Source organism: Crocuta crocuta, unplaced genomic scaffold (assembly GCF_008692635.1).
Source record: "Crocuta crocuta isolate KB4526 unplaced genomic scaffold, BGI_CrCroc_1.0 scaffold275, whole genome shotgun sequence".
Taxonomy (NCBI): domain Eukaryota; kingdom Metazoa; phylum Chordata; class Mammalia; order Carnivora; family Hyaenidae; genus Crocuta; species Crocuta crocuta.
The window spans coordinates 1,651,252-1,721,044 of NW_027530497.1; the positions used below are offsets into that span (position 1 = coordinate 1,651,252).

The window sequence follows — 69,793 nt, forward strand, 5'->3', positions numbered from 1 at the left end:
TGAGTGCTAGCTATTGGTTAGCCTTGAGGCTGAAAAGTTGGCCCTCTGATCTCAAGGAGCTAGCAACGTTTTAATGAGACCAAATTAATACGTATGAAACAATTCAGGAACAGCTTGAGTCAGGACGTGACTGATCGCTGCCTGGGGACAGGGTACACCTCCCTAACAGAGCAGGCACATTTTCACAGTGATGGTCTCTGAGTCTCATTTTCAAGGAGAGTGGGGTGCCAGCACAGCCAGCCATCCTAGGAGAGAGTCAAGACCACAGGTTATGGGGTCCAATAATGAGAGGAAGGCCAAGTAAAATTGTGCACTATCAATAGGAGAGAATGATGTGTATCATTCAAAATGATCAATGCGACATGTAAATAGAAAAGAGAAGTGCTGTGAATAGTGAGTGAGAGAAGTTGAACACAAAATTGTCTTAACGGTGTGGATTACCCTGTAGCTTTGTATGAAGATGCATAGATAAATACTAGATGAGAATATAAGGTGAGAAATCAAAATAATAGATATGTTAGGGTTATGGATTTTGGATGAATTTCAAAAGCATTCCTTTTAGTAGACTTTCAGTTTTAACAATTGACACCAACTACTTTTAATAATTTCATAGTGAATAATGACTTACATTGAATATTATACCAGTCCCTGGTGGAAGATTCCATCCTTCTCTGGGGTAGGACTTCCTTTTGATATTCATTGTGATCTCTGTCTTGAATGGCTTGATTTTTTTTTTTTTTAGAAGAGCAAAAAGTACAACAAATCCAGTAGATTATGGAGTCCTCTTCAATTTATGTTTCTGTAGATCTTCCTAACCTGATACTGAATCCAAAGGAAGGGAGAGACCCTGGGAGCTCTGATTTTGAACTTCAGGGATTTGGCCTGCTGCTTCTCTAGAAAATGCCTGGTTCTCCCAGGCATCAATCAGCCTTAATAGAGACACATATCCCTTCAAGAAAAACCAATATACCAACAGTCCACTTGGCAAATGGATAATTCAGGTGATGATTTACATTTTATTTTGGTAGACGGACCCTTCATTTTCAAAAGAATTCTTCATGATCATCCGTCAAAAATGTATTGACTTTTCAGGAACACATTGATTTCACGTGGTCACTTACCCTGTAGGTAGTATGTATACTTAGGCTGGCTCTTTCATAACATGAGTAAGTGGGTTCTTGTCAAGGGGAAGAATCTGAGGAAATACAACATGGCTGTGACCTTCAGTGGTCTTGCAGCTTTGAATTTAATTTGGGTCTAATCAGTTCAACCCCGTGCAAGCCAGTCCAGTGCAAAAGAGTCCAATCTAACCAGTCCAAAAAACATGTTGGCGTTTTTGTGTCAGCAAACCTAAGGATCATCATCTCCCTTGAGTTAGAAGTTAACAAAACAGCATGGCTTGAGTTGTCCTTCTAATCTTTCTTAACACCACATGGAACCTGTGACCCTTTTTCACTCTCCTTGTGTGCCAACTTCTCAGGGCCTCCTTGCCTGTTTGCTTGAAAATGTAGATTGGAGGAAGGGGAACTGGACAGAGAGCCTCGATGCCTGGCTTCTAGTCTTATTTCAATTTCAGCTACTAATAGCATTGGGTAAGTAGGCCAACCTCCTGAGGACTTAATCTCCTAATTTATTAAAATAAAGACAGTAGTCTAACTTTTCTGGGCACTTCTCTCCAGTCCTGGTAGTCTATGAATTCACCGTCAGCTCTTTTATCCAAACTTTTTGATTAATTGAAACCAAATTTCAGCCACTCTGATACCTTTAGTTGGCTCTTCTCAGAACATCACTGTCCAATTTAGCACTAGTCTAATTATTTTCCTTATTTGTACCCATATTTTGGGGGACAAGGATTATGGGGATTTTTTCTGCAGACTTTTCTACAGACTTCTTGAGGACAAGGTTTGTGACACTCATATCCTTGTATCTCCTCATGGTGACTTGAACTCTTAGAACCATTGTCAAAACAACATCTTCTTGGTGTTTTAGGGTATTTCTCATGTCTTTATAACACATTCTTAACTCGATAATAAGAAGTTATCAACATTTTAAATACATTCTGAAAGTTTTATAGATCCAGTGTTTCTCTTCAGAGTTAATGTTGGAAATACTTTTCACACACACACATTTTAAAAGATATATTCTTTTAACTAAATAAGGTTATTTGATAAATTTATCTGGAGAGAAACACAAAATAATCCTTTGCAGTTGTGAAAGAGCAATAATTGTAAGTCATTCAGTCCAAATAAGCAGTTCTTTTCTGTCAGCTCCATGACTAATTGCCTCTGGTTGAGCCACTGTACCCGAAAGTGGACTGATCCTTTCCACTCCAAGTGGAAGTACCCATCATGAACAACCATCACAGAGGTGGTGAGAATGGCCGTGGTGCTGGATAGGCCATGGTGTTGGTGGAATTGGATTAGATTAGATTACTTGAGGTCCTAAGAAATGAAACTTGGCTTGTAGTTGGCTGGCTCTAGAAGGTGCAATCTCCTATACTTCCATGCAACATTCTTTGAGGCTGAAGGCAGCACAGACCAGGCATGCTGTACAGGGACAGAAAAGGAATAAACAGACCATCCTTAGAAGTCACAGATGGAAAGTGGATTACAAGGGCAGCATCACTTTTCAGGAAGACTTGTGTCATCAGATCCAGTGGAGTGGTTCCAGGCGGATGATTTTGTGATGCAAAGAGAGCAGTGGGCTTGAAATCAGGGGACAAATACCTAAGAGTGGGCCTTTCCACTTGGGCAAGTCTTTCAGTCTTTCTGGTCCTGTTTCTTCATCTGTAAACTAGAGTAGTAATGTTACACTCCATGAGTTAGCGTATCCAAATAACAAACAAACACAACCAGAGACACAGAAAAACAACCCATATAATAGTTCTACAAACATATGTCAGCATCAACAGGTCATTATTCATTTGCTTATTTATTTTTTTCAACAAATGCTTGAACAACCAAGGCACAGTGCTTCGTGCTAAACACTGCAACAAGTAAAAAATTATTGTATAAAGATCAAGGTGTAAACATTCTAGTTCAGGTCCTCAATAAATTGTAGATTAATCATAAACTGAAGCATGGAAATAAAGAGTGACTTTCTATAGGTCTTCCAGCTACTATTATGATCCTCAAATGTTATTTTGGTGCAGTTTCCAAATGCCACCTTGCTGGTTTCTTTATAATAGACAAATGGCCCTGCCTTTTAGGAGACCTAACTTTTGATGGAAAATAAAGACAGTGATACTTGGGGCTTACGCAAATCAAACATGTAAGTGATGGATGGGCCATAGTGAATGCAATAATGTGGGAAATCAACAGAGAGTGGACTCTGGGTGAAGTCAGCAGATTTTTTCCTTATTCACAGATGATCTTCTGAAAGAGGTGGAATTTCTTTAGGTCAGCTGGAAATAAAACCAGCTTCACTCATTTTCAGACATACCTGCAGAAAAGTAGCTAATAAGAGTTATCAGGTTAATAAAGTTGACAGTCTTCCATTTAACACGTGACTCGTTATTTTGGAGTATATAATGAATCTGTCAACATGAGTGAAAAAGTTATTTGCCACTGTCCTATCAGGTAGGCTTCATGAAAGCACAAGCTTTGGGAACGTATTAAATTTTACTTATAAATTCTTAATACAGAATAAGTAGTTGAGAAAAGCACTTTCCTCCTTACATGATAATGAGGAGTTACTGTATTTCTGAGCAGCGACACATATTAAAAATGAAGTAGGGGCTGAAGGTGGAAAGAGTGGCAAGGGTAAGAGACACTAAGACAGAAGCAGGTATCTGGGGGTAGGTGTGTATTGGGATGAGGGCAATGAGGGCCGGATTATGTCATTTTCCACAAATGTCTCTTTAGCTTCTCCTGTTTCAAGAACTTTGCCTTTTTTTTTTTTTTTTACAGTCAGTTTAGGAGACACTGTATCTTGAAGCATTTACAATCTTAGAAGAGCAGGGAGGGCATAGGAAGAAGGCAAGCTAACAGAAGGGCAGAAAGCCTGAGACCCTTCCAGTCCTGTGGCTGATGTGGCTTTCCTCACTAGTATTGCATTCTGAGGAAAGCATTCCACTTCTAGGTGGCTGCTGTGGTTAGTATAGCCAGTGGAGACTCATTAGAATGGTATCATCTAGCAATGGGAGAGTATACACTGAGTGCAGACTAGCCAGTCAATATCTCAATGCACAGCGGTTCTCAGGAGCCCAAGGTCCTGGCTCTCAGGGGAAAGACTCTGATTAGATCTCTACAGAGCCTACCCTGTTTCTCTATTTCTGTCTTTTCTCTCTTCCTTGTTATTTCCATCCCTCTTATGTTTTGTCTTTCCTTCAGCTCTCTTTGTTAGCCTTTTCCCTCTAATCCTCTGGTAAATGTACTTTAATTAAACACACTATGGACTTAAATGATAAACATTGGTTTGCTAAATAAAATGTACACACACACACATTATTTTCTATTTCTTGAAAAAAGGGAAGACACAGAGTTAAAAAATCTTTCCAAAATGTAGAAGTCTGGAGCAGATTGCAGTTGGCCTTTGAACAATATAGGTTCGTCCTGTGTGGGTCCACTTCATGTACATTTTTTTTTGACAAATACAGTACAGTGCTGTAAATGCATTTCCTCTTACTTATGCTTTTCTTAGTAACATTTTCTTTTCACTGGCTTTATTATAGGAATGTAGTATATAATATATTTAACATACAAAATATGTGTCAATCAACTGTTTATGTTATCAGTAAGGCTTTGGTTAATAGTAGGCTAACAGTAGATAAGTTTTCCAGGAGTTAAAAGTTGTATTTCTTTGAGTGGATTCTTGACTGGTGGGGGTTATCCCCCTAACCCCTGCATTGTTCAAGGTTCAACTGTATTTGTTTGGATCAGTGATCGTCAATCCAGAATTCCCTCATGTCTAGATTATTGTCTTTGGTGGACTACAGAAGAAAGTACATATTGGAAACCCATATGTGGAGTTTTGAGTCTGTGGAGGGTACAGTGAAAATTGAATGGGAGTAGGTAGGAGCTTCTTCTCATATTATCCAGGTTCAGGGAGCAGATCTGAGCATCTGTTTGGTGACTAAGGGCTCAAGGTGAGTGTTCATAGGTCATGCTGCTACCCTAGAGGACAGGGCTTCTGTGTCCTTCTCCAATCCCCAGCACACAGACCAGATAAATGTTCATAGAATGAAAGAATCCCGGGATACTTGTGGGATCAGAAGTTATAAGGGATTGAGTTGAAAATATTCTGATTCCTAGGTTATTTATCTGTGTATTTTTTTTTTTTAATGTTTATTTATTTTTGAAGGAGAGAGACAGAAATTGAGTGGGGAAGAGGCAGAGATAGAAGGAACACCGAATCTGAACTAGGCTCTAGGTTCTGAGCTGTCAGCACAGTGCCCAAGGCAGGGCTTGAATCCATGAACCCTGAGATCATGACCTGAGCCGAAGTCGGAGACTTAACCAACTGAGCCACTCAGGCGCCCCTATGTACTTTCTTATTCTTCTCTACCTGTGTTGTTAGTTTTTTCTTTGATATTTTTTGTCTCTTTGCACAGTGAAGGGCAACACACCAGTTCCAGAGAGTAGGGGGCTTCTGTAAATGAGCCATTGCCTGCTTGCTCATGAGCCAAGTGGATAGAAGATGGGTCTCAGTTGGCAAGTAGTCCAAGAAGAGTTTATGATGTCTCAGATTCCAGAGCCTTCTTTTCCACAAGGATATAAAAGACACAGTCAGTTCACTGTCCTTCTGGCTGGGAAGACTGCTGAATGATTGGACCCCTTGAAATCACATGCTGATGACTGGGAGCACATTTCCTTTCTTTCAGTATGAAACAGTGGTCTTTGGGAAATGCATTTTCCACCTTAATCCCTGCAATGCTTTTACATTCCACTGTGGTGTCAGGCAAGCTCGGGGGAAATACACTGAACTGAACTTGATCCTTAGGCCTGTGGGTGAGATAATTGTGTTAACAAATAGTTCCTTCACTTTGTACCTTAGTTTCTCCATTTTTCAGATTGAGAGACTTGTCTTGCCTTGACATGTCAAGTTAAAGAGGAACAGAAGGATTGTGATGTATTACTGCAGATTAGAAGAAATGAAGGTTTCAGGCCAAATTTAAAAAGGCTTCCTTGTGGAATGACTGCAAGGAAAATACCCACTGAGCTCAGCCATGGACTCCAAGAACCTATTAATAATTAAGAACAAGAAAAGATCATGGATTGAGCACATATTCTGTGCATGCCTTCTACTAAGTGGGTTATGGACAATATGTCATTTAAAATTAACAATGGTGCTGAGACAGAGGTTTCATTACTATTACTTTATTATAGACAGAGAACCGGAGATCAGGAGGGTGTTAATTCCAATTTAAGTTATAAGTGATGAATCCCCATGTAAGAGTTCATTGATGGAGGCTATGGCTTCCCAGTTGAAGGGCTGGAGCACTCCAGTGACTTCTGAGGACAGGCTTGGTGTCAGTAAGTACCAGGCTGGCTAATGTTTGGATAGGAAGGTGAAGGTATGTACCTTTCCTGACCTCCAGCATGTGTCATGTGTGGTTCCATAGGGCTCCCTAGACACCTCACCATCCATCTCATTGCTCTATGTTGCAATTTCTGTTAACTTGTTTCCACATTAGGCTGGGAGTTCCCTGAGGTTGAGAGCTCTCTCTTGTTCACTGTTTATCTGCAGAACATAGTACAGAGCCAGGTACGTGGAGATGCTAATCAATGTCTGTAGAATGAACGAAGGTGAACATCCATACAGCCAATCATATAAACAAGTTTTGTATGTAGTAGTTAGGGTTGCATACTGTAGAAGAGCAAGCAATTAACATGGTGACTTGGGTAAGGGCCAACAGATGAGTGAGTGGATGTGTGGATGGGTATATGCCTTGGTGGATGGAGAGTATAGTAGAAGAGAATCCATCTGTCATGGGTACTAGGAGGCTTACTGAAATGTTGCCATGACTCATCCCTATTTTTCCTGGCCTTCTACTCCTGAGATGCCCAAACTATTATTCAACATGAATCATTTCTTGCTGCCCTCAGATACTTCCAGGGCCTCTGTGGGCTTCATGAAGAATCTGTTTGCTCATAATGTCTTACATGCAGCCTGTATGGATCCTGTCACCATATCAGACCTCTGAAAAGATGCTGCCTATTCTGGGCTGAGGTTTTTAGGGAGAGAACCCTAGGACTGGAGATGGGGCAGTGGGATTAGGTAGAAATGTATCAAGCAAAGTTAGGGTCAGTGTTACTTCCAGCCGAGTGCTGGACACAGACGTGTCCAGGTGCAGTGAGAACCCAGGTGCAGGGGGCCATAGGAACTACTGGAAGGGTGTGGAGGGCACCAGCCAGCCTATTGGAGGAGGATGGGAGTGAAACCAACAGATGTGCTCAAGGTTCTATTTTCAGTTCCCCAAAAGGTCTTCTCCTTGACCAAAGCAGTATGACCGTTACCATGACAGTTGCTATCTTGGTCCCTGGGACTCTCCCTCAAAAAGCGGCATTACTTTTTTAATCTTCTTAGGCCAGTCACCATGAAACTCGATACTAACCCACCTGGGGTGGGGATGGGCAGGGCCTGTCTGAGGTCTGAGCACTGTGATAGTGGAAGATGTTTTGGTACTAAGAGGAAGCTTTGGTTAATGAGTTATTTTTCCAAATGAGACCATGTTGACCTAGTTGGCTTAGGCATGGCTGACTGTCCATTTTTGTCGAGCATCACGGATTTCTCTCCTGAAATGTCCATAATAAGCTCATTGTTGCATCTAGTAACAGATGGGAAGAACTCTAGCCTTGAATCTCAGTCTGTCTCCAGGTGATTAGGCCATGCCATCCAGCCTTTGCTCTTCAGTCTCCTGACCTGTCTTCCAAGTTCTTTCCTCAGTCAAAGACCCAGTGATTCTTTGCCCCAGAGAATGGCAGCTGCGAATAGAATTTAGGAAGGGACCATGCTGTTTTACACTTAGGGCTCTTGATCAGGCTGCCTGAACTTGAGGCCTGACTTTGGTATTTACTGATTGTGTGATGTTGGACATGGTATTTACATGAAGTCTTAGTTTCCTTATAATACAGACTACCTGTGGGGTTGTTGGAGGATTCAGTGACATGGTCATTGCTGTCAGCATTGAGACATTGTATGTATTACTATTATTATGTAGTAAAAACTTGTTACAAGCTGGCATGTGTTGAGCCAGAAGGAGTATTACAGAAGGCTTTCTCTGTGTACTTTTTGTTTCCTACGTTGACCATCAACATTTTACTATGGTGTTGTAGGTTGGAGGCTGTTCCTTATTTGTTCTTTGAGCCCATGGTGAAACAAAAACTTATATATTTTTTTGAGAAAGACTTTCACAGAGAGAGAAGACCTTCATTCACTCTGTAGTCCAATCTTTTTGTTAGTTTTAGAGCTGACTGAGGCCTAACTATTACTATGACAAACCAGTATTACTGAAAACCTACGCAGAACCTGCTGAGTGCAAACTATCAGAAAAGCGTGGTGGTTTGGGCTTGATAACCTTGCTTTAAGTTATGGTGTGAGCTCTGTAACTTCAAGCACACTACATAACCCTCCTTAGCTTCAGGATCCTCATCTATGAGGCCAGATTAATAAATACCTCAGTTTGTGGTATGAGAATCGAGGTATTTGTACTAGTGACAGTTCTAGCAAATGGCGGTACCTTTCCCTCTTCTGCCTTCCCCACCCCATCACCCCTGTCCTCACCATCATCCCCCCTTTTCTCCCTCTATGCAGAGAATCTTCAGGGATACAGAAGGTTCCAGAGTTAGGAGATAGGGCCTTCTCTTAAGAGATAAGTAACCACATGGTAGGGGTAGTAAGAGCTATTCAAATCCTGAGAAGAGATAGGTAGGAAAATGGAGGGGGAGAAAGGCTGAGAGGAGCTAAAGGGAGAGGCAAGAACTATCTATGGGGGTCTTTCCCATGCCAGTGGTCTCTAAGAATTCATGGGAGGAATTGGCATGTGGAACCTAGGGGACAGGAAGTGGCAGATGGTAAGGGAACTCCCTTGTGAATTTCACTCTGCTTCTCCATCTTCTGTTAGCTTCCCCCTGCCTTGGAGCCTTTACTTGTGTATTTCTGTCTACAAAGTCATCTTGAATTGCTAAACCTCCACAATCGAAATTCTACATATTTATCGGAGAAGTTATGAGCAATTCCCAGCATGTCTGTGGACTTCTCTGCATCAGTGCGCGTGGACACCCTCTTCCCTTCTGTCCGTGTTTGAACCCCATCTGTGTTCCTAGCGAGGGGCAGCACCTCCACTTGTGTTCCACCCACCCCATCTCACCTACTCAAGGACATTGCTGCAGCATGTTTCTCTTGTCTTTCCTGCGGCACCAGATTTTCTTCTTTACTGGATTATTCTCATTAGCATTCAAAAAGGCTGTCATTTCTCTTCTTCCACATACTGCCTTTTTCCAACTCTTTCCTCCAAAGACTAGGCCATGCAAACTGTCTCCAATTTCTTTCCTCTCATTTTCTTTTAAACTCATTCTGATCAGATTTTTGCCCTTGCTGTTCAATAGACACAGCTTTTATCTAGTTCACCAGTGACCCCCACATCTCTAGATCCAGTGGTCCATTTTCATTCCAGTTGATACAGCTGACAACTGATCAGTTTCTCCCCCTTGTAACATTTCTTCTTTTGGATTCCAGGGCAACACCATACTCCCGATTTTCCTCCTTCTCTGACCAATCCTTTTTGTCTTCTTTTCTGGCTCTTCCTCATCTCACCAACTTCTTAATGTTGAAGTGCTTCCCAGTTTAGTGCTTGGGTTTCTCTATCCCTGTGTGCTTGGTGGCTATTCTCTCACAGTCTGAGGGCTTTTAACACCACTTTATGGTGATGACCACATTCATGCCTCTAGTACTGACCTCTGTCTTCCACATGACAGGATCTTATGTCCAGTTGTCCACCTGTCATCTCTGCTTGGTTGTCTGATAGGCATCTCAAACTTAGCACATCCACAAAGAAGCTCCTAAAGCTGCTGTAATTAAGGTAGTGTCTAATGACAAATAGATCATGGAATGGAATAGAGATTTTAGAAATAGACCCAACTTTATGGTCAATTGACTTTCAACAAGGGTATCAAAGCACTCCATCTGGGGAAAGGGAAGTCTTTGGGGTTAAAAGAATTAATGCTGGAGAATAAGGTTAAAGAGCCCCTTGAAAGAAATCAAATAGTTGCCAAATTGAGCTACTATTATTATGATGATGACTAATACTTGCACCTTCCTGGGTACATGCTAGGCTGGATGTTCAGTGGTTCACATGAATTCTTTCATTCAATTCTCACAACTGTCTTACAAGTAAGACATTCCGATGAGAAAACTGAGGCACAAAAGTCAAGTAACTTTCTGTTATGACCTGTGAGCATATCTTCCCAGGCAATTATATATGAACAATGATGTGGGAAAAGAGCATTGAAATTTGTCCACTTCATCTAGCAAGGCTCATGGTAATGGATGACTTGAACCCTAGTGCTAACTCACCTGTGCTCACCCAGTAGGGAGAGAGCATAGAACCCCTGGTCTCTGTCTTTGAGATTCAGCCTTAGGTCTTCCACTGGCCACTCTGGCCACTAATACAGTTTAGTAAAAGGCCCCACCTTGTCCACATTTAATACAACCCTCCCTCTGCTGGGTACCCCAGCATAGGTACCCAGGCTGAATGGCACCTTCTAGAAAGATGAAAAGAGGAGAGACCTCAGGCAGATGGCATTTTTGACCCTTTGTTCTATGCAGTACCATAAGCACAGGAAGGCAGAACTGCATAGGTTTTCAGAGAGCAGAGTTAGGCAGGTGGGGATTTGATCCATTGACCATGGGGTCTTGACCTTAGCCTCTCTAATCTATAAACTGAGTGTAAGATATTTCTTTTTTTTAATGCTTATTTATGTTTGAGATAGAAAGACAGCATGAGTAGGGGAGAGGCAGAGAGAGGGAGAGAGAGAATCCCAAGCAGGCTCCACACTGTCAGTGCAGAGCCTGATGTGGGGCTCGAACCCACAAGTTGTGAGATCATGACCTGAGCGAAAACCAAGACCCAGACGCTTAAACCAATTGAGCCACCCAGGTGGCCCTGGTGTAAGATATTTCTTGATGTGAACTTATTTTGAAGTATAATATATATACAGAAAAGTGCACAGATTATAATACAGCTCAACAAATTTCCACAAAGTGACACGCATTACTTAACAAAACTCTAGAAACCCTTCTGTTAGGCACCACCTCACCCCATACTTAAAAGTAATCCCCATCTAAACTTCTAATTGTATTTTTAACTGGTTTGGACTTCATCTAAATGAAAATATATAGAATATATCTTTTGGGGGTGCCTGGGTGGCTCAGTCAGTTAAGCGTCCGACTTCAGCTCAGATCATAATCTCACAGCTTGTGGGTTCAAGCCCCGCATCGGGCTCTGTGATGACAACTCAGAGCCTGGAGGCTGCTTCTTATTCTGTGTCTCCCTCTCTCTCTGCCCTTCCCCCACCCACATTCTGTCTATGTCTGTCTCGCAAAAATAAACATTTACCAAAAAAATTTTTTTTTAATTTGGATCCTGTGTCTCCCTGTCTCTCTGCCCCTCTGCTGCTCATGCTCTGTCTCTCTCTCTCTCTCAAAAATAAGTAAACATTAAAAAATTTTAAAAAAGAATGTATCTTTTGTGTTTGGTTTCTTTTGCTTGTTGTCATGTTTATGAGATTCATCTATGCCACTGGGTATAATTATAGTTTTAAAATTCTCCTTATGTATTAGAATTTCAGTGTATAAACATAAAACAAATTAGTGACCCATTCTGTTGTTGGTGGGCATTTGGATTATTTCCAGTTTCAAGCTTTCATAAATGAAGCAGCTCTGAAAAATGTGTGCAAAAGCCTTTTGNTCTGGGAATGGGATTGCTAGGCTATACTATATGAATCTCTCAGCTTTCTAGAACTTGCCCAACATTTTAAATTTTTATTTATTTTTATTTTTTAATATATTTTTAAAACATTTATTTATTTATTTTTGAGCGAGACAGAGACAGCATTGGCGAGGGGGGCAGAAAGAGAGGGAGAGAGAGAGTCCCAAGCAGGCTCCCTGCTATCAGCACAGAGCACTATGCGTGGCTCAAACCCACCAAACCATGAGATCACGCCCTGAGCCAAAACCAAGAGTGCGATCACCAACTGGCTGAGCCACCCAGGTGCACCTTAGGACTTGCCCAGTGTTTTAATGAACATTTTTAACCTTGCAGTAAAGTAAGACTTTAATTAGGTTGTGGAAAGCACTCAGTATGGTTTTTGTCAGGTAGAGAGATCATATTCCATTAAGTTAAAGTGCCATAATGGACTTTAACATTTCCCCATTGCTTATTCATTTAGATCATTTTCATTGTCTTGTTATTTTATATAATGTTACGTGAGTGACTCTTTTTTTTTTTAAGTGTTTTTTATTTATTTCTAGGAGAGAGAGAGAGAGAGAGACAGCGTGAGCAGGGGAGGGTCAGAGAGAGAGGGAGTCACAGACTCTGAAACAGGCTCCAGGCTCTGAGCTGGCAGTCAGCACAGAGCCGGACGCGGGGCTCGAAACCACGAACCGCGAGATCATGACCTAAGCGAAAGTCGGACGCTTAACCGACTAAGCCACCCAGGCGCCCCGTGAGTGACTCTTTATAGATGTTTCTTTCTTTTGGAAAATTTGCTTTGAGTAAATTCTTACGGTAAGTTCACTGGATCAAAAGATCTGTGACTGTGAGAACTGTCACCCTTAAAAGGACTCTGAGGGCCTGCTGAGGAGGGGAAAGTGAGGAAGCAAGCCTGTTAAGCCATGGCCCAGGGGTGGGGGTGGGGGGCTGGATATGAAGACAGGTCGCCTATGGCTTTCATAGAGTGTCTCGTAGAGGACGGGAAGGAAGGTCAGGTAGAATGTGGGATGATGATTTTTATGCATAGTGGTGATTTTATAGCAACTCGGTGTTTAGTTCCTTAGAAAATAAGTAAGCTAGGTCATTGGAAAAAAAAATGTGTAACAACCATTAACAGAGGAAGAAGAGAGAAATCATCGGTGCAAAGATTCACTTTATTTATTCATTTTCCCCCAAATATTATTAGCATGATTAAAGCCAAAGAGGGGGAGGCAGTAAGGTGGGGAGAAGGGCCTGCAATAGATGCGGGTCTCCGATGAGAAAAGGTCCGGAGGCCTGAGGAGGGAGGCAGGGAGGCTGGGGCCGAGGCGCAGGCGATGAGGCCTGCGAGGCTACTCTTTCTGACACTCGCTCCTGTTGAAGCTCTTGACGAGGGCGGAGGACAGGCTCTTGTGCGTGACCTCGCAGGAGTACTTTTCATGACTCTGGTACTCTGTACTGGGTATCGTCAGGGTGCTGCTAAGGCTGTAGGTGTTGTCCTTGCTGTTCTGCTCTGTGACGCTCTGCTGGATGCCGCTGCTTTGGAGAACGCCATCCACTTTCCACTTGACACTGGCCTCTTTGGGGTAGAAGTCACTCAGCATGCACACGATAGAGGCAGTTCCTTTGTGCAACTGGTCCAGAGATGGTGGGAAGAGAAAGACGGATGGCTGAGCATCACTCCCTGAGGAAAGAAGCACAGAGAATGGTCTTTAAGGAACAGGGGAGTCCTCCATTTGGGCATATCATTTGTGGGCAATCCCAGAGCCCATAAGGGACAGACAGAGGTGTTTCTTCTGAGTAGCAATGAGGGAGACCAGGAAGTAGATTTAAAATCTCCATGATTTTGCGTTTTTCTCTGGTCCCCATCTCTTAAGAAAGTTTTACACTGTTTTGTCTGCAGCCATTTGAAGGACTTTGTTGCTTTTCTGACCTCACCTTTCTTTCCTTCACCTGTGTTCCCTGCCTCTTGCAATAAGCACAGTGTTTTAGGCAAAGACACGAGGGCCATTTTATCAGACTCCCTCACAGTTTAGAAGTGAAAACACATCTTAGACCCCCTTATAGAACTCATTCCCCTGTGTCTCTCCCAGAACTGTGTAGCTATATCAGGCTGCTTTTTCCTTCCTGGGTTTTCTTTGAGTGTGTTAGAGCCAGACTCCCCCCTCTAGAGTGACTTCAAACCCTGAGTCTGTACCTGGGCTGAGGCACAGCCCTGTCACCCTCTGTGATCAGTCCAGCAACTCCCCGATCTCCTTACAAAAGCCTTGAAGGAAGACCGAGCCCTGGAAGACCAAGCCCTGCTCTGACAGCTGCCATGACTTGGGGGCGATAATAGACCAGACAGTGGGGGTCCACTGTAATTTTGGCCACCTGCCTTTGAGGAACTAGCTAGCTTCAGTTCTGACCATGAGCAACTGCCAGATGGCGTCTGGGAAATCCCCGTCTGTGGGCATTCAAGCTGTCTGGTCAGAGAGCAAGGGCGAAAATAACAAATCAAGAATCCTTTCCTGTGAGAAGATTGCAGATAGTGATCAGGTTTTTATAAAGCTAACCTCCATTAATTAAGCATTTCGATGTAAGATACTGAACTTTTTATGTTTTGATATATATATTTTTTCTCTTTTGACCTGCATTACTAATTTTTTCTGAGAATTTTATAAAATATCTTTGGCAGCAAAATAATGTGAATTCTAGAAAAAAAGGAGGGGAAGTATTCCAGGAAGATACTTGTAGCTGGGTGAATCTTCGACACCTTTAAAATATCCATCCTGCACAAAATATTAAATAATCAGCACATTTGATATGGAAAGTCTTACAAGACATTTTAGTAGCTTTTAATGGAGTCTAAATGTATAAAAAATGTTTTTAAAAGACCCTAAAATAGTTTAAAATACCCATATAATTTAAATAGTCCTAAAATAATTTTCAAGTTTTAAAACAGCCCTAAAAGAGTCCTATAAAATTGTTGCAGACCAAAAATAACCTTTCTTAAGCATCACTTTTGAAACCAGCTGAAGTAAACGACAAAAAATTACTAAACTGTTTTACAGGGTATGGGATTAAAATACTCAGATTAAAAATTTTCTACCACAGAATGAAAGTATCGGAAAATATGTTTATATCAAGTTTTTATTAATGGTATTTGTCTGTGATTAGGTATTTCATACAACTGAAATATTGTTGTATGAAATACCTACAAGCCATTAATTTTTTGAAAATTAAAAGCATGTCACAAATTTATCTTATTTTTTTATCTAATGGTATTTAATGTGGACTCAGTAAAAGTTAATTGGTTAAAACTGGAGTGGCCAGATGGCCTTAAATTCAGTTTTTGCTGGTAAGGATTTTGCCCCGGAAGAGTTATATATACTTCTTTCTTTTGGATTGTGCTTTTACTATATGAATATATTTGATGAGATAATATTGAAATAATTACATGTCACTGAAAAAAAAAGTAGCTTTAAGTTTTTTATAGTCCTCTACTGGAAATTTCTATTAAGAGGCTATAACAATGACTTGAAATTTATTTCTGAAATTTCTACTAAATCAGACTTCTCCCTGTTTCTTCTATGTTAGCTCAGTGCCCACTACATTTCTATTCTTTTCTGTTAGTGCCATTATTCGTATCACTGTGTTGGGAAAGCCACCACAGGAGAGTTGAACAGGCGACTGTGGAGTGGCCGTGGCTGTGGCCTTTAGCGGCTAGGTGCCCTGCCACATGAGTGCCCTGGTCACAAAAGTCATTCAGTCATGACAAAAGACCGCCATGAAGTCTACAGACCACGCAAGCTTTGCCGTGGCTTCCTTGGCGGTATAAAAAAAATGGCCAAGTAATAACGGAGGGAAATAAAAAAACACGCTCACTAAAATATTTACGATTTTTCTACAAGTCCGTGGACATTTGAAACATGCAATTATTTTCTTTTACTTCATTTAAACGAATTTTTTCAAAACTGAGATTTTGGTGATAACCGTCTCTTCACCATTACAACAAGAAATCATTTCACGTTTAATCTAATATAGAAATTGGATTTTTACAAAGAAGATAGCTATCAGGATATAGAACTTCTGTAGAATTTCTGAATATTGACAATTTATCACTCCTTTTAGACTCTAAAGATGGCAGCGCACCTGATTCTCAATTAAGCTGTATGTTTTACTTGGCAAATAAATATGCTTTTTTAACTTACTGATTTTTTATGCATTCTATGGATTTTAATTGTTATCTTACAAAATAACTTATCAGGAGAGAAAACAGACTAAGAAATAAATTTCTCTTCTGTATCACACATAACGAGCAAAAATCAATTTAACATCTGGTAAAACTCAATGAAAATTAGTTCACTTTTCTCTTGAGCTCCAAAGATTCCTTTTTCATCTACACTATTTTTTTTCCCTTTTGAACAATGAAATTTAGATTAAATTAAACTTTTTGTCTACAAACCCAGTTTTGGAGCTGAGTTTAACTTTTGAAATTGATGACAAATCTGAAATGGTCTCATACACTCGTCTGCACAAAATTCATACTTTAGGTGAATACTTTAGGTGACCTCTAAAAGTCACCACTGGTATTTAGACCCAAATTTCAGCAGGCAATAGAGAAAAATTACTTACGTTTAATCTCCAGACGCGTCCCTTTGCCAAAGGTGATCCACTGTATTAACTTAATTACTTTCTCCTCAACAAAAACCTCTTTTTGCTGCTAAACTCATTAGATTGATGGATACAGACAAAATCTGGCAATTTAGATGCCACATCAACTAACTAGCTCTTTGCTCTTCTTTGAGATGAATTGGTTTTCAGTCCCTTACTCATCTGATTTTCAGAAGAATCCCATTCTCTTCAGAACTGACCTCAACTCACATCCCACACATGAAAACCCCCAAATTTCACAACTCTACAAGAAAAAGCACTAGAAAGGTGTACTTACGTTTGACCTCCAGCTTGGTTCCCGGGCCGAAGGTAAGCCACAGTGAGGGCTTTGACACTCAGCCCTCAACAAAAACCTCCTTCTGATGCCGATCATATACGAAAGGCCAATTCAGAGAAAAATCCAACCATTTCTTCCCCCTTCTCCCCCCAAAGCCTACTCTCCTCACAAACTCAACGATTTGTTTGCTTAGCTGAAAAGTTGGCTAATTTCTCATTTTCTGCTGTTTTCTTTTGGGGCACCGGAAAGGGCTCATTTTGGCAAAATGTCACGAACTTGAACATATAATGCAACAGGACAAAGACTTTACAAATAATTGAACAAAAAGGTACTTACGTGTCATCTCCAGTTTGGTCCCTTGGCCGAAAGTAAACCACAGTGATTTCCCTTAATCTCCCCCTCTACAAAAACTCACCCTGAAATGGTAGCAAGCCTCTCTCCCCAGTTACCCTATTTTGCTTTGGAAATCTTAAAAATTAACTGTCAGCTAGCCTCCAGTGGAGCTATTTTCTCTCCTCTGCACCTAATCTGGGAATGAAATTTGTTTTATCCCTGACATGTAACTAATTAGAACATGTGAAAAGGTTGGAGTGGGGGGAAGCAAACCAATTAAACAGAAACAGTGAAGAATTGGTTGAAAAAAAAGACTTACGTTTTATCTCCAGCTTCGTCCCCTGGCCGAAATTGTAAACACAGTAGTTCCTCCTAACCTCCTTCCCATACAAAAACTGAATTTCCTTTTCTGACAATCGAGCAAGGCTCTGTGTGGGACATATAATTATGCTCCCCAGTAGAGTCTGCAACTATCACTTAGACAGGTTATTCCCACCCAATGACTGAACCTTGTTCCTCACAGAAAATGTGCAACCCTTTTTTGAGTTTGTTTACAGACTTTATCTTTGCCTTAGAGGATGTCAGATCCTAGCCGCCAAGCATCAGCTTATAAAGATCACTTCACAAACACGAGGATCACAAGACACAAACAACTGAAGAAGGAAGGTTTGGATTTTACTCACGTTTGACTTCCAGCTTGGTTCCTTGGCCGAACGTCCAACACAGTGATAGCTCCCCATTGTGTCAGTGTACAAAAACCCTTCTCCTGGAAGTAGGCCCTGGGGCGGCTGCTGCAGCTTCACTCTGCTTTCCAGCAGGTGTGGACTCCCCCAGGGCCTCCCTGACAGAGAATGTTTTCTTAGGTAAGATCTGTAATCTTGGAAGAGGATATATTTAGGTCTGTGGCCTGATGATCCCTTTCTTTAGCAATCTACCCTATCTGGCTGCTTATTTTATTTATTTATTTGTTTGTTTATCTATTTATCTATCTGTCTATCTACTTATTTATTTGAAGGTAGGCTGAGTGAAAATGACAAAGAAAACAAACAAGTTTTAAAAACTGCACTCTTTTATACCTTCTCCCGGGCCAGGGGGCTTTTGCAAATGATAAACCTCATTCACTGTGATTATGGGATTCTAGTTTCTCTCAGTTAAGAATAATTAGAGAGGGTCTTCCTATTTGAACCTCTCTTTTGCCACGATGTTCCAAAAAAGATAGACTAAACGTATATCAGATCATATCAAGGCCCATGTTTTACTTTGAGACATATTCTGGCATCAAGCTATAGAGGACACATGAACACAAAACAAAGATCAATGGAGTAGAAAGTAGACTTTACAGGGGCGCCTGGGTGGCTTAGTCGGTTAAGCGTCTGACTTTCGCTTAGGTCATGATCTTGCGGTTCGTGGGTTCGAGCCCCGCGTCGGGCTCTGTGCTGACTGCCAGCTCAGAGCCTGGAGCCTGTTTCAGAGTCTGTGACTCTCTCTCTCTCTGACCCTCCCCTGCTCACGCTGTCTCTCTCTCTCTCCTAGAAATAAATAAAAAAACATTAAAAAAAATTTTGTAAATAAAAAAAAAGAAAGTAGACTTTACTTAGTTGATCATGTGTTGTCAGAGGGGTGCCCATCGTGCTCATTGAGCTGAACCATGTGCAGAGTTGTCTTTGGAGCTGCCAGGGACTCATGCCATGCCATGGTGTTTCCCTGGTAACCCCATCAAGGGCACTGAAGATTTCATGTATTTATATATATATATAATTTTATATATATATATTCATTTACTTATTTATTTATTTATATATATAATTTTGAGAGAGAGAGAGCATGAGGGAGGGGCAGGGAGAGAATTCCAAGAAGGTTCTGCACTGTTCTGCAGAGCCCAATGGATTCTTTCAAAACTCAGTTCAAGAGAGATCTTCTCTTGGATTTTCCTCTAGCCAAGTGACTCTACTTTGCAGAGCACAGAGACAGATCCAGAACGTCTAGTTGTTCTTATCTGCTGTCAGATTCTTTCTACCCTACTGGATCGTAAATTGTTTGATGTTTCATTGTCTTGTATTTGGAAGGCCCAGTCCAGTATCTTCACTTGGCAAATGTTCAACAAACATTTGCACAATGAATGAATGAAAAAACATATTCCACGATGAATAGTTGAAAATCAATAATGGACCAGAGCTAATAAATTATATAAACTAAGGACTAATACTAACCACTGAAATAGTATGTTTCAGGGGCGCCTGGGGGTGGCTCAATTGGTTAAGCATCTGACTTCAGCTCAGGTCATGATCTCAAGGTTCATGAATTCAAGCCCTACACTGGGCTCTGTGCTGACAGCTCAGAGCCTTGAGCCTGATTTGGATTCTGTGTCTCCTTCTCTCTCTCTCTGCCCCTCCCCTGCTTGAGCTCTCTCTCTCTTTCTCTCTCAAAAGTAACTAACTATTAAAAAAAAAAGAAAATGAAAATATTTGGAGCTCCTGGGTGGCTCAGTCGGTTAAGTGTCTGCCTTTGGCTCAGGTCATGATATGGTTCATGACTTCAAGCCCCACATCAGGCTCTGTGCTGACAGCTCAGAGTCCCTGGAGCCTGCTTCAGATTCTGCATTTCCTTCTCTCTCTACCCCTTCCTCTCTCAAGTGCTATCTCTATCTCTCAAAAATAAATAAATGTTAAAAAATATTAAAGAAATAGTAAGTTTCACAAGAGAAATTGTAACTGTAATTCAGAAAGGTAGGGTAGGATTCCTTGATTCTGTCAGCAAGAGCTTTGCTATTGTCTTTAATAGCAAAATCAGCAGTGAATCTCACCAGAAGATGAGGAAAGAGAGGACATGGAGGTAGACAGAAGAGAGAAACTTTCAAGTGGACATTTAGTGTGCAAAGTAGTTGACTGAGAACATAGTCAACATTGATCCTAAAGAGGATAGGGTGATTTTCTCTGCAGAGATACAAGCAAACTAGCCAGAATACTTGACATTTATCGAGCACTTATGAAGTGTCAGACATTGAACATGAATCACCCACATTTAATTATTCTCCAAAATCTAGGAACAAGAAACTGATATTATCGCAGTTCTATAGATGAGGAAAATTGAGTTCAGAGATGTGAAGTAACTTCACCCTAAGTGGCAGCACTGGGAGCTTAATTGGCCTGGGAGTGGAAACACCCAATGGAAGCAGCATGCAAGGCAGAAGACACTGGGGTGGAAGAAGGAAAAGGAATCTCCTTAGACTGTCCTAGGGCTGGCAATGAGTAGATAAGTGTGCTCAAATGTGTATACAAGGCTGATCACTGAAATGTTTAGAAGTTTAAGAAATGGAAAGCAACTGAAATCTTTATCAATAGGAATTTGGTTAAATTGATTATGATAGAACTTTGCAGCGGAACACTAAGCAATCAATAAGAGAATGAGGTCTGTTTCTATATAGTCATGTGGAAGGTGTTTGTGAAAATACAGGCCATGGACTGGTATGTTTTGTATAATATTGATTCCATTTTATTGGATATATGTGGATATAAATACAGGGTAATTCCTGAAAGAAATACAACAAGCTTTACTCAGTAGTTATCTCCTGGGTTTACAGGGGTGTGTTGCTTGGGAAGAGAGCACTTCCTTTTTCTCCCCTTCTGTATGTTGTAGATTATCTGATTTTAAAACTTAGGTGAATACATTCATTTTGTGGTTTTTAGAAACAGTAAGGCTGTATCAATTTTGATAAGTAGTAAACTCTGACATTGCCTGCTAGAATCCTCAATATTCTTGTACAATGTATAAATATAATTTTAAATGATACATACACATGCATGAGTTTTTTTGGCCTATTAATGTTTTTCTGTAATCTTTAAATCAAGAATTAATCTGCTTTTGTATAGGAGATACAAATGTAGGGTATGTGGGGTTGATGCAGGGGCTGGAAAATGGGAATGATAAAGATGATATGCCTCTATTAGGGATTATGTTCCTCAGGGAATAATGTGAAATGGAGAACTAATGTGAAGTTGGGATCTAATGTGAAGAGTACATCTAAATTATTGTACTAAGATAGTATTTGCTACAGTATTTGCTTATCATAAGAATTATGGTGACAGAAGCTATTGATAATACTGATTTACTGAGGAAAGATAGTGTCAATTGACTAGTCTGACAGGCTCTTGGATTTGTGTATAAAAGTGATGGAAATAAAAATTGGGGGAGAGCATTCCAACAAACTCATCACTGAAGCTGTTTCCCATTTGACCCCCAGCAAAGTTAGATTCTTAGAATAACTTCTAAACTGCTTGTGGAAGAGAAGGAGGGAGCAAGGGAGAGAGAGAAATGGGAGGGACACCAAATGCACACCTGTACGTCATCCTGAAAACTATTGCTAAAGTAAACAATCAATGTTTTTCACATCTACCATTTCAAGAAACACCATTTTTGCCCTTTATTTGGCATAATTAACCAGCTATTTGGAGAGGTCCACTTCACTCACACCAGTAACATACAGTAAATCAGCTAACTTGTCAGGGACATGATGGCATTATTTAGCTCTTTGCAAGGTTTGAAGGATGGTGGCTTTCTTACCTGGCTCTGGAATATTTGTGTCTGATAATCCATCTTGAAGTCTGTGGTTTAGTGTGTTTTCTAGCTCATCAATCACAGTGGAGTCCAATGTAGGTGATTCTTTTCACATCAGCTTCACTCCTCCTTACGATTGTAATGGCTACCATTTATACTTGATTTAAGGTGATATCCCATAAAGTAAGGATGAAATTCTTGAGTCCACATTCAGTGGTGTCTGGAACTTGATCAATTGGCGGGCTTCCACCTAAGGTGCCACAAATTGACACCTATTCCTGAATTCTCAAGGGACAAGAGTGGCCCCATAGCATGTAGAAGGGAGACAGAGGTTACTTGAGAAATTGCTGCTTCCTTACTCCTTTGGAGCTGTGTCTGTTTCCAGTCATCTCTGAAGAAAGAGGTGCTGAGAGAAGCAAAGTCCTTTGTCCTAACATGCGCACGTGTTTGTGCCATAAACATGACCCAAGATTTTGGACTTGCTCTGGAATATGTAGATGCTCATTGTTTCCAAGAAGACATTAAGGCTGTGGGTATTTTCTGACTTCTCAGAGTGAAAAAGAAAATAGCAGTATCAGTGCACGGTTAATTACCCTCAGAGAGGCTCACCACCCAGATTTACATTTCAAGTGTTGTGGTTTCTGGTTGGTTATACACAAGCGATGAGTCCCTCGAAGTCTGCTCTGGAGTTCCCTGCCCCCCTTTGTCCCCTTGGCACCTAGCCCTAGCCCTGTGTCCTCCCTTATCCTACTACTGAGAAAGCCATCACGGACAACTACTTTGATTGGGCCGCTCTGGATGCAGTTGTGAAATCAATGAATTCAGGCATGATTCTTCATACTTTTTTTCTTCCCCACTGTCAAATCTTCAGGTCCCTCNTTTCAAGTGTTGTGGTTTCTGGTTGGTTATACACAAGCGATGAGTCCCTCGAAGTCTGCTCTGGAGTTCCATGCCCCCCTTTGTCTGTCCCCTTGGCACCTAGCCCTAGCCCTGTGTCCTCCCTTATCCTACTACTGAGAAAGCCATCACGGACAACTACTTTGATTGGGCCGCTCTGGATGCAGTTGTGAAATCAATGAATTCAGGCATGATTCTTCATACTTTTTTTCTTCCCCACTGTCAAATCTTCAGGTCCCTCATGGGCACTCTACTTTGCTCCCTGCTGGCTCAGAACCCAGCCCTGAGTGCCCTCCACCTCCCACCCAGTCTTGCTCATCTTGAGTAAGGATCTGGGCTCTGGACCTTTCTTGCCCACAGTCCAAAACTGCCTTATGCCTTCAGCGTGTATAATCCTGATCCTGTGCAGAAGGATTCTGATCTCTCATTGCTTTCTGTTCCCATTAGCTTTTCTTTTCAACCGTGTGGGTCACTTGGTTACCACTTGACCTAATAGTGTGTTGTCGTTGCCTCTTGCCTTATTCTTCTTATTCTTGTGAGTTTACTTCTTTAAAATAATACTCTTAAAAAAAATTTTTTTTTGTATTTTAGGGTGTTTGTTTTTAATGAGCAGGTATTGTGATGGAATATATGTGTTTAATCCATCATCTTAACCTGAATCCTCTTTTAATTAACTCCTTTGAGTTCTCAATGGGGTTACTAGGTCAGGTTCTGGCTCTCTCTCCCACCCTAATCAGCATACACATTCAAGGGCTATTACTCTAGTGTTGGTGAAAGAGGAAGTACAGATCACTCCTTTCTCCATCCTCCCCCAGCCCCACCCTAAGTGTCCTGATTATACTGGCTGATACACAGAGTTCCAAACAAGGCAGAAGGATGGGAAGAGGGCAGGCCTACAGCAAAAGAAACACGCATGCACACAAAAGCAAAATGGAAACCTAACAGATTGAAACAAAGAATAATTTGGACTTTAAAAAAATGTTTATTTATTTTGAGAGAGCAGGGGAGGAGAGGCAGAGAAAGGGGGAGAGAGAATCCTAAGCAGGCTCTGCATTGTCAGAGGAGAGCCCAAAATGGTGGGGCTTGATCTCACAAAGCTTGATCATACCTGAGCCAAAATCAAGAGTCAGATGCTTAACTGACTGAGCCACACAGGTGCTCCTATTTTGGACTCTTAAGTTGAGTATAATGGACTTGTCCACCACTTGTTCTAAATCCCCTTTGCAATGACAGAAGAAACATAAAAATGAGAATATAGTTATTTTGTGGTTGGATCCTATTAGCAGAAAAAAACATTTGTGGAAAATCACAAAGATTTAACTTTTGTGATTCAATTGATGGAGAAACTGAAATCTAGAATCTTCCATTCCATTGCAAAAATAGGAGGGGTCTCTGAGCCCCAGAAAACCATGGAAAACACACACCTCAGCGTTATTAGGGACTACTGGGCCTGCGCGTGGGACGGGAATAACACCTGGGCTGCCTCCATTAAGCTTGCAGTCACCCTTCAGGCCATGGCGATAGTGATAGAAAGAAAAAGAGGCAAAGTTACAGGCATCCAAAGGCAATGGGATAAAAATCTTCCAGGCCACTAGGAGAAAAAAAAAATGGACAAAGAAAATTTAAACCAGTTTAGCAAAATTCAGGAAAAGGAAATTAAAAAATCAAGAGAAAAATATTGGATAAATAGAATTACAAAATAAGATGGAGAGATTAAGTCCAAATAGAACAGTCATAAACTGTACTAAATGCTGTTAAGTTATTCAAAACTTGAAAATGAGGCATAAAGATGACTGTCAATGAAGATTCTCTCCTTGACCAAACTGTACCCTGGCTCCTCTGAGCTCTCTTCTCAAGTGGACCCTGAATTTCGGACTTCCATGTTCATCTTTGCATTGTCTAATTTTAGCAAGAATCCTGTGAAGTCAGTTTAACCAGAATCCCCCTCCTTGATATCTGATCACTGATGAGGGAGCATAAGGCAAGCTGAGGACAAAGCACAAGCTGACAACACCACCACCCCTCTCCCCCACCCTCCTCCCCAGGTGGGATAAGTGTTATTCCTCAGGTGCCCCCTGGCTGCCCAAGAACAAAGGACAGAAAACAAATGGTTAAACTGAAAGAGTCTCCATCAGTTTACAAATATCTCATCAATGACCTAATCTCCAGGAACTCCCTTCTGGCTTAATGATAATGCTTTGCTAGGGGGAAAAACCACTTTAGCTTGACAACAGCCAGGCCTCCAGTAATTCTGAGTCTTCTTCAGCTATGGAAATCCCTTCCAGAAACTTCCTCTTGACTTTATCTCCCCCCAACTCCACTGTATATAAGCAGCCACTCTTCACAACCCCAGTGCAGCTTTTCCTGCCCATTGGTCCTGTCCCCATGCCTTAATGAAATCACCTTTTTGCACCAAAACATGTCTTCAAGAATTCTTAATTGGCCATAGGCTCTGAACCCCACCAACACCCCAAAACCCCACCAATCACCATCACCATCTGATGGGCTTTCTCACCTTCACTGCTCCAGGCAATGTCTGATCACCCTGACTGGCCTTCGGCAAGAATCCTGTTAGGTTGGTTTTACCAGATCCTCCTTTAAACTGGATATTTTCTCTTAGTCATTTTTCCATCCACTGACCCCTACTCTGCTCCTTGGCTATAAACTCCCGCTTTCCCTTATAGTTGGAGTGGGGCCCAGCCTCTCCTTCCTAGGGCAGAACCTCCATGGGGTGTTTCCAACACATTATTATCTTGATGATCCTAAGTCTGCCTTGCTTTTCTTCAACGAATGTCTTGAGTAATTATTTCTTTAACACTATGTGTCCTTTCAGGGTCATTTGACTTGCTAGAGAAATGAAGTTTTTATAAATTTCTAATTATACCTAATTAAAAACTAGATTTCAAAGGGTTGCATGTTAATTTAGAGAAAACTGGTATCATGAACATGATAAATTACTTTTGTCTGAGGAGACAAAGCTAATGCTTATAGTCATATTGCTATGTTGGATATTAACCAGTTTTGTATCTTCTTCAGTGATATTACTCTGGCATTGAAAGGGGTGTGTGTGTGTGTGTGTGTGTGTGTGTGTGTGTACCTACATCTTCATTTGAACCAGCTTTATCATCTGGTCTTTTCATTAAGAAGTTAAGTGAATCTTTGATACATGTTCATAATATATATGCATGATAACTTTATCTTAATTTTTTGAAAAATTTATACCTTGAAAATATAAATGAGGTGGGGTGCCTGGGTGGCTCAGTTGGTTAAGTGTCAGATTTCAGCTCAGGTCATCATTTCATGGCTCATGAATTCGAGCCCTGCGTTGGGCTCTGTGCTGACAGCTCAGAGCCTGAAGCCTGTTTTGGATTCTGTGTCTCCTTCTCTCTCTGCCCCTACCCCACTCATGCTCTCTCTCTTTCTCTCTCTCTCTCTCTCTGTCAAGAATAAATAAATATTTTTAAAGAATTAAAATCTTAAAAAAAAAATCCAACCATGTCCTGCTTACATGAGGTGTATCTAAAACAAAGGCATAAATGATTGGAACAACAAATGCAATGGATGAAGACATGTCAGGAAACTGCTGACCAAAGGAGGAATAATGGGTAATATCAGAAAATTTGAATTAGAGGAAAGAGCACTTTCAGGACAAAATCAAACATGATAAGTGATACATAACAACAATCAACTGTGGGACTGACAAGCCCAGACCATGAGAAGTATATTTGTATGAGATTGATTTGGCTTTGTGAATATCTTTTTGGAGTTATGGAATCAAGGCAGTGGGTATTGTGAGTGCCAGTTTACCTAAGAATAGGAAATAGGTGGTATGAGAAATAAGCCCACTGACCCAATCAAAGTGGGGACACAGAGACTCTGAGCACAGTGAAACAAGGCTTTAATCAATGTTCTTGCAAGAGCAGGTGTCTGACTGACGCACTTGGGGCAATTACAGCAAACAGTTTATCTCCTAGCATGCGAGTCACCCCCGATTCCTCACTGGCTGAGTACTACCAAAGGCACAACCTTACCTGGATGTCACCTATGCCCATATAAGGCAGGAAGTAGTCTGATTGGAACAAATGTACATTTCCTGATGTGACACAGAGACTTTCGGTCCCTCCTTTGTCCTCTGGCACGTGCTCATTGCAAAGCCTGCACAAATAAGCCCGCGAAACAGAGAGGAGACGAAGAACCAGGAAGTGAAGTGTCCAAGGGTCCAATAGGTTGTAAACCTACTGTTAACTAAACAGCACAGCTTTTATTTGGTATTTCTAAAAATGAATCATCTCCCTTACTTCTCACAAGTGGGTCTTGAGATGCAAGGAGGGGTGTGTTCCTTGGGACCCAGAGAGCAGTAGGGGCTGCTTTGAAGGTGGTGGTAGTTGGGAAGGTGAGCAGGGTCAAAATCTTACCTGACATCATGGATATCACTAGAAGGGGCTGTGCCTCCAAGCCTCTAATTTATGTTCACACTCACCTGCAAATATTCTTATAGCAGAAACAGTCTGGTCAGGTTGCCATTATTAAATGGAATAAAATGCTTTCAGTCTACTGTGTCTTTTTCCTCAAGATGAAGTAGTAGGGAGATTTATGTTTAGCCCTGCTCGGGTCAGTTGCTTAGCCCTCAGATAGGAAAGGACGGGGCACCATGACATTCTCATCCAACTGTGTCCAATCAGGGGTGCGCGGGTGGCTCAGTCACTTAAGCGTCTGACTCTTGGTTTCAGCTCAGGTCATGATCTCATGGTTCATGAGTTTGAGCCCCACATTGGGCTCTGTGCTGCCAGTGTCACCCAGCTTGGGATTCTCTGTCTCTTGTCTCTCTCACTCTCTGTCTCTCCCCCCCCACAGACACTCTCTCTCTCTCAAAAAAAAAAAAAAAAAAAAAAAGACTGTATCCAATCAGAAAGGGGAAGTTCCTTAAAAGGTGAGGTCATTGTGTTCTTAGAAAATGTAGGGATGCAGTTAGGAAACGGAACGTCCATAGTTCTCTGTTCCTTCTATGTACTTTGAACCCAAAGTTTGTGAATTATGATATTTTGATGATACCATTGTGCTTTCAGGACTAACAAATGTCTGGCATCCAGCTGGTGTCCAATACATACGTATTGAATAACTGAGTGAAACGAACAAGTATTGTTGAGGAGTCACAGGAAAGCCATATGGTTTTCGCTTTGTTTGCTATGGCGCCCTCTGGTGTTTGTCTTTGGTAGTTTCTGAAGCCCTGGAAACGTGACAGTGGTGCCTTCCTCCAGGATTGTCTTCATGACAGCCGACCCAGAAATTGAATAGAAAATAGACTGGGTGCTTCCTTGGAGGGGATTTGTAGGTTTGTGGACTGTTCTAACTGGAAGAGATAAACTATGTCTAGCCCCATTGGTAACAAACAGGAGGAAGCTAGGTGTCTAAGAGAGGAAGTGATTCACTCAAGGCTACACAGGTAGGGAAGGACTGGGATGGGGGAAGAACCAGATGTCTTGCCTTCCAGTTAAAGCACTTCCGTTACATTTCCTGAAGCACTTGGGAAAATATTTGCAGACCAGGAAAATTCTTTGCACAGTTGCCCTCTGGTCCAAGTTGGAGGGGACATTTTTAATGCATTTTCTGAAATCCAGTGAAAAAATGAAAAATGACCTTGAGCAACATTAACATACATGTCTTTCTTCAGCATGTCAGGATACCAAACATAATTTTTAAAGCTGGAAAGAGCTCTTAACTGTCTGGCTTTTTGTCTTTGAGAAACCATGGTGCCCTAATGATACTGAGGTTGTAGACACAAGGGAAGGGTCTAAACTTTTGCCTTCCAAGAACCACTCAGTGATTTTCACTAAACAGAGTTGATTCAGCCAGTCTGCAGAATGCTCCTAGTTGGTCCAAGGATAATCATTAGGCTGGTGAGTGTGTTAATGAAGGGCAATAATAGCTATTCTAATAGATACGATCCCAAGCTTGAAAATTTAATGTATTAGAAGTTATTTTTCACTTGCGTAAAGTTCTAATTGATAGCAGAGGGTGGGGTTCTCTTTCATGCTGTCTCTTAGAGACACAGGCTGATGAAGGCCACCTTCAGCATAAGACTTGCATTGTGAATTGCAAGACTACTGATTATGAAAGCAAACCCAATCTCAGAGTCACTGCCACTGCACTGGGCTGGGAACCAGATTAACGGGGATGAGGAGCTTTATACAAAATAAAGTTCTCCGTTGTGGCCAAAGAGTTGATGGCCATTTAAAGAGAGAGTGGAAATTGAGTGAACACAACAGCTCCAGTGGGTCATTCAATTACTCTGGTGATGTGGTATTTCACACGCTTCCAACATCCTGCCTTGCTTCATGGGATTTTTGTGATGAGATTCTCATCTTTCTGCTAGAGGCTGAGCAACTTCAGGCAAGTGACCTCATCCAGGTCACTCTGTATTCTCCATGGTGCCTTGATACTGAGTACTCAGTGATTGCTCTTTGAATTGAAATTGACTAATATGTGGATTTGAGAATATATCACATTGAAGCAACTTGGATATATAGTTTAATTAGGAAAAATTTAGAATTTTTATGGATTAATCAACAAGCGTCTCTCCTTCCTTTCTTCCTTCCTCCCTCCCTCCCTCTACTCCATCCTTGCTCCCTTCCCTTTTTCCTTCCTCTTGCTTCCTCCCTTCCTTCCTTTTAAACCCCAGAGTGGTATTTTGGGGCTTCAGTGCTGTGCAGAAGACTGTAACATGATGAGAAGGAGGTGCCTGACCACCTGCTGGGAAGGTGTCTGAGAGGTTTGAATAGGGAGCCAGCACTTTTGTTCTTCCTGGGTGGTAAGGTGGTGAGAACGCCCATCCCCCACTGCTCCCCCAGTACCACCAGAGCACACAGGGAGCCTGAGGCAGCAAGGACACTCCTTCCCCTTTGTCTTAGTTCATTGGGCTTCTATCACACAAGACCATAGACAGGGTGGGCAGTTTATGAACAACAGAAGTGTAATTCTCACAGTTCTGGAGGCCAGGAAGGCTAAGATTCAGTGTCTGATGAGGGTCTACTCCTTCGATGGCTCTCTTTTCACTGTATCCTCATGCGGTGGAAAGTGAGTGGGAGCTATCTGATTTTTTTTAAGTTTATTTATTGAGAGAGAGAGAGGAAAGACATTGAGCAGGGGAGGGGCAGAGAGAGAGAGAGAGAGAGAGAATCCCAAGCAGGCTTCACACTGTCTGTGTGGGGCTGGACTCGGGGCTCGAGCTCATGAACCGTGAGATCATGACCTGATCCAGATTTAAAGGTCGGATGCTTAACTGACTGAGCCACCCAGGTGTTCCTCTGACTCTTTTCTTGTAAGAGCACTAATCCTGTTCTTGAAGGCTCTGCCCTTCTGACCTAATCACACCCAAAGGCCTCACATCCAAATATCATCACCTTGGGTATTAGGTTTTCAACCTAAGAATTTGGGGGTGGAGATACCCGAAAAACAAACAACCCAGTGAAGAAATAGGCAGAAGATATGAACAGACACTTCTCCAAAGAGGACATCCAGATGGCCANGGTGGAGAAGAACCTGGGTCCTGGGGCAGCAGTTCCACCCCTGCCCAGGGTTCTGTGTGGGAAAAACATTCCCTCATGTCACCAGGCTTCTCTGGCTAGATACCAACCACAGGCAGTCAGATGAAGTTTCAATGGATACAACTTTCTAATATTTTTCTTGCATTGAGGATTATAAGTGAGTTCGGTCTCTCTACCTTTCTTTATGTTGAGTCTTTGATTTTGGTCTCAAGGCTATCCTAGTCCCATGCCATGATTTATATTTCTATGTAATGGTGGTTTGCACTCTTTTACTATTTCCTGGACAGGTTTTGTAAAATACAGACTTTTTTTTTTTTTTTTTAGGTTTTGGTGAAACTTGATTAATCATACATTTATCTGGACCTGGACCATGATTCAGGCAAACTTACTGTAACAACAGTGTGTAGAGATGATCAAGGTAGCTTGAATAAAAACTGGGAATTAGAGGGGCGCCTGGGTGGCTTAGTCGGTTAAGCGTCCGACTTTCGCTTAGGTCATGATCTCGCGGTTTGTGGGTTCGAGCCCCTCGTCGGGCTGTGTGCTGACTGCCAGCTCAGAGCCTGGAGCCTGTTTCAGAGTCTGTGTCTCCCTCTCTCTCTGACCCTCCTCTGCTCACGCTGTCTCTCTCTCTCTCCTAGAAATAAATAAAAAAATATTTTAAAAAACCTGGGAATTAGATAATATTAGAGAATCACTTTTAGTTCTTTACTATAGTAGCATAGTAGTTCTTTTTATAAGTCCTTATCAGTTAACAATGTACTAAAATTCTTAATGGATTGGCTTCAACCATGTGTTTTGGCCACACATGTGTGCCCATGTATGTGATCTTTGTTTATGATTGGCCATTGCTATAATATTAAAAATGAAAATAAAAAGAAACCATCACATTGCCTAGTGCGACTCACCGCAATAGTCAGGGCGCAGTTGTGAAGTTCTGCCAATAGATGGCAGTGTTGTATAAGCCAACAAACCTACATACGGCTAAGCAGATGATTGAGGTTTCTAGGTAACAAAACAATTATTACAAGCCAAGTCAGATTTTCTTGTTTTTAGATAAAAAGTCATCGAATATTAGAAGAGGGGAAAAAAAGGCAGGTATAGGACAATCAAATTATTTTTAAAATAAGTGGTTTATAAGTCTTACAGAGAATTTAGGTAGGACAGTAAAATAAAATCCCTGTAAACTTATTACCCCTGTATAAACATTTGGTTCACCCCCCCAACTCCCTTTCTGCCTCTCTACCTTCAGCCCTGTTTCTTAGTATATACTGATTTTCAGTTGTCAGCCTTGTTTACAGGAGAACCAAATTTACAGATAGGTGGTTGATGAGCAGCAGGTTTTTTGGATGATTGATTCTCTTTTGTAACCAGTGTGATCTTTAAAAACAAACAAAAGAAAGGAAACTAGATGTAATGATTTCCCTGTTTAAAGCTATTCAAAGATTTCGCATTGCAGTTAAAAACTCCTTGTCACATCCTTCTAGGCCTACACCCGTGGTTCTCATTTTTGGCCACTGTGATTGGAATCTCCTGGAGAACTTTAAAAACTACTGATGCCTGGGGGTGCCTGGGTGGCTCAGTCGGTTAAGTGTCCGACTTCAGCTTAGATTATGATCCCACAGTTCGTGGGTTCAAGCCCCACATCGGGCTCTGTGTTGATTGCTCAGAGCCTGGAGCCTGCTTTAGATTCTGGGTCTCCATCTCTCTCTGCCCCTCTGCCTCTCTGCCTTTCTGTCTCTCTCAAAAATAAATAAATATTTAAAAAAAATTTTTTTAAAAACCCAACTACTTTTGCCTGGCTTCCACCTTTGGAGGTTCTGATGAAACTGGTCTGGGTGGTCACTGGCCACTGGGATTTTCATGAAATCTCCAGGTCATTCCAGCATGGTGTGATCTGACCCTTGGCTACTGTATAACTGTGTTTCTTACCTCGCCCCCTCTCCTTTTGCTCCATTCCCTAGGCCTCCTTTCTGATCTTTGTGTTGAGTTTTTTCTCCCCTCAGGAGAACTCAGTGCCTCCTCACTACTGATGCCACCAACTCTTCAATGCCAACCCCAGGTTCCATCTCTGTTGCAATGCTGCCCCCTGGGGTCCTCTTTCCTATCAGGAATCTGAAACTTTGGAGGGCTGGGAGTTTAACAATTAGAATCTTTCGTTCCTGGTTGTCCTTGGAAATTTGTGTATCTTTAGATATCAATTACAATATTCATGGGGCTAATTTTGTCTTCACAGTGAAGATGGGTAAGTCTGAGGTATTAAAAGTCCTTTATGCGGAATCAGGACCAGAGTGAGGCCAGTGAGGTCCTTGCCCCAGGCACAAAACTTAAGAAGATCTATATCTATATCTATGTCTATATCTATATTTATGGGTACATATATGGAGATATATGTATGTGGATATATATGGAGATATATGTATATGGATATAATATACATATAATCCACCTCAATAATTCAGATGAAATAATATTTTAATGCAATATTTAAAAACCAAAATTTATGCAAAAAATCCATGATAAAACAATAGGAGAATTGGAATTAAAGACTGAAGCTATCTTGAGAATAAAGAAATATCAATGGGGACTGTTTATTTTGCAGCTGTAGTATACTTGAGAGAATTTGATGCTGTGCCATTTCTCGAGTGGTGCTTCTCAAGCTATGGTGGTAGGGATTTTCAGAAGTATAAAATTTGTGATGAGAATATTGTATAGTAAAATGAAAATGGACCAATCGTAGAGAAGAATGCAAAATTTCTCTGACAATTTAAAAGAAATTTTTAAAAAAAGAACTGAAGAATTGTTTTCTCAGAAAGCTTTAGGATAAGTCCTAAGAATCCTGAAGATACACGTTTGGTTTATTCTGCCACTAGGTGTGGCTAGTGATTGTGAGAAGCAGCCATAAGGTTTGTAATTCCAGAACAGCAGGGGCACCTGGGTAGCTCAGTAGGTTAAGCATCTGACTTAGGCTCAGGTCATGATCTCAGGGTTCCTGGGTTTGAGCCCCCCATTGGCTCTACACTGACAGTGTGGAGCCTGCTTGGTATTCTCTCTCTCTCTCTCTCTCTCTCTCTCTCTCTCTGCCCCTCCCTGGCTTGAGCTCTCTCTCAAAATAAAATAAATAAATAAATAAATACAATAGGACTTTTCCTTAAAATTTTCCCCTGAGGGGATAGAATTGGTGAGAACAGACACGTCCCACACTGTCTTGCTAGATGTCTCATATATGCAGCCCAGCAGTGGAGTGCTCTCCCATGATAGTTTTGAAAAGTAAGAGAAATGATTAGAATGGTCTGTGGAAAGGACAGTGGAGAGGCAGATCCAAGTGCTGTGCGGGGCATTCTTCCAGGCTGAAGAGGTGGAACCTGGGGGATGTGAAGAGTGTTATCAGTCAGGATCCTCCAGAGAAGCACAACCAACGAGATATCCGTGGAGACAGAGATTGTGAGAATTGAGAGTGTTGGGGGGTGGCGAGTCAGGAGTCTGTAGAGCAGGCTGGAAGGCTGGAAATTGAGGTTGGTGTTGCTACTGCAGCCTTGAGTGGGAAATCTGTAGGCCAGAAACTGAGGCCGAGTTTCTATTGTTGCATCTTAAGGAAGAATCCCTTCTCCTTTGGGAAACCTCAGTCTTGCTTCTTAAAGCCTTCAAATGATTGGACAAGGCCCCCTCCCTCATTTGGGAGAGAAGCCAGTGTTATGCAAGGTCTACTAATTTAAATGTGAATCACATCAAAAACTACCTTCAGGACAACATTTTAATTTTCATTTGACCACACCACTGGGCACCATAGCCTAGTTAATTAAGGTGACACAAAATTAACCATCCCTAGGGGCAAACTGGGGGCTGAGTGATTGGAGAATTGGCCCTAGGTGAGGATGAGATATGGATCCCCAGCTAGGGTCTACTCGATACAGAGTATAGCTGGGTCTTAGGAAATTTCTTAGGCCCAGAAGCTGTGCAGAAGCCACATGGACACCCGTAGAACAGCCAATGTGCCACCTGACCCAGTAAGCGCCTCTCATCCTCCGTACTCAGAAAAGGCTGGAAGAGTTCAGTAGCTGGACATGCAGTAGACCCATAGTCACAAAATCCTATGCCCTTCTTATGGTAATGCACGCTCAGTTTCTTAAGAGAATTGCACACCCCCACCCCCCACCCCTTCCCTCTGCTGGAGAATGAACAGCAAGACTAGGAACAGGCAACCCTGAGCTGACTTCTCAAACCATTGGATGGAACAAAATTTTCTTTTCTTTCTCTTTTTTTTAATGTGTATTTATTTTTGAGAGAGATAGGAACAGAGAATGTGAACCTGGTAGGGGCAGAGAGAGGAAGACAGAGGATCCAAAGCGGGTTCTGTGTTGACAGCAGTGAGCCCAGTGTGGGGCTGGAGACAGATCTGGGGCTTGAACTTATGAACTGAGGGATCATGATCTGAGCCAAAGTCAGAAACTCAAATGATTGAGCCACCCTGGCACCCTGGAGCTAAGTTTTCTTGGAAGAACCTAGAGTTAATTAACTGGCTAATTTCACACCAAATGGAAATATTGAACTGAAAAAATAGAATAACTACAAATCAGAATTCAGACTTTCCTTAGCTCATGGTAGAGTCCCACCTTTCTCCCGCAGTAAGTTCTGAACCTATCTCCCATCTCTCTGGCCCTTTGCAGAACCCCAAAACCGAGCTCAAGGGCTTGCAGCATCCTTACAGAGCTGCAGGAAAAAACATGATTTTGGCATTCCAATAATTTTGGTCAGAGATTTTGTAAAACATTGGGTCCAAAGTTGCCAATTTTCTTCTTGTGCCTTCCATTCCTATCACCCCTTCCTTCCTTCCTCCCTTCCTTGTCTGTTTACTGTTTCTGACTATATTTTATAATTTCACCATGATTATTGATATGAAGAGCCTTGATCATCATTTCTGGAAACTCAACCCATTTAACAACATTCTTGAATTTCAAATAGAAGCTCACCATTAGATCTTGTAGCAGTTTGTCATACTGAACTTCTAAGTTGTTCTAAGAGTTTCTAAGTTGAATCTGTGTTTCTAGTCCTACAGCTATATTTTTGGTGATATTTTATCTCTCTAAATTTACATTAAGTACTTTCATAACCCACTGCTCATGCAGTTTGTTTCTTTACTCATCAGGTGCTTTGCATAGAGTCCCCTCCCGCCCCTCCACCACCCTGTCCCCCAGGCCCAGAGCAGCCGCTCAGGTTTGATAAAAGGGGCCTTTGCCATGTAAGCTAAGCTGCATCAGGCAGGCAGGGACAGCAAGATGGTGTCACAGAGGCAGGTCCTCATATCCTTGATGCTGTGGGTCTCAGGTGAGAAATTTCAAGTTTCCACATGCCTTTTGGAGTAGTGTCAGTTTAGAGTTTAAAAATATATTTTAAAAGTAGATTGAGAAATAGTGGCTATTCCCAAAAAAGCCCCAATTATGCACTGACATGTACACGACTTCTCAAACGCCATATTTCAGTGTGTCTGCGCTAAAGTGCGTGTGTATCCTCATTACCTCCTCGTGATTGCAGGTGCCTGCGGGGCGATCACGATGACGCAGTCTCCAGCCTCCCTGGCTGGGTCTCTGGGCCAGCGGGTCACCATGAACTGCAGGGCCAGTCAGAGTGTTAGCAACGATGTAGCCTGGTACCAACAGAAACCAGGACAGCGACCTAAGCGGCTCATCTACGAAGCATCCAACCGGGCGTCTGGAGTCCCCGACCGATTCAGCGGCAGTGGGTCTGGGACAGATTTCACCCTCACCATCAGCAACCTCCAGGCTGAAGATGTGGCGACTTATTACTGTCAGCAGTATAATAGTTATACTTCCACAGTGCTTCAGCCTCGTACCCAAACCTCCTCCCCAGGGCCCTGGGTCAGGGAGGCTTCGCTGCACCTGCTGCTGCCTCCCTGCTCAGCTCTGAACGCGCACGTTCCTGGGTCTGCCTGAGAAGCCACTTCTCCCAACTTCTTCCTTAGAGGCTTAAGGCCCAGGGAAAAATAAGGGGAATGGCCTTTTCTGGATCCCTTTTAATGGAGATTAGTGAACAAAAATGCCATAAAGACGTCGTACAGTGGCTGTCATGAGATTTTGTGTCACAGGACCTGGTGTGTTTTGCACTGACAGTTAGCATAGTTGAGCCAGTAAGGTTCGTCTCTACCCTTTGTCGAAGGATCTGGTGAATTTCACACCCTGATGGAGTAATTCTCTCTTCCCTGTGCCTCCTTGACTCTGGAACATTTCTCTTGTATTTCCTTATTCTCTTGTCTCCTTTCTTCACCTGCAGTCACCTTCCAACTCTGGACCTTCCCAATATTAACCTTTGACCTCTCTGATTCAGAACCCCCTACGTAGAAGGTAGCATTCCTTTCTCACTTTATCTTTCGTGGACCCTATTTTCCAGCTTCTCTGGCCAATGTATCTGACATTCATTTCTGCTCTATCTCCTTTCATACCTCCTCTTCTGTCTCCTCTCCATTTCTTCCAGGTGTACTTTCTCACAATGTCACTTATCTAATTCGTTAATCACGTCACTCTAGAAATATGGGCTAGTGTTCCTCAGCACGTGTTCTCACCATTTGTCACTTCTTTTTTTAAAGTCTTCCTTGGGCATTCAGGTCTAATCTTGTGACTGACGGGGCTCACGGCTCTAAGTGTTCCATAATTTGTGTTCCTTGGAAAACGTTTAATTAACATGCCCATTTCAGTAAAAAACAGGGAAAATCCCAAGAATTTTAGTATGATTTCTTCACCTCCTTCTACGATATTTGGTTGATGCAATTTAACTTCAGGAAAGACCATAGCTAACCTGGACAGTATGCTATGACCACTTACGTACAAAACAGCTTCTCATATGATTAGAAATATTGTTAAAGAACCCATATTAAGGAATCCATATAATTCATTCCAGATATGTGGTGTTTTTTTTTAAGTTGTTTTTTTAATGTTTATTTTTGAGAGAGAGTCAGAGTGTGAATGAGGGAGGGGTAGAGAGAGAGGGAGACAGAATCCAAAGCAGGCTCCAGGCTCTAAGGTGTCAGCACAGAGCCCAGACTGGGGCTCAAACACAGGAACTGTGAGATCGTGATCCGAGCTGAAGTCAGATGTTTAAGTAACTGAGCCCTCTATGTGCCCCCCAGATATGTTTTCTGAGTGTTTATTATGCATCAAAGGCAAGGATATCTGCTTTCACACCAGCTGGGTGAGACAAACAATAAATACCTGTATCAGTGAATACTTACTATGTTGTTTTGGAAGTGCTATAAAGAAAAATGAGGGGATTCAGAGCTTAGTGGGGTATGAGTAGTAGAAATTTAAAATCAGATGGTGTATTGGTTAGCTATTGTCAATTAATAACTCACCCCCAAAATGTATCAGCTTAGGATGGTAGCAGTTTTATTGCTGTCATGTTTATTAGATGGCTGGGCAGTTCTGTTAATACAGACTATGACTGACTGATCTTCATTGGCCTTGGCTGTTTTGCTCGTGTGTTTCAAGTTAGCTGACAGGTCAACTAGGTGCTTTTGTTACAGAAAGGCTCACATTTCTTTCCTCTCTTTCACATTGCTGTGGTTGGCTGAGGGCTGTCTTGGCAACTGGACCTCATGTCCCTCATTGTGTGGCAGACGAACCCCAAGCTTCTGTGACAGGTCACAGGGCCTCAAGTGAGTTAGTAAAAGCACTCAAGGCATCTTGAAGCCTAACCTTAATTGTCGGAGGCCGCGCCGGCTCCAACAGGTCCAGGGGTCCCTGAAGGATGGATGGTGTCAGCGAAAGAGAATGAGAGAGCCCCGAGATTCTTTCTGATCACCAGGCAGGCATCTCTGTCCTGTCGGTTTTGGTGTCTTTATTTAAAGGTTCAGCAACAACATGAAGTCAGAGAAAGGGATTTCTACAATGGGAGGCCTTTTGCGATAACAAGTTTTTGATATTCTGCAGAATTATCTCCGTCATAGTCAGTTTACAACCAAGGAATTAACAGGATGCTCTTAGTAAAAAACAGGATAATATATAGGTTAAGTTGTATATAGATAAGCTAGGAGTCATTCTGTCTGGCTCTCAAGAGGATCAATGTTTCTGAATTGGTTTGTGTGTGGAAACCATCATGGGGGCCCTAAATGTGTCCGTCTTTGCACCTGGGTTTATGTTTTAGCTATTCTTATCTATCCTCATCCCAGCTGCCAGTATAAGGGAGGGTGTTTGTGGAATGTAGGCCTTGAGGAAGGGACTGCTATGCTTCACCAATTAGCAAAGATATATGTAGTAACTTATGTCCTGCCCTTATCTGTACCTTAACTTTAAATTAGGCACTTTGTCTCCGGACCAGGCTCAATTGCAACTCTTGTGTTCTTAACCCCCTTTATTGTCTAAGTCTTGGATCTTCAAGGCCCATAGGAAGAGCCTTTTGACAATCGCCCATAGAGCTTTCATCTAAAATCTCTCTTGCAAAGGCAGGAATATGCTTTTCCTTATGAGGTATCTGTATTCAGAATATGGGTCTGATATGGAATACTGTGAGGCCTGGTCAATACCAGCAGGCTTATTTCCAACATGAGCCAGTAGTAGCAGAAGGAGATACCAGTTTTCATTTCTCATGGCAGGAGCTGCAAACACTGCCATTTCCTTGCTGTGACTGCCATCCAGAGAGGCTGGTGCGGCTTCCAGCACTTAATAACGACACAATTCCCAATCTGATGTGTTGTAATGATCAATGCAGTTCATCCTGTTGAAGAAGAGGGTAAATTGACCCCAGCTCTTGATAGAAGGAGCTGCAAGGTTATATTGCAAAAGGCATGGGTAGAGGGAAGGATAAAAAATGGAGGATCTGTATTTGCAACCAATCTACTCTAGAGGCTCATAGAGGGCTGCACTGAGAAGGTGTGATTAATCAATGATTCAAAGTAGTGATGGAAGGAACCATAGAGTACTTCCAGGCAGTAATGGTGTAGTTGGTTGTAAATAGAGGAAATAGTGTACTTCTGAGGCAGGAATGTGATCAGCATATTGGTGAAGTAGAAGGAAGCCAATGTTGCCAAAGTGGAGTGTACAAGGGAGAGAAGTGGAAATGAGATCCAAGAAATCACAGGGAGGCCACTGTATATAGGACTTTGTAGGCTTCTCTAAGGATTTGGCTTTTACATTGAATGATGTAACAAATGGGAGAGTTTTGAGTAGAGTAGGGCATACTTTGGTACATAGTTTAACAGGATCTTTCTGGGAAGCTACACTGGAAAGATAACAGTTGGGAGGCCATTGCTATTATCCAGGCTAAAGAGAATGGCAGCTCGGGTCCGTGTCAGTGGCAGCGGAGGAGGGGAGCAGTGGTATATTTTGAAGACAGAGATAACAATATCCTGATGGTTTTGACAAGGAGTGTAAGAGAAAGAGAGGTTCAGGGTGACTCCAGAGTTTCTCTCTGAGTTCTAGAAGGATGGAGTTGCCATCTGTTCCAATAGAGAAGACTGTGGAAGAGTGGATTTGGGGAAGAAGATGAGGAATTTGGTGTTGGACATTTTAAGTTTGAGATGTGTATAGATCCACATGCAGCTGTCAAGTAGCCATTGGATATACAAGTGTAGGTTTCAGGAAGAGAAGTGGACTGGAGCTTGGAATATGATAAGCAATGGCAGGAGCGTTGCCTAGATCAGAGGCCCAAAGGCTGAGCTCTGAGGCAGGAGTGATAAGGAAGAACCAGCAAAGGAGTCTGTGAAGGAGCAGAGGGATGGAAGACCAGCAAGATGTTGTGATGCCCTGGAGTCCAGGGGAAAGGTCTATCAAGGAGGAAGGTGTTGTCAGTGTGTTACATGCTGCTGTTGGGTCTAGTGAGATGAGGACTGGCATGTGGTCATTGGACTTGGTAATGTGGAGGTCACTGGTGACCTGGAGAAGAGAAGTTTCAATGAGATGGTGGAGGTAAACCCTTGAATGTAGAAAGCTCAAGAAGGGATGAGGATAAAATATCTGGGGACGGTGAGTGTAGACAGCTCAGATAGTGACCTTTATGGTGAAGAGAAGAGTGAAATAGACTATAACTGGAGAGAGATGTTATATCAGAGTGTTTTTTTTTTTTTAAAGATGTTGTATACTGATGGGAATGATGCTAGAGAGAGGAGAACACTGATAATCCAAGAAGGAGGGAGAAATGCCAAGCAATTCAGTTGAGGAGGCAAGAGATATGGGTTCAAAGGGAGTGGCTTCAGGTGGGAGGGCTGTGCACCTCCCCACAGTGCTGGAAAGAAAAGCAGAGTGTGGCAATACCCATACCAGCACATCAGAAGACAGATGGGCCGTCCGTGGATGTTCTCCCCTGACCCCTGTGTTGACCTAGGAATTAGGAAAAGGGGTACTTGGCTTTAAGTTAGGAAGGAGGAGGAGCTGTTAGGACTTGAAGAAAGAAGGAAAGAGAAAGGGTGAAGACTGAACAGATCAGGGAAATGAGATGATTGTGGGGCAGGATTAAGGGCCCTCAGAAATTGATTGGTCAGGAATCTGATTTTGAGAAGTCAGAATTGCTTTGTGTTTTTCTCTAGTAGGCATGTGGAAGTTTGGGACTGAATGAAATAATGGAAGGTTGCATGAAATGAAATAGTGTAAGGCTGAGGAAATTCTTGTTTATAGAGGAGTCATTATAAAGAAGGATCATGGAATTTAAGGTGAGTAAGGAGGGAAATGAGAATATGAGGAGTTTAGGAATAGAGAAAATGTAGATAGGTTAATAGATATGGTAAATGATAATTTTCAGAGAACAGTAAAATTATTATTCTCATGGAGATATAATATTAATCATCACATGTTAAATTATTTCACTCACATTATGAGTGGAACTAGGAAGATGTTGTAACTGGTTCAAAGGAAAAGTCAAAGCACACGTATATATGGAGCAAAGGAATGCCTTGTAGATGGAGGCAAAGTGGTTTTCCAAGGTGATGTAAGAAGTCAATTAAATGATTACTAAACAGGAGAGAACCATGCATCTACTAGTCACCAACAATTTAGAAAGAGTTTCAGGATAGCTCAAAGACAATGAACAAGGGTAGAGATAACCTGGACAGGCACACTACAGACATGCCGAATTTTCCATGGCAAGACAGCATATATTTTCCTATAGATGTCAGGTCTCAGTCTAATGAGAGCTAGAAATTGCTGGCTATGACCATGGCAGGTGGAGTGAGCTGCAGAGCTCTTAGAAGTGGGCGAGCCTGAGATGCTTAGCATTTTAATAATGGAGTAGCTGCCGTTATTTTCTAACGACGTGTCTAAGGTATGGCCATGAGAGTGAATGATCAGATTGGGTGGTGAAGAGACAATTGGAGGGGAACCAATGAAACAACTGAGAGAGCAGGATAATGGAAGGATCCTATATGAATGTATCGAAACTAGCAGGCATGTGGGAGGGTCTATGAGCCAGGAACTAAAACCTTCCAGAAATGAGGAGACATTTTGTGACTGGTGTTTGTGTGCAGGAAGGAGTGGTACTGGGTGACATAGTCTACCTTATTGATTTCAAAGGCTGGGTTTTCAGTTTTATTGGTAGGAGGTCTAGAAGTGGGAAATGAAGGGGGCAATGGGAGCTCCCTGAGAGGGCTGCCGAGGGAGCGCACAAGCTGAGGAAACTTTTAGAAGAGACTGAGGCAACAAGGCATGTCAGCAGTTCACAGGGTGTGAGTTGGAAGTCTGTTGATAAGTATCGGGTGCTGGGGTGGGTGGGTGGGTGGCTCACTTTGTTAAGCCTCCAACGCTTGAAATTGGCTCAGGTCATGATCTCATTTCATGAGATCGAGCCTCATGTCAGGTCCTGTGCGGACAGCGTGGACCCTTGGAATTCTGTCTCTTCCTCTCTCTCTGCTTCTCCTTTGCTTTTGTGCATACACTCAGTCTCTCTAAATCAATCAAAACAACAACAACAACAACAAAAACAACAATAAACAAATCCAAAAACTGCACTTCTTAGGGAGCACAAAGACCTGCCCCAAGGGAACCCTCCACTTTGGAGACATTCTTTCACCTGAAACACAGGAGCAGAAGCCCAAGGATCTGGGAGGGTGGCACCATCTTACTACCTCTCCCCCTCCCCAGTCTACTTAGACCCTGTCCCAACAGAAGCCCCATTTATCAGCGTCTGGCTACAGGGCTGGACCTGTGGCAGAGGCATTTGGGGCGGATGTTGATGCAAATCCCCACAGAGGATGAAGGTAGAGCTGGCAGGGTCAAGGCTTGTGGTGGCCCCTGTGATGCTGCCTGCCAGCCACTCCCCTGGGCTGTCCCCCTTGCCTGGCCCGACCCCTGACAAATGATAAGCAACTTGAATTATGGGTTAGGAGAGGATAAATCAGAATTATGGATTAGGAGAAGATACATCAAGTGTGGTTGAGCCTGCTCCTGTTTGGGGACAGGTACTTGGGAGGGCATCTTGCAGAAGACAAAGAATTAGCTCATGGGAGAGAAAGTGGTTAGGTGGTAGGTAAAGGCTGTCCTCTTACCCTGTGAGCTTGAGGTCACATGGGTTTTTCTTCTCTGCTTGCTCCCAGTGCCTGTACATGACACATTAGTGTTAGATGCAGGGTGAACAGGAAGTTGGATACTGGCTGTTGTCCACTCTGAGTAAAAATGACCCTTCTGCCTGTCAGGGCTTTGACGGGAGGGGCTTGACATTGGTTTCCAGGATTGAGCAGATGGAGATCCCGGTCTTACCCAACAGAGGCAAGTTCACTCATTAGTGTAGGTCCCCAGCCTCCACCAGACTGCCATGCTCACCCCTCTCACCCTTTCCAGGTTCTGATAAGAATTCAGGACTTGGTTTTGAGGCTGTCTACTCAGTAGGGCCGACCTCCCCTCCCCATCTGAACCAGGTCACCCAGTTTCCATCTTTTATAATCCCACAGCTTTCTCTTCCTGATAATAATCACAACTTGAAATACATAATTTTGCTTATATGAAATTTTAATTGAGGGATTAAGACAAACAACTCTGCTAATGTTAAGACAGCCCCAGGACACTCCCACACGTGGTGTCTCAGACAGACTAGATGGCAAAGATTTAAGAAACTGGTCACAGAGTCTCCTGGGACATGCTTGAGCTCCAGCTGGAAATATCTGGTGACCCCAAGTCCCACAGGGTGCTGTGAGAACATGTGTCCCCATTGAGCACAACCTCAAGATCTTCTGAGCTGTTTTGCATGTTGTGCTCATTAGGCAAAGCTCCAGGCTGCTCTGGGCATCCTTAAAGGCAGCTGGTCAGGGCCTCTGAGGAGCAGCCTCTACTACAGCCATCAGAGATGGGGTCTGGAGATCCCCTGGTATGGATCCTGTCATTCTGGGTTCCAGGTGAGAGGGTGGCACAGAGAGAAATGTTGGGCAAACTCACTGTGGCCTCGATGCTTCTGTTGTCTGTAGGCTCTTGGTGCCTGAAATTAAAGCATTTGGTGTAGGTTTCCAGTTGCCCAGTTATCTCTTGTTTTCTGGTTACTCATAGTGTCATTCATGACTTTGACTACAAGGGTCACCAAAGACATGGGCCTACTGTGAGATAATTCTCTTTGCTCCTTTGATTCAGATTTCTCCATATGTGTGCCTTTCTCAAAGATTGATTCTTAGATCTCAGTATATTATCCTTTCCTCCTTGTCCAATTTTCGTGTCCTTTTTCTGATACTCACCATGTACCTGGTCAAGGTTTTCTCTTGTTTCCTTTTTCCTTTTTCCTTCTTTTTCCTTCCATTGTTCCTTCCATTCATTTGTTCCTTAGTTACTCCCTCTCTCTTCTCTCTCTCTCTCTTTCTTTCTTTCTTTTTTTCATTCATTCTTTCTTTCTATTGTTGTTTATTTCTCTTTCTTTCTTTCTTTCTTTCTTTCCTTCTTTCTTTCTTTCTTTCTTTCTTTCTTTCTTTCTTTCTTTCTTTCTTTCTTTCCTCCCTCCCTCCCTCCCTCCCTCCTTTCCTCCTTCCTTCCTTCCTTCCTTCTTTCCTTCCTTCCTTCCTTTTTTTTAAGAGAGAAAGAGAAAGGCAGAGGGAGAGAGAGAGAATCTCAAGCAGTCTCCGTGCCAGTGTGGAGCCTGACACCGGGCTTGTTCTCACAAACCATGAGACCATAACCTGAGCCTAAATCAAGAGTCAGATGCTTAACCAACTGAACCACCCAGTCTCCCCTCCTCTCTTTTTCTGTTTTCTGTAACATTACAGGTAAGTGGACTCTGGAAGCCTGAGTGTGCATGCTAACAGAGATGGAAGGGCCAGTTATCACATCCCTTCCACCCCTTCCTTGGTCTCCCTTGGGTTTCTGCAACCCCCAAGGGGGCAGGGGAAGCTCTGTCCCCCTGGGGACAAATAGCCCCCTGTAACAGTTCTGTCTGCCCAGATTCCCATTCATTTCTAACTTTGTAACATGATCTCAGCACATAGGAAACTTTAATGTTGTATTCGTTTTCTCTTGCTCCACAACAAATTAGCACACACTTAGTGGCTCAAATAACATACATTTACTGTCACATCATTTCTAGGAGTCCAGTTCCCTTCTCGGAGTCTCCAAGGCTGGAATCAATGTGTTGACCAGATTCCATTCTCATCTGGAGGCTTGAAGAATCTGTGTCCACGGCCATTCAGGTTGTTGGCGGATTCTTCTCATTGCAACTGTCTGACTAAGAGTCCTGGCCTTTGGTGGCTATAGGCCAGAGGTCACATTAATGTCCTGGGGCCACCCAAATTTCCTGACATGTGAGATCCTTAATCAAATCAGCAAGGAGACATCCATCAACAGCAAAGAGGGCTTAGTTCCTCCTTAAGGGCTTTATGCTGATTTAGTGAGGTCCACCCACGATAATCTCTATTTTAATTAGCTCAAAATGAGTTCATTTGGGACCATAATTATATCTGCAAAATAATCTGCAGATTGTCTGGGCTGGAAGGAAGTCACAGGTTCTACCCACACTGAATGGAAGGGCCTGAGTCCTGGGGTGTAGCTGTCATGGAGCCGCCCTAAGGTCTGTCTGCTACAGCAGTCATACCGCATAGGGTTTATTTTGTCTGCTCATTTTCATTTCATTTCTTTCACCCAAATGACTCCTGTGCTAGGGACATTGAGTACGAAAGCTTCCCCAGGTAATGGGCTGTGAACAGTATCAGACTGACCCCTCGACACCATGTTTCCTTTTTCGTTTCTCTTGTTTCTCCTATGGCTTCCCAAACGAAGAAACAGTCAATGTGTCCCCCAGCCTGGTGAGAAATTCGTAATAAGCTGATAAAGAAATAGTGTTAGAAATACAAATCTAAACATGCCTGAATTAGAAGAGAAAGAGGACTAATCTCAAATCGATGACTGAAACGTCTACCTGGAAAAAAAGAACAGAAGAAAAAATCCAAGAAGGTAGAATGAAGGAAATATAACTATTAGGGAGGAAATCAACAAAATCTATATTCTGTCTCCTCAAAACTTAGGATCCTTTTAAAACCAGCATGAATAGAGAGCTAACTGTATTGTCATGCTACTGAACTGAAGGCTGTCCCTCAGTTCCAGAAGGAAAGGTTTTTGTGGCCCAGCCTGATTGGTGGCCTAGAGAGGTCTAGGTGGAACCAAGGCCTATCATTTGTGGAACATACTTGAAGATATCTATGTTCTAGATCACACACTGGGGCGCTCGTTTCTCCACACTCTGGGTGGTTCAGACGTTTTTGCGGAGACCTTAGTGATTGGACAGGGTTTCAGTTGAGCAGTGGCCAGGGGAAGAGGAGGCAGACCTGTGGAGGCTGGGGATTTCTGTCGGACATTATGTACAGCAGACACCCATCACAGAGGAAATTTACCTTGTACACTTTGTCATAGAGCTTTCCTTGCTGATGGGATTGAAGTAAGCCTCTCTGAAGAGGAACACATAAATGGTGCCCAGAGGCACACACACCTCACAAAAGCACTGACAACCTCTCCTATGCCCACGATGCTTATACAAGTAGGAAGACCACAAGGGTTTATGAGCCAGGAGCCCCTCACCCACACCCTGCTGATTTGCATCTCTCTCTGAAACCACAAACCCCTCAGAGCTGTTTTTAAGGTACGTTCTTATGAGACGAGGTGTTTATCTTGTGATGGGGCTCAGTCAATATAATGGACTTTCCAGCTCAAATTCTCAGCGTGTTGCTGCTCAGTGTCATGGATAAGAAAGAAGGGAAGCTCAAAACTCTGTACCTCTTTTCAGAGTCTAAGACAAGCTGTTTCTTTCTGAAAAGGTTGAGTCTCACAGCAAATCTGCGTGTTGAATGGTGGGAAGATATCCTCTACCCTTGTTTCTGCTTACTTCTGTCTCTTTGCCCTCTCCTATGTGGCCTTAGTTTCCAGTGGGAAATCATCTTGACCCAGTCTCCAGCCTACATGGCTCTTTCCCAAGGGGACACATTCAAGATCATCTGTGAGATGAGCGCTGGTATAGGCACCGACCGCTTAAATTGGTACCAACAGGAGCTCGGAGCTTCTCTTATGTTCCTTCTTCATGGCACAGCAAACCTGGCTGCAGGACTCTGTCTCACTTCAGCGGCATTGGATCTGGGAACTCTTATTCTCTTAGGATTGGCAGCCTGGAGGCCAAAGATGCTCCAACTGTTACTGTCAGTAGTGGGGTAGTTGCCAAACCCCAATGTTACAGACATGAACAAAACTTCCTTCAGCAGCTGAGGGCCAAGCTGCTCTCCCTCAGACACTGGGAGGGTATGGCCTATGCTTCCTGTGTCTCAGAGACCTCACGGTGGCCCTCGAGGGGGTCTGAGCTTTGCTGAGTGTCGAAGATGCTTGGCCTTCGGAGGAAAGGGAAGAAAGAAAATCTGGGGATAAGTCGGTTCTCAATGGGCTCGAGTTTGGTAACAGCCTGTGCAATGAAGGAAAAAATGCAGGTGTGATGCAGTGTCTCAAAATAGAGCATTAATCCTTTTGTGTTTTTAAATTTTTTAAAAATGTTTGGTTGTTTGGTTATTTATTTATTTATTTATTTAGGGAAAAGGGGGCAGAGAGAGAAAATCCCAAGTAGGCTCTGCACTGATAGCGTGGGGCCCAACACAGGGCTCAATTTCATGATGCAGGTATCATGACCTGAGCCAAATTCAAGACTTGGAAGCTTAACCAACTGAACCACCCAGGAACCCCTAAAATGCTGAGTGTTGCTGACACACAATGTTATGTTAGTTTCAGGTGTACAACATAGTGGTTGAACAAGTTCATTCATTATGCTCTGCTCCCGATAAGTGTAGCTACCATCTGTCACCAGTCTAGATATTGCAGTATCTAGACTATATTGACTAATTGACTATATTCTTTCTGCTCTGCTTTTAATTCCCATGATTTACTCATTCCATAGCTGGAAGCTTGTACCTCCCACTTCTTTTCACCCACTTTGCCCATCCCCCACTCCCCACTCCCCTCTGGCAACCACCAGTTTGTTCCCTGTATTGGTAGGTCTGATTCTGCTTTTTCTTCTTTTCTTTTTCTTTGTTTATTCATTTTTTTTTTAGATTCCACTTACAAGTGAAATCATATGATATTTGTCTCTCCCAGTAGGACTTATTTCACTTAGCATAACACCCTTTAGATCCAACCATGTTGTTACAAATGGCATGATCTCATCTCTTTTTGTGACTGCACTATATCTATATCTATATATCTATGTCTATGTCTATACCTATATCTATATATACACCACATCGTCCTTGTCCATTCATCTATCTTAGTACTTTTAGTTTGCTTGTGATTCTTGGCTATTGTAAGTAATGCTGCAATAAACATAAGGGTGCATATAGCTTTTAAAATTAATTTTTGTTTCTTTGGATCCATACCCAGCTGGGGAATTATTGTGTCATATAGTATTTGGATTTTCAATTCTTTTGAGGAAACTCCATACTGTTTTCCACATTGGTTGTGCCAGTTTGTATTCCCACCAACAGTGTTAGAGCAGTAATTTTTGGGTAGATTATTATTATTATTTTAAATTAGTTTTTTAAAGTTTATTTATTTATTTATGAGAGAGAGTGAGCAGGGAAGGGACAAAGTGGGAGAGAGAGAATCCCAAGCAGGCTGTGAGCCAGAGGACTTGGTCTCACCTTCAAGCAGTGCTCTCTGTTACGTGAACTGGCTTAGGTCCAGGCACTGAGTCAGAAGCTGTGATTGTAGGCCTCAGCTCACCCAACCTAGAGTTTTCCAATCATATGCATGAAATTCTCCATGGGTTTTTCTTGCACATGAATTTAGCTTCGGTCCCTCCATCTTGACCCTGAGTTTACTTCTTGGCCTGCACTCGGAGGGCTATATAACTATCCTCAGGTGTAAGGAAAACCACCAATAAGAAGACAAGGATTAATGTTCCCTATTAATGGTTATTTATGACACGGTTTGCATATTTTGTCCTTGAGATAATGGCTTTTCCCTTGAAACTCCCCCAAGCCCTCAACCTTGCCTTCAAAATAATGAATGTTTTCCTACACAGCAGGATAAGGGCTGTTCTCTTTATCACTTTGTAGCCTTTTTACTATAACTGCTCAATTCTGCTTCTATACTGCCCACTTGCCTGCTTGCTCATTATAAAAAGTCCTAAGTCTTTGGACTTGGGACTGCACATTTAGAGTTCTGTGTTAACTCTGTCTGGCTGCGGCCGGTAATAAAGATGCTCTTAATTCAGCTTCAGTGCTCTCGGGTGGTCTCTGTGTCTCTTGGCATAACAGTCTACACATGAATTCAATCCTTAATAACCCATGATTGATTCGTCACTGCTACAGATCCCTATTTCTGATGTTGCTCTGCACCTGCTGGTCCTTTTGGAAATTGTACACACTCTACCTGTGAACTTATCACTACTTTCTGGCCTGTGCTGCTCCCTGATCCCATTTGTCACAGGGTGACAGTGGGAAACCCATTCCCCATAGGAATCCCAAGATTCCCTGGGAAATCAACTCTGAGACAGAGAGATTTCAGACTTATTTATTATGGAGTGTTCTTGAGATGCACATCTCTGGAATGGAGACACAGGAAGCAGGATTGGATAGATAGAGAAACTGAGCTGTGAAGGGGGTTCAAGTGAATCCACTGCCTACCCCACAGGGAGGCTTAGAGATGTAATCGCTCTACAGAGTCGACTTGGAGTGGAGCAAGGGAGCTGGGCTTTGTACCCTTGCATCCAGTGATTATTGTCTTTCCTGGAAAAGAAGTGTAACCTTGGGCCAGTTCGTTCTTCAGCAAGGTAATGTCCTCAGAAGGCGACCAGCTGAGGGTGGCCAGCAGCAGACCTCAGCACCTGCAGGGGTATAGCTCTTATTTGCGAAGGGGAATCTAAGCAGCACCCTGCAGGCCCTCCTCTCCATCATTCCCATTAACTCAGTGAACTCAAGCCAATGGAGGCTCTCATGCCAGTATCCCCTGGGCAAATGGACCCATGCCAGTTCAGGCACGCACAACTAATAAGTTATTGTTACTTGTGGTTATATCCATAGACACTGAGAGTTATATGTTGGTGGGAATAAGCCAGTTCCCCTCAATCTGAGTACCAGAAGACAGTGGAAGCAAGTTTCAGACATACTGAGACACGCATAAAGTCATTTCCTAACAAGAGGGAACATCAGATCTGTTGCACAGACCTACCTCACCCCCAGAGCACACAAAATGAGAAGAAAATGAAATGAAAAAAAATTAGACCCCATTAGAGTTAATAATTCCTTTTCAAATGTATCATTAAGGAAGTAAATACATAAGCAATAAAATGGGAGAAGATATTTTCCTGCACATTTCTGACAAAAGATCCACTTTCAGTTTATAAGGAACACACTAGGTAGCCCCTCTCTGACCCCGGCTTCTCCAGATCTCAGTATCCTGAAAGCACCTCCTGTCTGACTCTTGCACCCACTATTGGGGTCCCAGATATAAGGAATTCTCAAAAAAATTGAAGTCCACCTGTGTGTGTGTCTGACTAGACTAAGCACTGCCCAAGAAACAAACTATCTAAATAGCATCTCAATAGTAATACTTATGGTAAATTACTTAATCATTAGTCATCACAGAGATGTAAATTTTAACAATTTCAGTAACTATCAGTACAGATATAATAAACAGTCTGACAATAGCAAGTATGGGGAAAGGAATTACAGCAAGTGGAAATGTTATACATGGTTGGTGAAGGGTAAAGATGTTCCCCATTTCAGAAAACTGTTCCATAGTATCTACCAAAGCTGAGGCTGGCTCTGTGACTCAGTGCTTTCATGCCTCAGAATACATCCATGGGAAGTGAGTGCATATCTTCACCAAAGATTTTGAAAACATGTTCTTAAGAACTGTAATGATAACATATTCAAATCTGAAGCCATTAATTTATTGAAAAATGAAGATACTATGACATTTTCTCATAACAACAAACTATTCTGCAGTGAAAAGGAGCAAGTTACTGCCACACTATCAACGTAGAGGAAGTTCAGAGAACATGTTGAGCCAACGAGGCAAGACACGAAAAAGTACATACTTTATGATTCCAATTACATTAGTACAAGACCAGAGAAGGTTAGCTCTACATGGGTAGGAAATAAGAGAGGTGGTGGCGGCCTCTGGTGGTAGGGATGGAGCATGGCATTGATTGGCAAGAGCATGAGGGAATAGTGTGACTCTGGGGTGGGTGTGTCTGTTTGATCTGAGTGGAGGTGAGAGGGGGGATGTATCTGCTCATGTTCACCCAGGTGTACACTTTACATTCACATTATAACAGTAAAGGCACTTTAATTTTTAAATGAATGAGTTCATCAGTGAGTAGACATTATGGGCTCAAGATCAGATGTTTTTCCTGTCTTTTTCCCTACAATCACTGGTCCCTTGAACAACCTGAACTCTGAGAACCTCTCATTTCTAGAGGATTATTGTGCAACTGATTACTGTAGACAAGCAAGCCCTCAGTGCACCACTGAACACATATCAGGTCTTCATGTGTTCAGCACATGGAAATAGACTGTGTCGGTGTTGCTATTTATTATTATTAGTAGTAGCAGCAGCAGTACTAGTATTTTCTTGGATATGGGCTCCTTTTTTTTTTTTTTTTTTTTGCCTAGTTTCAGAGTGTATCTCAGAGATGGGATTCAAAGACCAAGCTGTGGACAAATTCCTTTGCAGGTTTCACCTAGAGATCTCAATATTAAATTTTTGAAGGTTTGAGGCTTTGGGGTTGTCAAGAAAGGATGCTTTAGAAGGACACAGTCCCTTGTGTTCTCTCTCAAAATAAATAAATGAACTTTAAAAAAAGAATTACAATGGGATTTTCCCTTAAGTTTTTTGCAAAGAGGATATAATTGGAGAGAATAGACCTGTCCCACCCTGTCTTGCTAGGTGTCTCATATATGCAGCCCAGCAGTTGAGGCCTGCCCCATGAGAGCTTTGAAAAGTAAGAGAAGTGATAAGAATGGTCTATGGAAACGACAGGGGGGAGGCAGAACTGAGTGCTGTGCAGGGCATTCTTCCAGACTAAAGAGATGGACCTGGGGGATGTGAAGAGTGTTATTAGTCAGAATCCTCCAAAGAAGCACAACCAATGAGATATCCGTGGAGACAGAGATTGTGAGAATAGAGAGTGTGGGGGATAGCGAGTCCAGAGTCTGTAGAGCAGGCTGGCAGGCTGGAAATCGAGGTTGGTGTTGATACTGCAGCCTTGAGTGGGAAATCTTTAGGCTGGAAACCAAGGCCGAGTTTTCTATTGTTGCATCTTAAGGAAGAATTGCTTTTCCTTTGGGAAACCTCAATCTTTCTTCTTAAAGTCTTCAACTGATTGGATGAGGCCCCCTCCCTCATCATGGAGAGTAACCTGTGTTATGCAAGATCTACTAATTTAAATGTTAATCACATCAAAAACTACCTTCAGGACAACATCTGAATTCCATTTGACCACACCACTGGGCACCCTAGCCTAGTTAAGGTGACATGTAAAATTAACCATCCCTAGGGGCAAACTGGGGGGCTGAGTGATAGGAGAATTGGCCCTAGGTGAGGGTGAGGTATGGATTCCCAGCTAGGGTGTACTTGATACAGAGTATTGCTGGGTCTTATGAAATTTCTCAGGCCCAAAAGCAGTGCAGAAGCCACATGGACATCTGTAGAAGAGCCAATGTGCCACCTGACCAAGCAAGTGCCATGTACCCGCCACACTCAGAAAAGACTGGTAGAGTTCAGTAGCTGGACGTGCAGTAGACCTGTAGTCCCAAAATCCTATGCTCTCTTGATGGTGATGCACACTCAGTTTCTTAAGGGAATTGCACGCCCCCCACCCCTATCCTCTCCTGTGCTGGAGAATGAACAGCAGGACTAGGAACAGGCAACCCTGATCTGACTTCTCAAACCATTGGATGAAACTTTTCTTTCTCTTTTTTTTAATGTGTATTTATTTTTGAGAGAGGTAGAGACAGAGAATGTGAACCCAGTAGGGGCAGAGAGAGGAGGACAGAGGACCCAAAGCGGGCTCTGTGCTGACTGCAGTGAACCCAGTGTGGGGCTGGAGACAGATCTGGGGCTTGAACTCATGGACTGTGCAATCATGATCTGCACCAAAGTCAGATGCTCAACAACTGACTGAGCCACCCAGGCACCCTGGAGCTAAGTTTTCTTGAAAGAACCTAGAGTAATTAACTAGCTAATTTCACACCAAATGGAAATATTGAACTGAAAAAATAGAATAACTAAAAATCAGGATTCAGACTTTCCGTAGCTCAAATTAGAGTCCCACCTTTCTCCTACAGTGAGAATGTTCTGAGCCTGTCTCCCATTTCTCTGGCCCTTTGAACAGCTCCAAAACTGAGCTCAAGGGCTTGCAGAATCCTTACAGAGCTGCAGGAAAAAAATGGCTTTGGAGTCCCAATAATTTTGGTAAGAGATTCTATAAAACATTGGGTCCAAAGTTCTCCATTTTCTTCTTGTGCCTTCCATTCCTTTCCCTCCTCCCTCCCTCTAACCCTCCCTTCCTTCCTTTGTGCTTCTTTCCTTCCTTCCTTCCTTCCTTCCTTCCTTCCTTCTTTCCTTCCATTGTTTGTTTCTTGTTTCCCAGCATATTTTATAATTTCACCATGATTATTGATATGAAGAGGCTAGCTCATCATTTCTGGAAACTCAATACATTGAACAACATTCTTGAATTTCAAATAGAAGCTCACCATTAGGTCATGTAGCAGTATGTCATATTGAATTTCTAAGTAGGTCTAAGAGTTTCTAAGTTAACTTCTGTGTTTCTAGTCCTACAGCTATATTTTTTGTGATCTTTTTTTCTCTCTAAATTTACATTAGATACTTTTATAACCCACTGCTCATGGAGTTTGCTTCCTTACTCACCAGGTGCTTTGCATAGACTTCACCCCAACCTTGCCCCCTGGCCCAGAGCAGCTGCTCAGGTTTGATAAAAGGGGCCTCTGCCATGTAAGCTAAGCTGCATCAGGCAGGCAGGGACAGCAAGATGGTGTCACAGAGGCAGGTCCTCATATCCTTGTTGCTGTGGGTCTCAGGTGAGAAATTTCATATTTGCCACATGCTTTTTGGAGTAGTATCATTTTAGAGTTAAAAACATTTTTGAAGATATAATAAGAAATACTGGTTCTTTCCAAAATAGCCCCAATTATGCGCTGACATGCATATTTCTCAAATGCCATATTTCAGGGTGTCTGCGCTAAAGTGCGTGTGTATCCTCATTACCTCCTCGTGATTGCAGGTGCCTGCGGGGCGATCACGATGACGCAGTCTCCAGCCTCCCTGGCTGGGTCTCTAGGCCAGTGGGTCACCATGAACTGCAGGGCCAGTCAGAGTGTTAGCAACGATGTAGCCTGGTACCAACAGAAACCAGAACAGCGACCTAAGCTGCTCATCTACGACGCATCCACCCGGGCGTCTGGAGTCCCCGACCGATTCAGCGGCAGTGGGTCTGGGACAGATTTCACCCTCACCATCAGCAACCTCCAGGCTGAAGATGTGGCGACTTATTACTGTCAGCAGCATAATAGCTCTCCTCCCACAGTGCTTCAGCCTCGTACCCAAACCTCCTCCCCAGGGCCCTGGGTCAGGGAGGCTTTGCTGCACCTGCTGCTGCCTCCCTGCTCAGCCCTGAATGCACAGGTTCCTGAGTCCGCCTGAGAAGCCACCTCTCCCAACTTCTTCCTTACAGGGCTGTTTAAAGACAAGGGGAAAATTAAGGGGAGTGGCTTTTTCTGGATCCCTTTTAGTGGAGATTAGTGAGCACAAATGCCATAAAGATGTTTTAGAAGGATGTCATGAGATTTTGTGTCACAGGACCTGGTGTGTTTTGCACGGACATTTGGCATAGTTGAGCCAGTAAGGTTCGTCTCTACCCTTTGTCGAAGGATCTAGTGAATTTCACACCCTGATGGATGAATTCTTTCTTCCCTGTGCCTCCTTGACTCTGGAACATTTCTCTTGTAATTCCTTATTCTCTTGGTCTCCTTTCTTCACCTGCAGTCACCTTTCAACTCTGGCCCTTCCCAGTATTAAACCTTTGACCTGTCTGATTTAGAACCTCCTATGTGGAATGTAGCATTCTTTCTCACTTTATCCTTTGTGGTCTCTATTTTCCAGCTTTTCTGCCCGATGTACCTTATGTTTATTTCTGCTCTATCTCCTTTCATATCTCCTTTCTCTCTCTCTCCATTTTTTCCAGGTCTACTTTCTTACAAAGGCAACTCTCTAATTCTTTCATCTCATCATTCTAGAAATATGGGCTTCTTCCTCTGCACGTATTTTCACCTTTTGTATCCTCTTTCTTTAAAGTGTTCCCTTGGGCATTCAGGTCTAATGTATCTGAAGCAGCTCATAGCTCTAAGTGTTCTATAACTTGGGTCCCTTGGAAAGCATTTATTTAAGAAGCTCATTTCAGGATAAAAATAAGAAAAATCCCAAGAATTTTAGCCTGATTGCTTCACCTCCCTCTGAGATACATGGTTGATGCATTTTGGCTTCAGGAAAGACCACAACAAACCTGGTCAGTGTACTCTGAACACTCTTACCTACAAAACAACTTCTCAAAATGATTAGAAATATTGTTAAAGTACCCATATTAAGGAATCCATATCATTCATTCCAGATGTTTTTTGATTGCTCACTATGTGTCAGGAACAAAGATATCTGCTTTCACCTGAGCTCCGAGGGACAGACAATAAATACCTATATCAGTGAATAATTACTATGTTGTTTTGGAAGTTGTATTAAAAAAATGAAGGGATTCAAAACTTTGTGGGGTAAGATTGAGTAGGAATTTCAAATCGGATGACGTATTTGTTAAATACTGCCATGTAATAAGTCACCCCCAAAATGTAGTGGCTTAGAATGGTAACATTTTTATTGCTGTCATGTTTATTGGTTGGCTGAGCAGTTGTGTTAATATGGAGCAGGCCTGATTGATCTTGATTGGCCTTGGCTGGCTTGTCATGTGTTTAAAGTTAGCTGACAGGTCAAGTAGGTACTTTTCTTACAGAAAGGCTTACATTTCTTTCTTCTCTTTCACATTATTGTGACTATCAGCTTTGCCATCTGGGTGTCTGGGCCTCTTGGCTCTCATTGTGTCTTAGACTAATCCCAACCTTCAGTGACAGGTGGCAGGGCATCAAGTGAGAAAGTAAGCACATGAGGCATCTTGAAGCCTAAACTTAGTACTGACATAGTTCCCAGTCTGATGCGTTGTAATGATATTTACAGTAGATCCTGTTGAAGAAGAGGGTAAATTGACCCCAGCTCTTGAGAGAAGGAGCTGCAAAGTTATATTACAAAACGCATGGGTAGAGGAAGGGATAAAAAATGGGGGATCTGTATTTGCAATCAATCTACTGTAGAGGGTCATAGAGGGCTGCACTGAGATGTGACTTAATCAATGTTCAATGTGGTAAGGAAAGGAACCATAGAAGTATTTTTAGGCAGTAGAGTTGTAGTTGGTTTTAAGTAGAGGAAACAGCACATTTCTGAGGCAGGTTATGATCAGCACGTAGGGGAAGTAGAAGGAAGCCAATGTTGCCAAAGTGGAGTGTACAAGGGAAATGAGATAAAAGAAATCACAGGTAGGTCACCATATATAGGACTTTGTAGTCTTCTCTAAGGATTTGGCTTTCACTTACAATGATGTGGTAAGTGGGAGAGGTATGAATAGAGCAGAGTATAGTTTGGTATGTAGTTTAACAGGATCTCTCTGAGAGGCCTGACTGAAAAGACAACAGCTGGGTGGCCACTACTGTGATCCAGGGTTGAGAAGATCTGTGCTATGGCAGTGGAGGATGGAACAAGTGGTGTAATTTGAAGACAGAGATATTAACATGCTGATGATTTTGACAAGGAGCATGAAAGAAAGAAAGGTCAGGGTGATTCCAGAGTTTCTCTCTGAGTACTAGAAGGGTGAAGTTCCCACGTGTTTCAGTAGAGAAGACTGTGGGAGAGAGGATTTGGGGGAGATCGGGAATTTGGTGTTGGACATTTTAAGTTAGAGATGTATGTTAGATCTCCACATGCAGCTGTCAAGTAGCCATTGGATATATGAGTCTATGGTTTAGGGAGAGGATTGGACTGGAGCTTGGAATATATGATAAACAATGGCAGGAGTGTTGCCTAGAACAGAGGCCTAGGGGCTGAGCTCTGAGGCAGGAGTGATAAGGAGAAACAAGCAAAGGAGTCTGTGAAGGAGAGAGGGATGGAAGACCAGTAAGATGGTGTGATGCCGTGGAATCCAGAGCAAAAGGTATATCAAGGAAGAAAGTGTCATCAGTATGTTAAATGCTCTGATGGGTCTAGAGAGATGAGGACTGGCATGTTGCCATTGTACTTGGCAATGTGGAGATCACTGGTGACCTTGAGAAGAGAAGTTTCAATGAGATGGTGGAGGTAGGCCCTTGAAAGTAGAAAGCTCAAGAAAGAATGAGGGTAGACGATCTGGGGATGATGAGTGTAGACAGCTCAGCCGGTGAGATTTATGGTGAAGAAGAGTGAAATAGACCATAACTGGAGGGAGATGTGATATCAGAGAGTTTTTGTTTTTAAAGATGTTTGCATACTGATGGGAATCATGCTAGAGAGGAGAATGCTGATAATTCAGGAATGGGGGAGAAGTGCCAAACAATTCAGTTGAAGAGGCAGGACATATAGTTTCAGAGGGAGTGGCCTCAGATGGGAGGGCTGTCAGCCTCCCCACAGTGCCAGGAAGAAAGGCGGAGTTTGGCAATACCCATATCAGCGGGTCAGAAGAGAGATGAGCAGCCCGTTAATGTTCTCCTCTGATCCCCTCTGTTCACTTAGGAAATAGGAAATGGGGTACTTGGTTTAAGTTAGGATGGGGGAGGAGATGTTAAGACTTGAAGAAAGAAAGAAAGAGAAAGAATGGACACTGAATAGACCAGGGAAATGAGATATGATTGTGGGCAGGTTTAAGGGCCCTTAGAAAGTGATTGGTCATGAATCTGAAGTTTGGAGAAGTCAGAATTGCTGTGTGTTTTTCTCCAGCAGGCATGTGGAAGGTTCGGATTTTGTTGCATGAAATGAAATAATGTAAGGTGAGGAAGTTCTTGTTTTTAAAAGAGTCACTATAAAGAAGGATCATGGAATTTAAGTTGAATAAGGAGGGAAATGAGTATATGACGGGCTTGGGCATAGAGAAAATGTAGATAGGTCAATAGATATGTTAAATGATAATTTTCAGAGAACAGTAAAATTATGACTCTCATGGAGATATAATATTAATGAACACATGTTAAATTATTTCACTCACATCATGAGTGAAACTAGGAAGATGTTGTAACTCGTTCAAAGGAAAAGTCAAAACACACGTATATATGGAGCGAAGGAATACATTTTGGATGGAGGTAAAATGGTTTTCCAAAGTGAGGTAAGAAGTCAATTAAATGACTATTAAATAGAACAGAATCATGCATCTATCAGTTACCAACAATTTAGAAAGAGTTGCAGGATAGCTCAAAGACAATGAACAGGGGAAGAGATATCCTGGACAGGCACACAACAGACATGCTGAATTTTTCATGGCAAGACAACATATATTTTCCTATCGATGTCAGGTTTCACTCTAATGAAAGCTAGAAATTGTTGGCTATTACCATGGCAGGTGGAGTGAGCTGCAGAGCTCTTAGAAGTGGGCGAGCCTGAGATGCTTAGCATTTTAATAATGGAGTAGTTGCTGTTATTTTCTAACGACGTGTCTAAGGTATGGCCATGAGAGTGAATGATCAGATTGGGTGGTGAAGAGACAATTGGAGGGGAACCAATGAAACAACTGAGAGAGCAGGATAATGGAAGGATCCTATATGAATGTATTGAAACCAGCAGGCATGTGGGAGGGTCTATGAGCCAGGAACTAAAACATTCCAGAAATGAGGAGAGACTTTGGGCCTGGTGTTTGAGTGCAGGAAGGAGTGGTACTGGGTGGCATGTTCTACCTATATGGATTTCAAAGGGTGGGTTTTCTGTTTTTAGGTAGGAGGTCTAGAAGTGGCAAAAGAAAGGGGCAATGGGAGCTCCCTGAGAGGGCTGCCGAGGGAGAGCACAAGCTGAGGAAACTTTTAGAGGAGACTGAGGCTACAGGGCATGTCAGCAGTTCACAGGGTGTGAGTTGGGAAAAGGTTTTAAAGTATCAGGTGCTGGCGTGGGTGGGTGGCTCCATTGGTTAAGCCTCCGACGATGAAAATTGGCTCAGGTCATGATCTCGCTTCATGAGATCGAGCCCCGTGTCAGGCTCTGGGCTGACAGCGTGGACCTTGCTTGGAATTCTCTCTCTCCCTCTCTCTCTGCCTCTCCCATGCTTTTGTGCATATACTCAGTCTCCCTAAATCAATCAAAACAACAACAACAACAAACAATACCAACAACGGCTCTTCTTAGGGAGCACAAGGACCTACACTAAGGGAACCCTCCACTTGGGGACATTCTTTCATCTGAAACATAGGAGCAGGACCCCGAGGATCTAGGATGGTGGCGCCATCTCACTACCTCTCCCCCTCCCCAGGCTACTCAGACCCTGTCCCAAGAGAAGTCCCAATTATCAGCATCTGGCTACAGGGCTGGACCTGTGGCAGAGGCATTTGGGGTGGAGGTTGATGTAAATCCCCATGGAGGATGAAGGTAGAGGTGGCAGGGTCAAGGCTTGTGGTGGCCCCTGAGATGCTGCCTGCCAGCACCTCCCCTGTGCTGTCTGCCCTTGCCTGGCCCGACCCCTTATAAATGACAAGCAACTGGAATTATGGGTTAGGAGAGGATAAATCAGAATTATGGGTTAGGACAGGATAAATCATGTGTGGTTGAGCCTGCTCCTGTTTGGGGAACGGTACTTGGGAGGGCATCTTGCAGAAGACAAAGAATTAGCTCATGGGAGAGAAAGATTTAGGTGGTAGGTAAAGGCTGTCCTCTTACCCTGTGAACTTGAGGTCACATGGGTTTTTCTTCTCTGCTTGGCCCCGGTGCCTGTACATGACACATTAATGTTAGATACAGAGTGAACGGGAAGTTGGGGACTGGTATTCTCCACTCAGAGAAAAATGACCCTTCTGCCTGTGAGGGCTTGGGGGGTCAATGACATTGGTTTTCAGGATTGAGCAGATGGAGATCCCGGTCTTACCCAACAGAGGCAAGTTCACTCATTAGTGTAGGTCCCCAGCCTCCACCAGACTGCCATGCTCACCCCTCTCACCTTTTCCAGGTTCTGATGACATTTCAGGACTTGGTTTCGAAGCCATTCACTCAGTGGAGCTGACCTCCCCTCCCAGGCCACCCAGTGTCCATCTTTTATAATCCCACAGCTTTCTCTTCTTGATAAGAATCACAACTTGAAATACATAATTTTGCTTCTATGCAATTTTAATCATAGGGAGTAAGACAAACAACTCCGCTAACGTTGAGGCAGCCCCAGGACACTCCCACACGTGGCGTCTCAGACAGACTAGAAGGCAAAGATTTAAGAAACTGGTCACAGAGTCTCCTGGGACATGCTTGAGCTCCAGATGGAAATATCTGGTGACCCCAAGTCCCACAGGGTGCTGTGAGATCACGTGTCCCCATTGAGCACAACCTCAAGGTCTTCTGAGCTGCTTTGTGTCTTGTGTTCATTAGGCAAAGCTCCAGGCTGCTCTGGGCATCCTTAAAGGCAGCTGGTCAGGGCCGCTGAGGAGCAGCGTCTAGTCCAGCCATCAGAGACGGGGTCTGGGGCTCCCCTGGTATGGATCCTGCCGTTCTGGGTTCCAGGTGAGAGGGTGGCACACAGAGAAATGTTGGGCAAACTCACTGTGGCCTCGATGCTTCTGATGTCCCTAGGCTCTTGGTGGCAGAAATTAAAGCATTTGGTGTAGGTTTCTGGTTGCCCAGTTATCTCTTGTTTTCTGGTTACTCATAGTGTCATTCATGACTTTGACTCAAGGGTCACCAATGACATGGGCCTACATTGGGATGATGTCAGTGCATCTGTTAAGTTTGTTGTGTCTGTCATTCCAGGCTCCACTGAAGGCATCGTGCTGACCCAGTGTTCAGCCTTGTGACCGTGTCTCCAGGACAGAGGGCCACCATTCCTGCAGGGCCAGGTGGAAAGTCAGTGATACTTGGGGCATTACCAATGATATCATCTGGTATCAACAGAAATCAGGATACTGTCCTAAATTTCTAATCTATGAAGCATCCCAGTGAGAGTCTGGGGTCCCAGCCAGTTTCAGTGGCAGTGGATCTGGGACTGAGTTCACCTTCAACATTGATCCCGTGGACACAGGCGATGGTGCCAACTGTTACTGCCAAAAGAGTAAGGAGGCCCGTCCCGCAGTACTCTGAGTCTAAACAAAACCCTCCCCAGGTGGCTGCCCAGTGAGGCTCAACTCCTCCCTCACATGTTCCTCTCTATGACCCAGGTTCTCTTAGTGGTTTGCCTAAAGGGGTCAGGATGTGAGACAGTAAAGTGTCAAATTGACATGTGTATGTGTGTGTGTTTTCCACATAAATTGTTTTATAATTTAATTATTATATTAGGGCAGAGCTTACATAAATATCCCTCTATGCTTACTTAGTAACCTGTGAACTGTGTGATTGTTCTCTTTCTCCTTTGAATCATATTTCTCTGTGTGCCTTTCTCAAAGGTTGATTCTCAGATCTAAGTATATAATCCTTTCCTCCTTGTCCAATTTTCATGTCCTTTTTCTGATATTCACCATGTACCTGGTCAAGGTTTTCTCTTGTTTCCTTTTTCTTTTTCTTTCTTTTTCCTTCCTTTGTTCCTTCCATTCATTTGTTCCTTAGTTACTCCTTCCCTCTTCTCTTTCTTTCTTTCTTTCTTTCTTTCTTTCTTTCTTTCTCTTTCTTCCTCCTTCCTTCCTTCCTTCCGTTCTTTCTTTTTCTCTTTTTCTTTCTTCCATTCTTCTCTCCCTCCCTCCCCTCTTTACTTCCTCCCTCTTTCCCTCCCTTCCTTCCTCCCTTCCTTCCTCTCTCCCTCCTTCCTTCCTTTCTGCCTTCCTTCCTTTTTTTCAAGAGAGAACGGGAAAGGCAAAAGGAGAGAGAGAGAATCTCAAGCAGTCTCTATGTGCAGTGTGGAGCCTGATACTGGGCTTCTTCTCACAAACATGAGACTGTGACCTGAGCCTAAATCAAGAGTCAGATGCTTTACCAAGTGAACCATCCAGTCGCCCCTCCTCTCTTTTTCTATATTCTGTAACATTACAGATAAGTGGACTCTGGAATCCTGAGTGTGCACACTAGCAGAGTTGGAAGGGCCAGTTATCACGTCCCTTCCTTGATCTCCCTTGGGTTTCTGCACCCTCCCTAAGGGGGCAGGGGAAGCTCTGTCCCCCGGGGGACAAACAGTCCCCTGTAACAGTTCTGTCTGCCCAGATTCCCATTCATTTCTAACTTTGTAACACATCTCACCACACAGGAAACTTAATTGTTATATTTGTTTTCTCTTGCTCCACAACAAATTAGCACACACTTAGTGGCTCAAATAACATATGTTTATTGTCATACGATTTCCAGGGGTCAGGGTCTCCGGGTCTCCCAGGCTGGAACCAAAGGGTTGACCAGACTCCATTCTCATCTGGAGGCTTGAAGAATCTGTTTCCAAGGCCATTCAGGTTGTTGGAGGAATTCTTTTCTTTGCAACTCTCTGACTAAGAGTCTTGGCCTTTGGGGGCTGTAGGCCAGAGGTCACATTAATGTCCTGTGGCCACCCAAATTTCCTGACATGTGAGATCCTTAATCAAATAAGCAAGCGGGCATCCATCAACAGCAAAGAGGGCTTAGTTCCTCCTTAAGGGCTTTGTGCTGATTTAGTGAGGTCCACCCACGATAATCTCTATTTTAATTAGCTCAAAATCAATTGATTTGGGACCATAATTATATCCGCAAAAACTTTTTACCTCTGCAAGATTGTCTGGGCTAGAAGGAAGTCACAGGTTCTACCCACACTGACTGGAAGGGCCGGTGCCCTGGGGTGTAGCTGTCATGGAGCTGCCCTAAGGTCTGTCTGCTACAGCTCTTACACTGCATAGGGTTTATTTTGTCTGCTCCTTTCCATTTCATTTCCTTCTCCCAAATGACTCCTGTGCCAGGGACATTGAGTACGAAAGCTTCCCCAGGTAATGGGCTGTGAATAGCGTCAGACTGACCCCTCAACACCATGTTTCCCTTCTCGCTTCTCATGTTTCTCCTATGGCTTTCCAAATGAGGAAATAGTCAATGTGTCCCCCAGCCTGATGAGAAATTTGTAATAAGCTGATAAAGAAGTAATGTTAGAAATATAATTCTAAACATGCCTGAATTAGAAGAGAAAGAGGACCAATCTCAAATCAATGGCCATAACGTCTACCTAGAAAAAAAGAACAGAAAAAAAAATCTAACAAGGTAGAACGAAGGAAATGTAACTATTAGGGTAGAAATAAACAAAATCTATATTCTGTCTCCTTAAAACTTAGGATCCTTTTAAAACCTGCATGGGATAGAGAGCTAACTGTATTGTCATGCTACTGAACCAAAGGCTGTCCCTCAGTTCCAGAAGGAAGGTTTTTGTGGCAGGGCCTGATAGGTGGCTTCTCTTCCCTAGGTGGAACCAAGGCCTATCATTTGTGGAACATACTTGAAGATATCTATGTTCCAGATCACACACTGGGGTGCTCATTTCCCTGCAACTGGGGGGTTCAGACATATTTGCGGAGACCTTAATGAATGGACACGGTTTCAGTTGAGCAGTGGCCAGGGAAAGAGGAGGCAGACCTGTGGAGGCTAGGGTTTTCTGTCAGACATTATGTACAGCAGACACCCATCAGAGAGGAAATTTACCTTGTGCACTTTGTGATAGAGCTTTCTTTGCTGATGGGATTGAATTAAGCCTCTCTGGACAGGAACACATAAATGGTGCCCTGCACCAGAGGCACACACACCTCACAAAAGCACTGAGAACCTCTCCTATGCCCACGATGCTTATACAAGTAGGAAGACCACAAGGGTTTATGAGCCAGGAGCCCCTCACCCACACCCTGCTGATTTGCATCTCTCTCTGAAACCACAAACCCCTCAGAGCTGTTTTTAAGTTATGTTCTTATGAGACGAGGTGTTTAGCTTGTGACGGGGCTCAGTCAATATAATGGACTTTCCAGCTCAAATTCTCAGCGTGTTCCTGCTCAGTGTCATGGATAAGAAAGAAGGGAAGCTCAAAACTCTGTACCTCTTTTCAGAGTCTAAGACAAGCTGTTTTTTTCTGAAAAGGTTGAGTCTCGCAGTAAATCTGCATGTTGAAAGGTGGGAAGATATCCTCTACCCCTGTTTCTGCTCACTTCTGTCTCTTTGCCCTCTCCTATGTGGTCTTAGTTTCCAGTGGGAAATCACCTTGACCCAGTCTCCAGCCCCCATGGCTCTTTCCCAAGGGGACACGTTCACGATCATCTGTGAGATGAGCACTGATATAGGCACCAACCACTTAAATTGGTACCAACAGAAGCTCGGAGCTTCTCTTATGTTCCTTCTTCATGGCACAACAAACCTGGCTGCTGGCGTCCGGCTTGTTTCAGCGGCAGTGGATCTGGGAACTCTTATTCTCTTAGGATTGGCAGCCTGGAGGCCAAAGACGCTCCAACTGTTACTGTCAGTAGTGGGGCAGTTACCCACCCTGAGTGTTACAGAAATGAACAAAAACTCCTCCAACAGCTGAGGGCCCAGCTGCTCTCCCTCAGACACTGGGAGGGTATGGCCTCTGCTTCCTGTGTCTCAGAGACCTCACAGTGGCCCTTGAGGGGGTCTGAGCTTGGCTGACTGTCGAAGATGCTTGGCCTTTGGAGGAAAGGGAAGAAACAAGATCCGGGGATAAGTCGGTTCTCAATGGGCTCTATATTGTTAACAGCCTGTGCAATGAAGGAAAAAATGCAGGTGTGTGCAATGTGCAATGAATTAATAAAACGATGCAGTTCCTCAAAATAGAGCATTAATCCTTTTGGTTTTCTGTTTAAAAAAATGTTTTTTAAAGTTTGTTTGTTTGTGTGGTTGGTTGGTTATTTATTCATTTAGGGTGAAGGAGGCAAAGAGAGAGAATCCCAAATAGTCTTTGCAGTGATAGCGTGTGACCTGACTCAGGGCTCAATGTCATGATCTCTGGATCATGACAAATTCAAGACTTGGAAGCTTNCGGGGATAAGTCGGTTCTCAATGGGCTCTATATTGTTAACAGCCTGTGCAATGAAGGAAAAAATGCAGGTGTGTGCAATGTGCAATGAATTAATAAAACGATGCAGTTCCTCAAAATAGAGCATTAATCCTTTTGGTTTTCTGTTTAAAAAAATGTTTTTTAAAGTTTGTTTGTTTGTGTGGTTGGTTGGTTATTTATTCATTTAGGGTGAAGGAGGCAAAGAGAGAGAATCCCAAATAGTCTTTGCAGTGATAGCGTGTGACCTGACTCAGGGCTCAATGTCATGATCTCTGGATCATGACAAATTCAAGACTTGGAAGCTTAACCAACTGAACCACCCAGGAACCCCTAAAAAAGTTCAGTGTAGTTGACACAAGTGTTATGTTAGTTTCAGGTGTACAACATAGTGGTTGAACAAGTTCATTCATTATGCTCTGTTCCCAATAGTGTAGCTACCATCTGTCACTGGTCAAGATATTGCAATATCATTGGCTGTATTCTTTCTGCTCTGCTTTTAATTCCCATGATTTACTCATTCCATAGCTGGAAGCTTGTACCTCCCACTTCTTTTCACCCACTTTGCCCATCCCCCATTCCCCACTCCCCTCTGGGAACCAGCAGTTTTTTCCCTGTAATGTTAGGTCTGATTCTGCTTTTTCTTCTTTTCCTTTTCTTTGTTTACTCATTTGTTTTTAGATCCCACTTACAAGAGAAATCATATGATATTTGTCTCTCTCAGTCGGACTCATTTCACTTAGCATAACACCCTCTAGATCCAACCATGTTGTTACAAATGGCATGATCTCATCTCTTTTTGTGACTTCACAATATCTATATCTACATATCTATGTCTATACCTATATCTATATCATCTATATCTATATCCATACCACATCATCCTTGTCCATTCCTCTATCAAAGGACATTTAGTTTGTTTGCGTATCTTGGCTATTGGAAATAATGCTGCAATAAACGTAGGGGTGCTTATAGCTCTTAAAATTAATTTTTGTTTCTTTGGATCAATACCAAGCTGGGGAATTATTGGGTCAGATAGTATTTTGATTTTCAATTCTTTTGAGGAACCTCCATACTGTTTTCCACATAGGTTGTGTCAGTTTGTATTCCCACTAATTTAGAGCATTAATTTTCGAGCAGATTATTATTATTATTTTAAATTAGTTTCTTTTAATTAATTAATTTATTTATGAGAGAGAGTGAGCAGGGAAGGGACAAAGAGGGAGAGAGAGAATCCCAAGCAAGCTGTGAGCCATAGTACTTGGTCTCACCTTCAAGCATTGCTCTCTGGTATGTGAACTGGCTTAGGTCCAGGCATTGAGTCAGAAGCTGTGATGTAGGCCTCAGCTCACTGACCAGGAGTTTTCCAGTCATATGCATGAAATTCTCCATGGGTTTATGTTGCACAGGAATTTAGCTGCAGTCCTTCCATCTTGACCCAGAGTTTACCTTCTAGGCCTGCACTCGGAGGGCTACATAACTGTCCTCACGTGCAAGGAAAACTACCAATAAGAAGACGAGGGTTAATGTTCCGTATTAATGGTTATTCATGACACAGTTTGCGTATTTTGTCCTTGAGATAATGGCTATTCCCTTGAAACTCCCCCAAACCCTCAACCTTGCCTTCAAAATAATGAATGTTTTCCTACACAGCAGGATAAAGTCTAGTCTCTTTATCACTTTGTAGCCTTTTTACAATAACCGCTTAATTCTGCTTCTGTACTGCCCACTTGCCTGCTTGCTCATTATAAAACGTCCTAAGTCTTTGGACTTGGGGCTGCACATTTAGAGTTCTGTGTTAATTCTGTCCGGTCGTGGCCGGTAATAAAGATGCTCTTAATTCAGCTTCAGTGGTCTTGGGTGGTCTCTGTGTCTCTTGGTATAACAGTCTACACATGGAATAAATCCCTAATAACCCATGATCGATTAGTCACTGCTTCAGATCCCAATTTCTGATGTCAGCTTCACCTGCTGACCCTTTTGGAAACTGTACACACTCTACCTGTGAGAGGTGATCACTACTTTCTGGCCTGTGCTGCTCCCTGATCCCATTTGTCACAGGGTGACAGTGGGAAACCTATTCCCTATAGGAATCCCAGGATTCTTTGGAAACCAACTCTGAGACAGAGAGATTTCAGACTTATTTATTACTGAGTGTTCTTGAGATGTACATCACTGGACAGGAGAGACAGGAAGCAGGATTGGACAGATAGAGAAACTGAGCTGTTATGGGGGTTCAAGAGAAGCCATTGCCTTCCGCACAGGGAGGTCTAGAGTTGTAATCGCTCTACAGAGTTGACTTGGAGTGGAGCAAGGGAGCTGGGCTTCGTACCCTTGCATCCAGTAAGTATTGTCTTTCCTGGAAAAGAAGTGTCACCTTGGGCCTGGTCGTTCTTCAGCAAGGTAATCTCCTCAGACGGCGATCAGCAGAGGGTGGACAGGAGGCAGACCTCAGCACCTGCAGTGGTACAGCTCTTAATTGCGAAGGGGAATCTAAGCAGCACACTGCAGGCCCTCCTCTCCATCATTCCCATTAAATCAGTTTGTAAGAAAATAAATTCTGTATAAAGTAAAAAAAAAATCAGTGAACTCAAGGCAATGGAGGCTCTCGTGCCAGTATCCCCTGGGCAAATGGACGCATGCCAGTTCAGGCACGCACAACTAATAATTTATTGTTATTTGTGGTTATATCCATAGACACTGAGAGTTATATGTTGGTGGGAATAAACTACTTCCCCTCAATCTGAGAACCAGAAAACAGTGGAAACAAGTTTCAACATACTTAGCCACACATAAAATCATTTCCTAACAAGAAGAAACATCAGATCTGTTGCACAGACCCACCTCTCCCCCAGCCCACACAAAATGAGAAGAGAAAGAAATGAAAAAGATTAGACCCCATTAGAGTTAATAATTCCTTTTCAAATGTATCATTAAGGAAGTAAATAAATAAACCATAAAATGGGAGAGGATATTTTCCTGCACATTTCTGACAAAAGATCCACTTTCAGTTTATAAGGAACACACAAGTAGCCCCACTCTGACCCCGGCTTCTCCGGATCTCAGTTTCCTGGAAGCACCTCCTGTCTGACTCTCACTCCCACCGCTGGGGTCCCAGAATATAAGGAATTCTCAAAAAAAAAAAAGAAAAAAGAAAAGACCGACTGTGTGTGTGTCTGACTAGACCAAGCACCGCCCAAGAAACAAACTATCTAAATAGCAACTAAATAGTAATACTTACGGTAAATTACTTAATCATTAGTCATCACGGAGATGTAAATTTTAACAACAATACTATTTCAGTATCTACCAGTATGGATATAATAAACAGTCTGACAATAGCAAGTGTGGGGAAAGGATTTCCAGCAAGTGGAAACATTACACATGTTGGTGGAGGGTAACGATGTTCCCCCATTTCAGAAAACTGTTCCATAGTATCTACCAAAGCTGAGGCTAGCTCTGTGACTCAGTGCTTTCATGCCTCAGAACACACCCATGGGAAGTGAGTGCATAACTCCACCAAAGACTTTGAAACCATGTTCTTAAGAACTGTAATGGTAACATGTTCAAATATGAACCCATTCATTTATTGAAAAAATGAAAATACTGTGACATTTTCTTGTAACAACAAAATATTTTGCAGTGAAAAGGAACAAGTTACAGCCTCAATAACAACATAGAGGAAGGTCAAAAAACATGTTGAGCCAACGAAACAAGACACCAGAAAGTACGTACTTCATGATTCCATTTACATGAAGTACAAGAACAAACAGAGAGTCTGCACTACATGGTGAGGAATTTAGAAAGGTGATGGCGGCCTCTGGTGGTAGCAATGGGGCATGGCATTGATTGGAAGGAGCATGAGCGAAAAGTGTGATGCTGGAGAGGGTGTGTCTGTCTGGATCTGAGTGGTGGTGAGAGAGGGGATGTATCTGCTCGTGTTCACCCAGGTGTACACTTTAAATTCACATTATAACAGTAAAGGCGCTTTATTTTTTAAATGAGTGAGTTCAACAATGAGTAGCCATCATGGGCTTAGGATCTGATGTATTTCCATCTTCTTCCCCACAAGTACTGGTACCTTGAACAACCTGGACTCCGAGAACCTCTCATCTCTAGAGGATTATTGTGTGACTGATTGCTGTAGACCAGTAAGGCCTTAGTGCACCACTGAACACAGAGAAGGCCTTCATGTGTTCAGCACATGGCAATAGACTGTGTCATTGTTGCTGTTTATTATTAGTAGTAGCGGCAGTAGTAGTATTTTCTTGGATATGGGCTCCTTTTTTTTTTTTTTTTAATTTTTCAATTTTGCCTACTTCTCAGAGTGTATGTCAGATATGGGATTCAAAGACAATGTTGTGGACAAATTCTTTTGCAGGATTCACCTTGAGTTCTCAATATTAGATTGATTGAAGGTTTGAGGCTTTGGGGTTGTCAAGAAAGGAAGCTTTAGAAGGACACAGTCCCTTGTGTTCTTTCTCAAAATAAATAAAGAAACTTACAAAAAAGAAATACAGTTGAATTTTCCCTTAAGTTTTTTGCAAAGAGGAGAGAATTGGCGAGAACAGACATGTTGTGGGAGCCTGACAGTGATGACAAGAAAGCCTGGTTAGGGATGCGGGGATGTGCCTGCACACGGGGCTCCCTGCCTGGGCAAAGCATGCCTGCAAACAGGATGCTCTGCCAGGAAGCCTGCACACAATATCCAAATTTAATGGTCCGCTCGCAAACGAGGGAACATGCCCTCCTTAGAAATAAGGAGGAGGCTGGAATTGTGAGCAGGTCTCTTAGTAAACATGTTGTGGTCTCTTCCTCCCTTTCCTCCCCCCTGTCCTTGAAATGTGTTTGGCTACTTGCCCTTAATTGGTAAAGGAATGCATCTTGTAGATTTCAGTTTGTATCCAGTTACCGGGGTATAAAATAAACCGCAAGAGGGGCTTGCGTAGAATTGTTCCTCCGGCCGGAGTTGTGTCTGTGTCTGTCTTTTGTGTGTGT

The 69,793-nt window shown here is 42.8% G+C and overlaps 2 pseudogenes and 1 gene segment (V, D, J or C); 2 read left to right on the plus strand and 1 right to left on the minus strand.

The window, feature by feature from the left end:
• Nucleotides 1–13,068: 13,068 nt before the first annotated feature.
• LOC144233661 (immunoglobulin kappa constant-like) lies at nt 13,069–17,260 on the minus strand. The segment is given in 2 exon segments: nt 13,069–13,595; nt 17,181–17,260. Coding segments are annotated over 2 exon segments (339 nt in total).
• Nucleotides 17,261–35,411: 18,151 nt separating this feature from the next.
• Nucleotides 35,412–36,120, plus strand: LOC144233686 (immunoglobulin kappa variable 4-1 pseudogene; annotated as a pseudogene). The gene is made up of 2 exons (XR_013335731.1): nt 35,412–35,494; nt 35,702–36,120. The product of XR_013335731.1 is annotated as an immunoglobulin kappa variable 4-1 pseudogene (transcript).
• Nucleotides 36,121–53,584: 17,464 nt separating this feature from the next.
• Nucleotides 53,585–54,270, plus strand: LOC144233687 (immunoglobulin kappa variable 4-1 pseudogene; annotated as a pseudogene). The gene is made up of 2 exons (XR_013335732.1): nt 53,585–53,648; nt 53,852–54,270. The product of XR_013335732.1 is annotated as an immunoglobulin kappa variable 4-1 pseudogene (transcript).
• Nucleotides 54,271–69,793: the final 15,523 nt, after the last annotated feature.